This window comes from Panicum virgatum, chromosome 2N, assembly GCF_016808335.1.
Source record: "Panicum virgatum strain AP13 chromosome 2N, P.virgatum_v5, whole genome shotgun sequence".
Lineage (NCBI taxonomy): Eukaryota > Viridiplantae > Streptophyta > Magnoliopsida > Poales > Poaceae > Panicum > Panicum virgatum.
In genome coordinates, this window is record NC_053146.1 from 2,227,023 (window position 1) to 2,287,970 (window position 60,948).

The following is a 60,948-nucleotide window of genomic DNA, read 5'->3' on the forward strand; positions in this document are numbered from 1 at the left end:
ATGGAGGTTGCCAAATATTTAAACAACCTTGTTGATATAATATCCTTTTACCTTGTTTCACATGTTCTTTAAAAATATTTTGTTATTTTCTGGCAAAGGTGCAGCTCAGCTCATCGTATTGTAAATTTTGAGTTCGAACTAGTTCTAGTATATGGTCCATCATTTTGTAAATTGAATTGGACTAGTTGGCTATGAGTTTGTGCTTTGTATCTTTTCAGATCACTGTAGATTGTCATCGCTAGCGAGGATTGACTGATCCCTGAGGTGCGCTGAGTAATATAACCTTGCAACATGGAAGAATCCACCATCTTGAGTCTGTTGCAGTTGGTTTCTTCTAGAGCTGCTACTATCAAAAAGTTTATTTCTATTCTATGAGCACTTCCAGTTGAAGATTCAAGTATGAACAATTGTGGTTGTCTTTGTCAAACTATCCTGACCATATCATTCGAAAATTGTGTCATGGTTTAATATGTCAGACATGTTTCATTCGCGCTTTTGTTAATGCTTGATTTAGTTACATGGAACTAAAACTATGTGGAGCTTCTGTCATTTTCCTTTTTTGAGAAAATGAATATAACAGTGCTGGATTCATTTTTAAAAGAGAGTTGCTGAGTCGCAGTTTCAGACTTTTCTTTTATTCAATTGGGCAGCCATGTTTGCTTTGTTTCCAGGGATGGGCGAGTTGTCCCATGCCGTAATGTTTGCCCATGATCCTCTTCAGGCAGAGATGATGACATTTGGCATGTGTACAAATATTCTAGTTATTATTTAGTTTCAGCATAAAACTTTTGTGAATAGATAGGACTTCCTTTAACAGGTATGGAATCAAATATTTTAGTCGTAAAAACTTGAAAAAAGTTGTTCACGAACTGCATCAAGACGTAGGCTGCATTCATCCTTTATTTGTGGGCGGGAAGGTGAACAGTGCAGATGCTGGCGAATTCATTTTGTGCTCATGCTAGGACAAATGAGGAAACTAGACTATCCTGGGGTATACTAGCCCCTCCTTGCCCTCCATGAGCTTTTACACTCCTGGTACTGTACTAGCCCTTTCTTATTTGTTCCTCTGCATCTTATAGCTTCTATATGTTTGCTTAGTATATAGTTTCTGGTTTGTGAATGATTAGATATACTGAATAATCATTTAACTGTTATTTTCACACATAGAGATTGCCAGTGCCAGAATACATTTTTGTGTGCTAGAGCAGAACTGAATACACAGCATTGGAACCGACCTTCATTTGTGCTCAGATTTGAAAATGTTTACAGACCACACACTGCCAGAATACATTTTTGTGTGCTAGAGCAGAACTGAATACACAGCATTGGAACCGACCTTCATTTGTGCTCAGATTTGAAAATGTTTACAGACCACACATTGGTGGGATTGCTATACAAACTTGCTGATCAAGTTGTCCTCTATTACCTTGTTTTTAATTTTTTTAAGAAAGATAATTATTCTGTTAACAATGCATCGTCACAGTAGTAGGCTCACATCAAGCTCTGTTTGTAAACCTTTGGAATCAGTAATACTTGTACATAGCTCACCAGAGTGTAAACGGTGATTTGGAAAGTTGGTTATGGATTCTGCGCATGTTAATTTTTTAGATTACTATAGGTTGTCACTGCTAGCGAGGATTCACTGTTCTCTGAGCTGGTGCTCGACGTGAAGACCTGAGCCTGCAACTGCTTGTTTCTTTCTTGTGGTTATCTTTGGCGAATTATCCTAACCACCATTGGAAAATCCAACCCTAGTTTATTTAATACGTCAGGCATGTTTTAGTTACTGTTAGGTTAATGCTTAACTCAAGTGCAAGGAAAACTATGTGGGTACAGCTGTAGTATCTGTTCATACACACGCACGCCCACTCCACACACACCACATACATCATACGTGTACAAACAGCTCTACAACTACACACAGATCTAACACCGCATCTTTGTTGAGATCACTAGAATCCTCCGACTCCGTAGGCGACGGATGCGTCGCATTCTCTTTGTGACTCCACGCGCGAGAAACAAATATCGAAAATTATTTAAGGAATTACTGTTTCCGTGGGAAAATCCCGCCCGAGCCTGCGCTCGAACGCGGGGCGGTGGGCGCTGTAGCCAGCTGCTCCACCAACCGCCGATAAGCTAACAACTTGGAAGCCGGCCGGACGCTCGGATGGCTTACCGGGCCGATTTCTGACACGCGCGTGCCAAGCAGGCCCGAAGCTCCGCAGATGATTAGCTGGGCCTGCAGTTAAACCCGCCTGGAATCCAGCCCAACGATAGCCTCCCTCCCTCCATGCTGGCTCTAGGCTGTCGCCAGGCCGGGCCCCACCCAGCAGTCACCGACCCAGTCAAAACGGAGCGACCACGTCACCGGGGTCGTCCCACCCGAGGAGCGTGAAGACCCAGGCCACGCACGCCGCAGTCAACACGGACCCCGCCCCGGTCAACGGACGCGTCCCTCTCCTCTCCACCCCAACCCCTAAAACACTCGTCGAGTCCACCACGCGTCCGTGTGACCGTGTCCGCCCCGTCGGCCTAATCCCCCAGATCTGCCGGCCCGCCCGCCCGCTCCGCCCGATCCCGGCCGTCCGCCCCCACGCTAAACCCCTCTCGCGAACAAATCAAATTTAACCCGGCTCGCGCACACGTCCGCGGCCGCCCCCGCACGCCGCACGCCGCCCGCCAGCCCACACCCTGCCTCACACCCCCTCCGCGCTCCAAAACCCTAGCTCTTCGTCGGCGATGGCGGCTGCGGCGCAGGGCGGCGCCGCGGGCCCGGCGGCGGGCGAGGAGGAGGCCGGCGAGAGCCGCAAGCTCTTCGTGGGCGGCATCCCGTCCGCGGCGCAGGAGGCCGAGCTGCGGGCGCACTTCGCCCGCTTCGGGGAGGTGCGCTCCGCCATCGTGATGCGGGACCGGGAGACGGGCCACGGCCGCGGCTTCGGCTTCGTCGAGTTCGAGGACGAGGCCGCCGCGGCCGCCGCGCTCGGCGACGGGGACAAGCCCAGGCACTTCATCTGCGGCCGGATGGTGAGCTCGCGCGCGCCCCGATCTGCGCTTGCTGCGGGTTACTGGTAGATGGAGGTTTTGATTTCGCGTGCTTGGTCGGTTATGTTACGCGTGGATTTAGTAGTGTGTGCTTAGGGCGGTGGTAGATTGTCACATGAGCTCCCACTTGCTTGAATCTGGTACACAATTCGTGTACAGGGTCATGCTTGGAAAACTAGTTGGATGTTGGTAGGTGTTGCTGCCTGCCTGACGTATAATTGTGTCATGTAGGCTGACTGTTTCACATAATTGCTTTGTGCTTTGTTTTTGCTGCCAACTGGCTTGCTGTGATAATGTATCTGCTTTGATGTGGGTTGTGCCATTAATCACAGATGATTGCTGGTTGTTTTTGTATAGGTTGACGTTAAGAGGGCCAGGACAAGAGCTCCACGGAACCAGGGCGAGCAGAACTCTCAGCCTCAGCAGCCTGAAAACGGCCGGGGTCAGGGGCACCAGGACAATCAGCAGCAGCCGGCTGGGCACGGTACTGCTGACAGCGGTAACAATGTGAGCTATGATTCAAAGAAGGTCTTCATTGGCGGCTTGCGGGATAATATCACCGAGGAGGAGTTCAAGGCTTACTTTGAGACTTTTGGCACTGTAACAGATGTTGTGGTGATTTATGACAGCTTGACAAGCCGCTCGAGGGGGTTCGGTTTTGTCACCTTCGATTCGGAGGAAGCAGTGGGAAAGGTGATGCGACAAAGCTTCCATAACCTGAATGGAACCAAGGTTGAGGCCAAGATTGCTATCCCCAAGGATGAGCAGTATTACCGTAACGGTCGAGGCCGTGGGGCACGACCCTTTGGCAGCAGGGGCCCTGCTGGCTATGAAGGTTCTGCATACCAACCATACAATGCTAGATTTGGTCTTTACAATGGCTACATACCACAACCTGTGCCTGCACAGCCCTACTTTCCTGCACCCTATTTTGCTGTGGGAGGCTATCCGTATGGCAGTGGGTACCCAAGCCAAGGTGTGATGTCAAATGTTCCTGGAATGATATCAAGGCTGGTTCCTCCAGCCCATGGAACATATCCTCATATGTATCCAGGGTTTAACTTTGTATACAGAGCTGGTTATGGGGGTGCAGCTACTTCTTTTCAGCAAGGAATTAATGGTGGAAGTGATAACAAAAAGGATCAAATCAATGTAGATATGCAGCAAGTTGACAGCACTGCTAGCGTTACAACAATGTTGGAACATATGAAGCTAGGTTCACAATGACTTTCTGGTGCGTGTATTCTGATACCCTACTTTTTTTTTTTTGAGCATCATTGTGATACCCTACTGGTTAAAATGTTATCACCTTTTACTGCTTGGCTTGGATTTTACTTCACCGTTCCTATTTTATAGTGATGTCCATCATGCATGACTTAAAACTGATAGGATGTACGAGTCTTCCCCTGAACCCAGGGGTAGTCTGCCAATAGTGAAACTGAGGTAGTTATCCTGATTCTGCAATTCTTCAAATTAAGTTTTATCATGGTGATTTCTAGCAATGTATCTGAGCACACTAAATGGTTAGTGTATATACACTTCATGCTATTTATTCAGTTAGGAATAACGAAATTATCATGGACATGCATAGTTTAGTGTTTACTTTTTGATATGTGAGGGACCGGTTGGCAGTTAGCACAGGAGTGAATTAGAATTATCAATTTCGCAAAAAGATAGTTCCTTCTGTCAGATAAGTTTCACATTTGTGCGTCCATGTATCTATCTATATTACTAGATAGGGCTAGGTATAGGCCCCCCAGGGTGATCTTGACCATCGATGGGATCACATGGGGGTTTTACTGGCCTCCTGTGGCCGCTTAGGAAGAACTGGGGTTAAAGAGGTGACTTGGCTAAGTCCCCTGCCTCTATATATGTAACCCAATGCCCCTTGGGCCAAGGGGTTGAGAGAAATAGAGTTCATTTGGGCCAACAATTAGTATCAACAGCTAGGGTTCTCTCTCCCCATCTACCAGCCACCTCTCTCCCATGCTCTCTCCCCTAGCCCGAGCTCCACCCCTTTCTGGGCATGCGTCAGAGATGGAAAGGATGAATGTGGTTCAAGATGTCCTGAAACAGATGGAATGTCCAGTTTATACATCATACTGTTTGGAAGTAAAACAGAATGGTTTGTTTTGCCATTTGTTACATTCAGTAAGGTATGTATACCACTTCTGGACATCTACAAATTTGAAAGTAGTGATGCTTTGTTATTAGGACAGAGGGTACACTAGTTAGACATCATGGTCGATTCTGGTTATAACTGACCAGATTTTGAATATATTGGACTGGTGCACTGAACATGAGATTGATGAAGTGAAGGTGTTATAGGCGGTTCTGTGGTACTTTGTTTTTGCAAAATTGTGTCCTGTTGCGAGTTGACTGAATTGACTTGGGAAGCTGAAGCTTGAGAGCTAGGGTTTGTTTTCTTCTTGGGATCTGAATGTTTCTCCAGATAGGCAAAATTAGGTGCATAGTACATAGTAGTACATAATTATGTAAGGCTAGAAGCTTGAACGCACCACGTTAGTTCTGTTTTTGCTTTGTATGGATAACTTGAGTCCAATGACATACAATCAAGAGGGTTATATGCATTCATCTCTAAATTTCTTATCTTCTTTAACTGGACCAATCATTGTTGAGGGAACCTTAACAGCACAAATATAAAAGTTTCTGTTACTGAACCTGTGTGCTTGAATGCCAGTTTGTGTTTATTGTCATTCAATGAATTAGTTCACCCATTAATGTTATCTGTTTGTTTTGATGCCATTACTTTTTTTTTTGGTGTTGTATAGCCAGTATTTGCAGAATGGGATGGTAGTTTTTTGAACTGCAGGTATGACAAAAAAAAGTTTAATCATTTCCTTGTTCAGTGACACTAGGAAGATCACTGGATTGTTGAATGGACATTTGACCAATGAGTTTCTGACATGTGTCCCCTAGGGGGCCCATAGGTCAGCTTCACCTTATTGGTTGATTTCCATCTCTTTAGTATATTGTGCATGCCTGTGATTGTCTTGTCATGGTTCCTTTTGTTTATAATCTACGACACAAAAACTCTGGTTCATCAGGTATACATTTACCATTTTTTCGGTTTTAATGAACTTGAATTCAAACCCCTGATGTATTGCATTAGCTTGGACATTTCATCTTGTCTTCTCCATGCTCCCAATATACTAAAATGTCAATGAGCACAACTCACTGCATCCTTTTGTAGATTTGGTTTTGATGAATTAGATTTCAAGCATTCTCATGTTGTTGATCTCTCTTAAAAAAATTTACTAACTGGTCGTCTTTTGTGAGTCAGGACTATTACTTCTACATTGATGACACTGGAGTAGAACAATTGTTTGGGAACCCGCAACTGTGAAGACTTGAGCTGAGATTCTTTGGTTGACAAGTAGTATATCATTGGAATTCTTCAACTTACTCTCCATTCCTTTTCTTTCTACTGCCTGTAAACTGAAAGCACGCAAGCTGCTGGCTGTTGACCTCACCCACCTCTCTTGTACCAATGTTTAAATTCGTTCATCGTGTATCCGAATCAGACTATTCAACCCTAATCGCCTGTGCAATCCCATTTGTCCTCACTCGTTGAATCATTTTTTTTGCTGCCTGTATTAGCATTGTGTACCAAAGCCAGAACCATCTGCTGCGAGTTCTGGTGAAATGATATTGTGCAAATATCACATTGGTTGTGGTTGTGGTTGTGATTGTGGCGGTCTGGCGGATACCCAGCAGATGGATACACTGAAGTTCCAGATGTGCAAAAGAGATACACTGAAGTTCCAGATGTGCAAAAGAGATACACTGAAGTTCCAGATGTGCAAAAGAGGTGTGTTTCTTCTTCGCAGCTCTCACCCGTTTCCTTGATGTGCGAAGAGAGAGGGACTGAAGGCTGGTTGGGGGGGGGGGGGGGGGGGGGGAGCTGAGGCCTGAGATTGACAAGGGTACTTGCTGCTACAGGTAGTTGTAGTAGGGGTGCTGTTGGCATGTGAAGGCCCACAGAAGAATGCCACAAACAAAAGATGTACACACACAAGGCAACCAGGGGAGTGAGGAATGACCCCTTGTCATTCTTGTCGCCTCAGCCCTCTTCGTCCTCACGCGTCGTGTACTGCATGCAAATGAAGGGAGCCCAAGGCCGGCCGGCCAGGCTCTCTCAAGTTCCTATCATACCATGCTATGGGCATGCCCCATGGCAGGTAGATAGGATAGGGTAGGGTAGGATTAGATGGGTGACGGATGGATGCTTTAAGATTGAAAGGATGATGTGAGGGATGCTTGATAGATGTTTGACACTATAATGGCCTGCTGGGTGTTGCCTTGTTTGAGGTGACACCATGATATTTAGTGTGCTACACACCTTGATTCTGATTGATTGCAACTTTGGAGACTCCCTTTTGGTCACTAGCCAGTAGCCACGCACATTGTTTTTTTCTTTTCTTTTGGGGCATGCCTAGTGGTTTTCTTGCAGAGGTGAAGCTTCTTTGGAGGAGGCAGGCAGGGCAGCTTGGGCACAAGCTGCAAACAGGGGATGATGGCCACAAGCCCCCCTCATCAGACATCTGGAGTATCTATCATCACCCCAAAGGTTAATATTCCCTCTTCTTTTGATGTCCAGTTTGGTAGGGTAAGTTTTGTGGAAAAAAGATGCAGGGAGGAGGGAGCAATGTTTTGTTTTGCATGCTCTCCATGCAGGGCAGCCCCATGAGGTCTTTTTGCAGAAGGTGTAGGGTTTTGGAGCAATGGCAAATGTGCTTGCCTTTGCTTTCTGGTGAGCAAATAAAGTGCAGCCATTAGCTTAGGCAATGGGTGTTACTATGTACTAACACCAACCCTTTTGTGCATTTTGAGAATTGAAGAAAGTTGTGCTGACTCTGTTTTAGTAGGATCATGTGCATTCAGGCCTGAAAGATAGGAGATCACCTTATAGTAACCAAAAAAAAAGCATGCAGCATGTGTATGAAATACCTAGCACAAAGTAGAGGATTATTATTTCTCAGGTTTATTACCGGACTTCAAATCCCACGGTCAAAGAACCTTTGTGTGTATCATTGAAAATCCGGAAGGAGATGGTCCTGAAAGATTTCAGCAGCAGGCATCAGCACTTGTCAGAGCATAAATGAAAGTCCACTCTTCCAGAGCAACTTTAGCTATCAACAAATTTTCATCACGAATTTTGCTTTTCTGAAAAGCTCTTATTACAGATTAAAGATACCGGCAATACGGTCAGTACCCTGGAGCATGGTATTGATTCAAAACATGATTTTTATAGGGCCACTTCTCTCTTTAGCAAACTTTACTAGCTTTTTGCAGGCTGTGTAGTTAAAAACTTTATCAAGTAATTAATTAAAATATATACAAACAAGTGATCAGTCAAGGTTTATATATATAATATATAGATAGGATAAGTTTCTCACTGGTGGAGATAAGGACTCATCATAGGAGAAGGCTCAGGTTGGTGGAGACCAGATCTCTCCTCAGTGGCGGATGCAGGATTGGAGGCAAGGGGGGGCTGAAACAATAGAGATGTTGATTTGTGTGAAGATTTAATGGTGATTTGGAGGTCTTGCTACAGTGTTTTACGTGTAATTAGGGGGAGCTTAGGGGGGCTTGAGCCCCCTAGCCCCCCTCCTGTATCCGCCCCTGTCTCTCCTGGTTTCAGATTGTGTAATAATAAATAGTGTATATAGCAGCTCATAGGATGGTCATCGAAATATCATTTGTGCATGCATAGATGCATAACAGTGGTGGCCTGCCACTCTTATCACCAGAAGTAGCAGCAGCATCTAGAGCAGTATATATACACAGGTTTTGTCCTCAGCTAGAAACTCTGGGTGCACAGTCTGCTACCAATTAATTGACAAATGTACAAGGCAACCTACTGTTTCTCCTTGGCAGCATCAGGCACTGTTATTTTCTCTTTCCTCCCTCTCTTTCTTGCAGTGTTCAGTACAAATACTTGAACAACTTGAGCTGTTCAGCTTGTCTTTCTTTGACATTTGAATTTCATTTGACCTGTGATGGATGCAGTACTACTACGTACCATTGATGGAAGCAGGATCTGTAACTCTGCAATACAATGGCTGCTGGTTCATTCCCAGGCACAAGGCAGCAAATGGCCATGCACAAAATGATATGCAGAATGGAAGAACTGCCATCGAATCGACCGAGCAGCTTTATGTGGACGGAATATTTGACGCAAGAATTTTTGTGGGGTTGTTATCCTTGGTTGAGAGTGCTTTCCGGGGTGCAGAGAATGAACAAGGCCTAGTGGCATGGGAACTAGCTTGTCATCGGTATCCTGCCGTAGGCCATGGCATGCCGACTTCTTCGTCCTTGCTTTTTTTTTTACCTCTCATTCTCTTGTGCAAGAGGAGAGAAAGCAGCAGATTAGTGATGAGCTGAGAGAGAAACAAAATTACCAAAAGAGGCAGCATAAGGAAACAAAGTGAATTATTTTCTTCAGGCTTGCATGCAGGCTGCAGCCATGGTGGGCCCCCTAAAGCAGGCCTCTCTTTCTCTCTCTACCACTTTTGCACTCTGCATTCATCTCTCTCTCCTCTTTCTCTCTGGTGCCTCAGCTCTGATGCTTGGGCTGGGCTGCTGCTATCTTTTATCAGAGTGGGGAATGTGGAGGCAGGCAGCGCACAGTGGCGGCCTGCAGCTGGTTAGTATATGTGTTTGTGTGTGTCGATGATCCCAGCTTTGCAAAGAAAGAGCAGCAGCGGCCAGTGAACCCCACGCACCACATGCCGTTTTGCTCTCTCCTCTATCTCTCCTCCTACCGACGACGATCGATGCAGATGGTGATCAGATAGACGCTCAGATGAGACGACGGAAGATCCATCTTTTTTTTTGCCAGAATTAGGGCTCTTAGGCGTGCCCATTTTTGCTTAGCCCTACTAGCTAAAGATAACCCCCTCGCATTGCTTGTTCAGTAGCACCAGCCACTAGGATGCTGCCAACTGGACAACGTACCCTGGCTACACTAGCTTATTAGCTTGCTACTTCTAAGTGCGTGCTCCATCAGTCTCTAGCTTGTCATGCGTTGCCTCCTCGTCCCCATCATGGGGTGACACTGTCTGCACGTACTGTCCATGCACTATCTATCAATTAGCTTATTTGTTTAATCACAATCTACAACGTGATGCTTTGAGTGACAATACGTATAAAGAAATATACTATCTTAGATGAAAAGGTATGCATATTCTTTTTTCGAGACGGGCACACCCCATTTCCATTATGCAAGATAATGGAAATACAGAAGTTCAGAGAACAAAGAGAGGAAAGAAAGAGAGAGGGGGGGGGGGGGGGGATCTAGTTTAACCCGTCACATTCAGGAACGCATGGCCTGATTCAGGACACGCATCCCGTCATATTACAGAAAGAAAAAGAGTTCCCAGGATTCCCAGGAGCGCTACAAGTCCGAAAGCAAGCTAAAAACTGTCAAACAACACTTAAGTAGAAACTCTAAGAGCGACACCACAGAGATCATTCCTCGTCTTCATCCTCCGCCTTGTCTTCTTCAGTCATAGCAGGCATGATCCTTGGGGCGGTATCTGGTTGCATCGCCACAGCCCGATGAACACATGCCAGAAGAGTCATGACGCCCTCCAGAATCTTCCCTTGCATTTCTGGTGGGTAGAGACCTGCCCAATACATCATAAAAGAGCTAGCATGATAAATGATCTCAGCAGGATGCTTGATTAGTTTTGAATCAAAACATGCTTTGTTTCGGCATTTCCAGATTGCCCAACAGATAGCAGCAAAGATAAAATGATAAATTGAGGTGCCTCCAGGCAGATGTTTCCTAATCCACCCAGAATAAGCTAAGATCTCATTGGGAATTTCATGGGTTCCCAGGCACAAAGCTATGAAACACCAAGTTACTGTAGCCACAGAGCATTGAAAGAGCAGATGATCTACAGTTCGAGTTGAGAACAAAAGGAACAAGATGGATTTCCAGGCCATTTATTCTTCACCATGTTGTCTTTGGTCAGAATGACTTTATTTTTTAGAAGCCAAGTTGAAAGGGGTGAATTAGTCAATCTAAAAACTTAGACCTATGGCTCCAACTATTTGCATAATATTAAACTATTTCAAGCTATCTAGATATGCAACTATGGTTGTTCTAGTGTGAAACCCCTATCCCAAAAGAGATTAGCAACCTATAGCCTTTCCTATCAAGAAATTACTTTATGAAATTAAAGGCACACAAATTGCTAGTATGAAATGCGGAAACTTAAAGAGCGGGATAGGAGAAAGCAAACTCTTGACGCGGGTGTTTATCCCGTGGTTCGGTTAGCCACAAAGGCACACCTACATCCACGTTGTTGTAGCACTCACTAAGAGTATTGCTACTCGGCTACCAAGTCTCTTCCGTGAACACAATCACGGTCACCTTGGCCCCGGGTTCCACTAAGGAGCTTCTCCACAAAGGATGAGGGTCTCCACGTCCCCCGCACAAAGTGACGTCGCCGCTCCACACCAAGTTGGAGGGTCGATGACGTTGCCGGCGAGCTTCACAGCTCCAAGGGGCCGGCGCACCAAGCTCTTCTTTTGGTTCACTAGAGAACCACAGCACAAGGGCTCAAGGCCTTGCAATCTCACTCACTAAGAGCTAATCCTTTACACAACACTCTCAAAGTGTGCTAAGGGCTAAGGATATGAACACTAAGCTCTTGGATGGCTTGGAGTGGTTCTTGGGTGTGTATGTGACTTCCTTGAACTCCAGCTAGCTTCAAATGGCTGGGGGATGCCATATATATAGGCCTCCAAGTCGTGGAGCCGTTGCTCCAACGGTCAGTAGAAATCTGCGTACCATCGGATGAACCGATGCTTCTGCCAGGGATGGCGTCGGTTCATCCGGTCACTCTAAGCAACTGAAGTAGCCGTTGGCTTCACTGACACAGTTGCAACGTCTCCAGGGACCATCGGTTAGACCGATGCTTAGGGCGTCGGTTCAACCGGTCACACACAATAACTGGACTAGCCGTTGGGCCTCACTCTTCTGCTGACGTCAATGCACCGATGCTATGATCCGATGCCTCGCCGGTTCAACCGGTGCTGAAGATTTGGCTCTTGCGCGCTTGACATCGTCTCTGAAACATGGTACGTTGAATGCACCGATGCCTATTTTGAAGCCGTCGGTTCAACCGGTGCTTCACATGATCTCCAGAGGCGCACAGACTTGTGCCAATATCAGGCCGTCGGATCATCCGACAACCATCGGATGCACCGATGCCTATAGCATCGGTTCTTCCGGTGCTACTGATTTCAGTAGAACTCGTCCAGTTCAGCGTTTCTTTGAGTTCTTTCTTCGTGTTTTGCTTTGCATGGCCTTTTTACTTCATCCCTGGGATCTAGAAATGTTCACTTAACAATATCATTAGTTCCATTGATTGCGTTGTCATTCGATCACCAAAATCACTCGAAATGGCATAAATGGTGCCATGTTCGTTACACAAGTAAAGATTTTAATTTTATAGGGGATCTTGGATTTCCAGATATGCCTAAAACTACTTCTCACAACTGGAAATATGGGCATAAACAAGGTATGCATATTATAAAAACATTTCCAAAACGGATCTTAGTTTGCAATATGAATAATTAATCTTATGTTGTCAATCTATATCTATAAGTTTCAGACATTCATATAGTCAAAAAGTTTTAAAAAGAATGACTCTGTGTATAAATCTTGACAGACTTACATTTCAGAGGAGGAAGTATATACAGCATTTCAGCTACATATGCACCGCATATGCCTCATTAGTTGGTCCAAAAAAGCTGCTGCTGCAGCACATACATGCATGTGGTCCTCATGGGTTACATTGTTAGCTTGTTAATGACTGGCCATGGATCATTAGGGATCGGTTTCCCAAGTGAAGATGATGCATGGGAGGACCTACTAGACGCTTTTGCACGAATTGAATGGAGTCTTATTCCTTCCTTATAGCCTCTCTGTCTGTCTGCCTGCCTGCCTGCCTGCCTGGATGCACACACATACACACACATACATGGACCACATGCACATATATGCAGATAATTCACTACTGATCGAGGGGCCTGTGGCGAGCTGCAGCGACTACACCACACCTCTGAATCTCTGACGATCGTCTCAGGCAAGGCCCCAATCCGACGATATACATGTCACACATGCATGCATCATGCATTGAAAAATTTAATTGTTCACACATGAGCATGCATCTGATCGATGATCTCTCTCTTTCTCTCTCTGATCAGCAGATGGCCATGCACGGCAACGGCAGAAACTGCAGTGGTAGCCGGAGAGAGAGAGAGAGAGAGAGAGAGAGAGAGAGAGAGAGAGCCTAATTAGATTTTTCAAAAAAAAAGCCTAGCTAGCTATAACATCAGCATGTAGCCTATATATATAGCATGCATGTGTGTGTGTGTGTGTGTGTGTGTGGTCTGGTGAGCTCTGTAGAAGCGTGCAGTGCACCCATAGAATACAAAGGACACCACACACGTCCGATCCCTTGCTCGAGATGGCGACCACTCATCAGATGAGCTTGCGACTAGTACGTACGTACGCTGAGCTGAGACGAGTGCGGTGGTACACACGTAGCAAACGAACACGGCAGAAGTCGCAGCGGGCTCAGCTCATCAGTTTTCTGTTGCCACCGCGCCCAGTCTGTGTTGATTCTCTGCTGATCCGATCAGACATTTCCAGACAAGCCCAGCACAGTGTCTTTCTGTATATTTATGGCTTAATTATTATTTAGTGATCGAGAGTACTATACCTACGTTGATCCATGTGTGTTTACTGCATATGTAATTACTTGTACTAAAATTGGATGTTGCGTGCTTGAGTTAATTATATCCATATAATATATATATATATATATATATATATATATATATATATATATATATATATATATATATATATATATATATATATATATATATATATATATGGCACGAATGGAATCGTGTTCAGTTCCCTGTTCTTGTGCAAGTTTTCAATCAATGTGCATGGTCGCCTGACATGAGACATAAAGAGATGAGGATCCAAGAGAGAGGAAGATCGAGGCCGGGGTCGGGTAGTACGTACGGCAAGCAACATTTTCCAACAGCTGTTTTGCAGTCACGTATAGTAGCTATCGGAGCCCTCTTTCGGTACACTTCTCTTTGGGCGGCATGTTTGTTCACTGCATGCGTTGCTCGATCCCCACACAACCCTAGCTACCTTATTAGCATGTATGTCGTCCCTACATACACACGACACAGCCAGAGAGAGAGAGAGAGAGAGAGAGAGAGAGAGAGAGAGAGAGAGAGAGAGAGAGAGAGAGAGAGAGAGAGATGAATCTAGCTTAGATTTTGTTTGGATCTTGTGCGCCCATGCATCCATCCACTCGTGAAGGGACGACAATGAAAACCACAGGGTTCCTGCTGGGGGGCGCGCAGGCTGCACTATCTTTAAATGCGGCCACAGCAACGACACAGCGTGCACTGGTACTGCGATTACAGAACCATGCAGCTGTTTGTAGCCTATTGCTTGCTAGGGCTCCATCCCAAAAGCCGACCATGCATGCATCCATCCTCCTTGCTTTAAAGTACAGGAGAAATGCATGGTGGTTGATTTGACCCTAATTAATAATTAACAATGATATTAGCTAATAGTGAACTTTGGTACACTTCAATCTTTTCTAGGTTCCATTCAATAATCTTGATGTTTTTGGGACCTAATTTAATAAATCTCTAAACATAATATATATTACTCTTTTATTTCAAAATAAAACTATTAAGTAAGCATGCCGTTTTTAGACCGCTGCTGCATGAAGGATTATTAAAAGTTAACAATACAGCAAAGAGAAACAGATTCATTTGGAATCTGTCAGAGTTTAGATTTTATTTTCTCTTGTTCATTGCCATCGGTCTCTAGTGGTCGACTGACTTATGTAGCTTTTGCTCTTTTGCCTATGTCAGGCCATATATGGAACGCATGCATGAAACCACAGCTATGACTGTTGAGCAATAGAGGCAAACTGAGCAGAGATCACACTCACAGCGCTTAATTTTTTCTGGGTACGAATGCGTTTCTCTTTTGTTTTCCCTGATCCATTGCTTGTTCATTTTTGCAGGTGCTCAACTGTGTTCAGCAGCATTCTGATGAGCCTCACCTGCAGCTATATCTGCTGCTAGCTCTCCTCGTGATCGATCTGGGCAGCTCGTAGTTGCCGAATGTTTCCCGTCTTTTGCGTTTGTCTTTTGGTTGGCAACATATATATGTAACAGTATAACACTACGTACTTCAGTTTGAATTGGCAATATATACTGCATACGTTTCACTATAATTATTTCCTCTTAAAGTTCAAACTAGATAAGACCAATGTGTTGACGCTTTTTACATATCAAACACACGAACACACTAGATCGCGCGGCGCGAGGAGGAGCTCGATGCAGTGCCTCCTGCGTGGAGCGTTCAGACCGGTCGCCGGGGTGAATCTGCGACGACCAACGAACGCTCGCCCGGGAGGAACTCTGTCAGGGCAGGCGCACGTAGGATTGTTCTAGGATCGGCAAGCCACCTAAAACGCCTTCAGACATCGCGGAGACGAATGAAGAACAGCAGATGGAGGTTAGAAAAACTAGAGTTTGGAGAAAAAATAAAGATGATAAAAAGTAGGAGTTGTATTTGTTTTTGATCGATTGGATTATTCTCAATCGGCCGTGACCCTTTATATTTATTGGGTACAGTGGACTTATCCCGCAAGAAATACTGTTTACAGATCTAAATCTATTAAAAACTCTAATTGTACTCGGACTCCTCCTAAACCGGTCAGACCGGTCGGACTCACCGGTCAGACCGGTCGGGCTCCTGCCGGACATAATACAGGGCCAGACCGCTTGGTCAGACCAGTCAGACCGGTTACAACCAATTTTGGTTCGTCAACACAACGTACGGCCTTTGGATGGACGAGACGACAGTGTGTGAACGTGACTAGCTTAGGTGTAGCGCTGCATCTATCCGATCCTAGCAGCGTGAGGAAAAGGTTATGAATGGTTCTTTGCCTTACAATTGAACGCTGAAGAGGGAATGCTGCAAAATGCGTTCCAAAAGCGAGACAAGGTGAGGCCGGCGAATAGGTCGGAAAGATGAGCGCCGCATGCTTGCCAAACCAGAAAAAGCTCCTGCCTAGCTAGCTTCTACAGTCACTGATGCTCTACTACTTAACTCGTTTCAAAAGGCCAAAAAAAAAATGCAACGCACAGCATGCTGAGCTTAGCAATGAAGAATGTGTACTACGAATCAATCGGGAATGGAGTAAACTAATTAACTGACCAGATCACATGCTGTCTCACTGTCTGGCACTTGGATCAATCATGATACGAAGAACTCGCAGATCAGGTTTACATCTTGATCATGCGAGATTAGACTACTACTTCATGTTTATTATTAGGAAAAGCGCTTGCTTTGAACGAACCAGACAGAGTTTAGGCAATCAACTGGCGGCGGCTGGATTCCTGCCTGGCCAAGCGACCATGATGATAGCTCAAATCCTAACATGCATATCTCTATTCTCTACTAATAGTTTATTTGAGAAGCCTGTTCCCCAGATGCAGTCATAACATGCACACGGCACTTTGACTAGCAATATATCGACTATGGTCGTCAAAGCTTAATTTTTTTGCCAACAGATTTTTTTCTCGAAAAGGAACAGCAATCCTAGAGATGGACTAACCCATGGCTCATTTTACAATATAATCTTTTTGCAAGTTGCACTACTGGAAACGGCACAGTTGCCATATGCCTATGTCTTTGTCATGTGCACTATATCGGGCACGCGACAAAAAGGCTGTTTGCCATGTGCCGATAGCAAACACACGACAAAAAAAAACATAGACGACAAAATACTCTATTTACCGAGCGCCTGAAGTCAGGCACATGGCAAATAGCAGCACTAGTAAGGGCTGTGTGCTTCAGAGAGGCACATGGCAAATAAGCTAATCTCGTAGTGTTGTAATTATGGCTCTCAGCCAAAGTATGTGATACCCCCTAATAATGTAAGGCCCTACTTTGGCAGGATCTCTACCTGCGCAGCATATGGACTTTCGAGAGAAAAAAATAGGTAGAAAACAGCTTGCTTCTTCTTCTTTCAATCACATCATGCTTGGAAGCTGTTGTAAAATCCTGTTCTTTGATCCTGCTTTTATCAAGCATGACCTACATGTATAACCAAACAATCAATTTTTATTTCTTTTCATGTATGACTTGATGTTTTGCACATTAGAATATTTCCCCTACATTAATTCCCACCACTTTCAACTATTTTAAACCCCACTCACATGATGGAATGTAAATGTGCCTTTAGGTGTACATGATGGAGACTTGGAGAGAGAGTGAAGAGATACCCTCTCTCTCTCATGCACGAATTGTCTCATCACATGTGATAGATAGATAGATGGCGTGTGGGGCCATGGCTACATACAAGCATATGTATGGCAATCTACTAGGTGACACAAAGGCGCGCATATTATTGCACCCAAGTCCGATCCTAAGAAAGCCAGACACATACGGAGATAGTCCTTTTCGCTTGGGATTTCTTTCGGGTTTTTTATTGGATGAATTGAATGTATGGAGCTATAGGACTTGTCTACGGACTTGCTGCCTTGCTTTTGTAGTTCACTGTTGTCCATATCCTGTCTCTCTTCAGACTACATGCAATGCATGCATTGTTCTTTATATTGTGATGGTCTACGGTATCCATATGTGACGTCCCTACATGGTCCAGCACCTAGAAATAAACTTGAAGTAATTTTTTTACTCAATCTTTAAATTTTTACACTTTGCATGTTGTTGGTACTCTTAAGTGATTTTAACTACAGTGTCATCAATGGCCTAGCATTGATATCTTAAGCCCGGCCGGATTTTATGTGTTGTTTTACGTACATAATCTCGCCTCCTAGGTATGGCTTTGAGATCAAGTTAAGTTTATATTTAAAATATTGACTATAAGTTAGTGATGTCGAGGTGCCTTTGATTCTAGCTGGTAGATATAATATAACCGTAGTGAAAGTCTTGGAGGTTTAACTTTTATCAACTGCACACAGCTAACATTCTGCTAATGATGAACGTAGTAAAAATTTGGACAAGTGACTCAGTGGGTACACCTTGAGTCCTTGACCAACTGAGCAAATTCCTCTCTTTTCTAAGGGGACTTTTGACCAAATTCCTGGGAACCTTGGCCGGTTTTAGGCTGCATATAACACAACATACATGTATGTCTGTTTTGACCTTGTGTACCACATTCTACAACGACATGTCATTAATAACATTCGTCATTAATAACAAAAAAATAGTAGAAGCAGTAGTCTAAACCCTCTTCAAGTCCAATGCCCATACGGATGGTAGTCTCTGCCGGTCTGCTCTGTGCATAAATGCAAGGGAATAAATCAAAACTGCAAAGTTTCTTTAACCCCCCTGCACTGCATGCACCCCCTGCATGAAAGGGACTGGAGCATGGGGAAAAAGAGTGGCATTCTTTTGGAGCTAGCTGTGCTGCTGCTGCTGCTGCTACCATCCCAATACTCAGAGGTATCTTGGTTGCTTTCCTTTTCAATGGTCATGCATTGGCCATATATTATCTGCGAGGTGTGGTGGTTGTGTTCAGAACTGAATGTGATGTGTACATGTGCTGCTGTCCACCTTCACTTCTTCCCAAGAGAAGAGAGAGTGAGAGACCTCCAACTCCCCAAGAGGAATGGAGGAAAAAAGTGCATGCATGGGCTGTAGCTGCTGGCCATTTGCCATCATTACCTTAATCAAAGTTGAGTCATGATATGGGTGCATGGAGTGGATCCCTAGTTTCCTTTTCATTATGACGCCAATCTTGGATCGTTTGTGACATGCTGACACTTGAGTCAGGTGATGCTGTTGTGCGTTGCTTCTTGGAGGAGGACTTGTGGTTGGGGGTTTCAGGATCAGACATACTGTGGATGTGCTAACATGGTTGGGTTCATAGTACCTCTGTATTTTTTTTTGCATGCATCTGTGTTAGAACAAAAAATGCCAAATCCTATATGTATTTGGGTGGGTTGCCACAAGCAATGGTCCAAGAGAGATTCTCATGGAGAATCTTCAGGGTTTAGCCTCTGATGCACTTATTATTCTACCTGCTAGCTAGAGACCTCCTTACGTAATCATGGGTGATAGAATATCTGTCTTAGGATGTTTCCCCCTACATATGCAATTGTACATGCCATTGCTTAAAGTCTTAACTAGGTTACTTCAGCCAGCTCAAGTTCAAACTTATAAAAAATATAAAAAGGGAAAGGAGGATTTGTTAGGCATGCATGCATACTCAAGTCCCCCTTTTGACAACTGAAGAAACAAAACACCAAAATAGGCACTTTTCCACAGCAACACCAAGCTCTTGTTGGGAAAAAGGATCCCATCGCCATGGATGCATCCCAAGAGCATCATACCATATATGCAGCCAATGTTTCATCAAAAAAAGATTGCAGCCATTGTTCCACTTGATTTGGGGCTGGAGCTCTGCCCTCAGCCAAGGCAAAAGTCCAAGGGAGCTGCTGGGGCCAGCTGAGACTGGCCACCTGCCAGGAAGTAGCCAAGCATGCTTAAAGGGGATGGTGAAATAGTACTGGTACGGTGGTACCTCCCAATTAGCAACAGCCTTCCATCTCTCTCTCTCTCTCTCTCTCTCTCTCTCTCTCTCTCTCTCCGGCCCCTTCTTCCCTGCATCATTCATGAGAACATGCTATTGACCGACATCTCTCTTTTTTTGTCTGCAGCTGTTGACTACCCAAAATTGAAAAGAAAACAATCTATCTAGAATCTATCAGCTCCAAGCTAGCACAGTGCTTGCATGGTTTGCAAGGTGCATCTCAACACTGCACTCTCTTTTTTGAACCATACGCTGCACCCTCTGATACATGCATGCACGGTCACAAATTTGTATTCATACATTCACGACTCTCTATAATACTGTAATGTACTGTAGCAGTGCTTGGTGTTGGAGTGTACGTGTACCATCATGCGCCATCATGAATTGGTAGATATGCCAAGAAGCTTCTTTATGTTGCAAAAAAAAACGAAAAATACAGAAGTATGTGACATAGAGTTAGTTTTGGCCATGCTCCAGTGTTTGTATTGCCATTATTTTACATGAACCTAATGTACATAAAAGAATTACCAGCTAGTATCATTGTACATCATGCATGCAGCTTTATGCTGGTGCATGTCTTTAACTGCAGCACGTAGAGGACAGAATGTTTTTTTTAGAAAATGGATACGTCTCCGGCCTCTGCAGCCGCACACAGCCAAGTTTTTACAAAATTCTCAACAAACAAGCTGATGAAATAGAGAGGAGTACACAAACTACTTAAATGAATTAAAAGCAAAGTCTATTATTGCTTCTCCATCCATTCTTGGCAAAGATATCCAAGGCGACGACCTCCAATGCCTTGCTTGCCAGACAGACAGAGACAGTCTTCCTTGCATCCTCACGCTATAGCAGGGACCAAAATCGCAACCAGTACGCTCTCCTGAAGACTGCCTGCATAAATGAGGTAAATATTTTTTTCTCAAAAATTAAATCATTACGTGTACACCATATTGCCCACATAAGAGCTGCAGCCCCAACAAAAATCAATCTTCTTTCTTTCATACTTATGCCTGTTAGCCAATTCCTAAGCATATGTGTCATTGATTTTGGTGGGGTTAACCCAGTAGCTACCTGAACAACTCTCCAAATGATCTTAGCATGTTGACAATCAAAGAAGAGGTGCTCAATTGTTTCATTAAGATCACAGAAGCAACATTTTTTACTCCTGGACCAGTTTCTCTTAGCTAAGTTGTCCTTGGTTAAAATAATACCTTGTTGAAGGTACCAAAGGACAGAATGGTATATGCACAATTATTGGAGCACATATGAAAGTCAAGGGCTACTTTTTTTTTGAAAATAGAAGTCAAGGGCTAGTTAGAAACACATATAAAAACCGACAGAGTTCACAGCAATTTAATTTTGAAGCCAAGATTTATGTGTACTGAAACATCTCTTCTAGTGCAAGTGACATTGTAACTGCAGTAGAGTGTATCCATTAGCACATACAGCTATAAATGTGTGGAGCGAAGACAACTATACAATCCTCCCGAAATAAAAAGGAGGCAACTATACAAGATCTGATGCTTTCAATGTGTCAGGTATAGAAGTAGGCTGGTTGTACGTATATCACTGTACGATCATGAATTGCCCCTTGTACCTCTATACGCCAGGACTCTGTGTACATGAACATGCATGCGTGACCACCTTCTACTTGCACTGCTTCCATGAGAGATCGACATCAAGGAACAGTTGACTCTCACACCATGCCATGGCCTCTCTCTCTCTCCCTCCCTCCCTCTCTTTTTTTTTTGAAAGTTATCAGTCCCTCTCTTTCTCTCTCTACTGAATACTGTAGTTAGTTGTAGTCTTGTAGACAGGTACCCTGGTAAGAAGTGTGTAGAGACACGCAGGAGCTGCAGTGACTAGCAAGTGAAGAACCGAAGCCGGCGACCAGAGGGGGTGAATGGGAGCCGATTAAAATTTCTTCCAAAATTCAAACCGTCGGCCTATATCCCGAAAATCACCCAAGCCCTCAAGCGTTCTGGCCAAAGTTTGGAATAGCTATGGAAAAGCTAAACCAACACAAAAGGCCTCGAATGAGCGAGCGAAACCACGAAGCAAATCGGAAGCGAATCGGGAAAACTGCAGAACTGATCTGCCTGGACCGGTCTGACCGGTGCGCTGGACCGGTCTGACCGGTCTTGCCTACCGGTCTGACCGGTGGCAACCAGAAAACCCCCGAAAACTTAGATTCAAACGGTGAATCTCGACCAAACGACCACGAAAACCGATGAAACTTGGGGGATTGCTTCGCCCCTACCCTGTGAACATATCCCCAAAAGATCTTGTCCTAAAGATCAACGAATCGTGAGAATTATGGGGGAGATCAAAAGGGATTGGGGTTTTCTCAAGAACTCAAGAAATCGAATTCGAACACACCAGTGATTCCAGAGGGTTTAGGACAGGGTTAGAAGCACGGGAATCACAGGAAATAACTCATGGACTCCTCGCAATCAAGTGCACCAAAAACGAAATCGAAATTTCATCAAACAAGGCACAAAACGAGGAGATGGATTGATTCAAACCGCCCAGAGGGCACGAGGAGGTTAGGGCCTCCTTTCCCAATCAAATTCACAAGAGTTCTCACACAAACAACATTCAAATCTACCCTAAAGAGATGAACTGAGGAAGAGGAACACAGGGGCGGCGGCCTGGAGAACAGAACAATTCACGGACACAATACAAAAGCCGCACCCGACCTAACACAAGTGAAGAGGTATTTATACCCGCGGGACCAGTCAGACCGGTATGCTGGACCAGTCAGACCGGTTGGTTAGACCGGTCAGACCGGTGCCAGGGACCGGTCAGACCGGATGGCCTGCACCACCCCCTGTACACGATCTCATCCGACGGCCGAGGTTCTTTCTTCGAAACGAAGTCTTCTCCGCGATGCCGCCGTCTTGATGAAGATCCAGTCCGCGGTTTTGGGGGGTCCGCGAAACCCGGGTAGGTGGCCGGTTTTGAGAAAACCGCCAAAACCTCACGCGCGGGAAGATTCCCGCCTCCGCGCCGTGGCCCTAGACGCCGTTCCCGCCTCGGCCTTCTGACGGCCCTAGACGCCGCCCGACGCCCGTCACCTCCTCGCCCGCAGCGAGGCCCTAGACGCCGTCGACTCCCGTCGCCTCCGTCAGTCCCGAGACCGACGCCCGTGCCTCCACGACTTGGCGTCTTCAACCGCCGTCCGCCTCCTTGGTTTTGTATCGCAAACCAAGAAACCCACCTTCCATCGTCGCTTGCGCCCTCGATCCAGGAGTGGATGCCACAGCTGCCGCCCGGTCCGAGCTCCGGTCCCGGCTGCCCTTCACCGCCGTCCACCGCACGGTCCATCGGCTACAGCACCTCCACGGCAGCTCCTCGTCGACACTCGACGCCCGTGTACCTGCAATCCAAAGACCAAGCGCACGATCACACCGCACGGTTGACAATTCACTCATCACAAGCAGGATAGAGTACTCAACATTCCTCAATCTCCCCCTTGATGAGTGCATTGTCAACACACCTCCTGAAAGCAGAGAAGTGATAAAAAGAGAAGCAAGCAGTGAAGAACTCAAGCAAGTGACAAAAAGCTCAGAAAGGCAAGAACAGTCACTTACTCAAGCAAAGATCGATCCCCTAAGACAAGGGCAACGGCTCGACGCAATCGATCAAAAGCCAAAACATGACTCCTCAAAGACAGAGGTAATGCTCGACGCAGTCATGCAAGAAGCAGAGGGAAAACGAGAAAACCAGGAGCCAAAACCAAAGCAGAAACTCCCCACGCAAAATTTTTCCCTCTCACAAGTGCAACTCTCCCAAAATGATGCACTCACAAAGCCCTGTGCACAACAAGTTTTTCAAAAATCAAACAAGTCTCCCCCTTGTTCGATCACTTCTCTCAAAATTCTCCCCCTTGTTGGCGCATGCACACATCAAGGCTACGAAGACCTAGAGCTCCCCCTGAAGATGAGACTCCCCCTGAACAGATGCTATGCCATGAATGCAATGCAGGAGGTTTAAGTGAAAGCATTCAGGGATACAATGATATGAGCAACATCTAGTCACAAGCACGTGTGCATCCATAAACAAGACCTGCATCTAGCTCAACAGGGTATATCAAATCAGTCCAGAGCTAGGCAAGTTCAGTTTAGGAGAAATAAAAGCATCACCCATGATCTAGTACTAACAAGTAGGAAATGGAAAGCAGTGCTACTCAAACTCATATAGGTGAGCCAAACCAGCCAAAACATGTTGCGAACATTCATTTTTCAATCAAATTTATATCAAGAAATTCTTAATGCCAGGGGTTGAAAACTTGTCATGCTTTGCTTAGCAACGAGGCCAAGCATATGCCAACAGACAATCAGAAGTTTAAAGCACTCATTTCAGTCATGCACAGCCTTGCCCGGGTTCTCACAAGTGCAAAGTGAGCCGTCCCGAAAGCTCGATCAGTGCGACAAGCAATCCCACCTGGATCTTTTCAATCCATTTCAAGAACAGTTCAAGCAATTTTATCAGATTTAGATCATTTCAAGTGTGAATTGCTGAACAAAAGACTATACTAGCATGAATAAGATTGCAAAGCACATCAACACGCCCTAACATGCTAGTAACCAAAGCAGGGTGATCATATTTTCAGATTTTCAAAACAAAATAGCTTAACTCAGATGATGTCATATACACAGTGGAGCAAGCTATACATGATCAAATTTATCAACTCACACTAGCAGGCGCTAGAAGATCATAGCAATGTATACAAGAATGCTAGTGCAAGTGAGAAAATGTAAAATGCAAAATGTACAATGCATATGTACAATGCAACTACCAAACCTAGAAAACAAAGAGAAGCAAAACAAAGACCTACCAAGCTAACCAAAATAAAAGTCAGCTATCAAAAGGGGTAACAAACCCCAAGCTCCCCTCGCAAGCGAGCAAAAGTGTCTTGCTCTAGCGGTTTGGTAAGAATATCTGCGGTTTGCCTCTCTGAAGGGACATGGATCAGATCTATGTGTCCTCTCTCATGGTTGTCTCGCAGGAAATGGAATCGGATGTCTATGTGCTTGGTTCTGGAGTGTAGGACAGGGTTCTTTGCAATGCTAATAGCGGACATGTTGTCTACAAAGATGGGAACCCTACCAAAATTCAACCCATAATCTTGCAAGGTTTATTTCATCCAAAGTATCTGGGAGCAGCAGCTAGCAGCGGTAACATACTCAGCTTCTGTGGAAAAAAGTGCTACGCTAGCCTGCTTGTGAGAGGACCAAGACACCAAAGATGTACCGAGAAATTGACAAGTGCCGGATGTCGACTTGCGATCCAACCGACACCCACCGAAATCGGCATCAGAAAAGCCCACCAAAACCAGAGAAGAGTCCGCAGAGTACCAAAGACCAAATTTAGGGGTGAACTTCAGATACCTGAAGATGCGTTTCACCACCTGCCTGTGGGAGGTGCGCGGCGAAGCCTGATACCGCGCGCAGAGGCAGACGCCGAACTGGATGTCCGGTCGCGTCGCCGTCAGGTACAGGAGAGAGCCGATCATGCTCCTGTACTCCTTCTGGTCCACCGCCTCGCCGTCCAAGTCCTCATCAAGCACCGTCGATGTGCTGATCGGAGTCGGCTGAGGAGACAAATCGCTCATGTCGAACTTCCGCAGCAAGTCTCTAGTGTACTTGGCTTGATGGACAAAAGTGCTCTGAGGAGTTTGCTTGATCTGCAGCCCGAGAAAGAACTCCAACTCACCCATCATGCTCATCTCGAACTCCCTGGACATCCGCTCAGAAAACTTGGAGACAAGAGCGTGAGAAGAGCCACCAAAGATAATATCATCCACGTATATCTGAACCAAAAGGAAATCAGTGCCAGATCGCATGAGGAACAAAGTTTTATCAACACATCACATTTTAAAGCCCTGAGCCAGCAAAAAGGTTTTCAATCTATCATACCAAGCTCTAGGAGCCTGTTTCAAACCGTAAAGAGCTTTCTGGAGTTTATAAACACGGTTTGGAAACTTGGGATTTTCGAAACCAGGGGGTTGCTTCACATAAACCTCTTCTTCGATAAAATCATTCAAGAAGGCGGATTTAACATCCATTTGGAAAACCTTAAAACCCTTGGAAGCAGCAAATGCAAGAAAGATTCGAATAGCCTCCAAACGAGCAACAGGAGCAAAGGTTTCCTCAAAATCAATACCCTCTTTTTGGCAGAACCCCTGGGCAACAAGACGAGCCTTGTTTCGAACAACCAAACCATCCTCACCCTGCTTGTTTTTGAAAACCCACTTCGTTCCGATGGGATTACAAGCAGGTGGAGGCTCGACTAAAACCCAAACTTGGTTTCTTTCAAAATTTTCAAGTTCCTCATGCATGGCATTGACCCAATTAGAATCAGAAAGAGCGTGTCCAATATCTTTGGGCTCAAAAGAGGCAACAAACGCTGAATGAGCAAATCCAGCGATACTTGTTACCTTGGACCTGGTGACTCGCTCGTTGAGATCACCTAGCATCTGTTGAGGTGGATGGCGACGCTGAATGTGTCGCGGCGCTTCCCGTGTCGAAGTCTCTTCCTCCTCAACCAAAGCTGGTGCCTCCTCAGGTGCAGCTGGTGTAGCCTCAGTCACCTCCTCGAACAGCCCTCGTGAAGTAGACGTAGTCGGATCGGGGCCGTCGTCATCGTCCGAGCTCGTGGCAGAGATAGCTGGGTCCACAGCACGCGTGGTAGCCTCAGCGTCGCCCTCTGCAGCTTCTTCCTCATCTTCAAAGATGGAGGTGCCAAGCTCATCATCTCCTGCAACTTCAAAGACAGAAGAATTGCATGGTGCAGTCTCGTCGAAAGTGACTTCACAAGTCTCTCGGACGATGTTAGTATCAATAATCAGCACACGGTACGCTCTAGAGTGAGAAGCATATCCGAGAAAAATACCGTCAGACGAGCGAGACTCAAACTTATCAAGATTTCCATCTTTCAGCACAAAGCACCGGCATCCGAAAACTCTGAGATGGTCAACAGGGGCTGGCGTCCAAACCGCAACTCATAAGAAGTCATGTGCATGAAAGCACGCAAGAAAATGCGGTTGGACACGTAACAAGCGGTGTTAACCGCCTCAGCCCAGTATTTGCGAGGAGTCCTATGCTCATCGAGCATCATCCTCGCCATCTCAACCAGCGTCCGATTCTTCCGCTCTACAACTCCATTCTGCTGTGGAGTATAGGGAGAAGAATACTGATGTTCAAGCCCTTGATCACTGCAAAAGGCGTCAAAACGAGCGTTTTTTAATTCTGTGCCATTATCACTGCGAATCGCTCGCATGGCCTGGGGTAGCTCATTTTTCAACCTCAAGATCAAGTCTCGAACAAATTCGAAAGCCTCATCCTTGGTTCTCATGAAAAAGACCCAAGAATAGCGAGAAAAGTCGTCCACAATCACAAGAACGTACCACTTCCCACCAACAGACATCACCCGAGAAGGACCTACTGTGTCCATGTGTAACAATTCTCCAGGGTGAGCGGTCATCACCTGATTAACAGGCGGATGAGAAGCGGCAATCATTTTCCCGTGGCGACACGGATGGCAAACAAGGTTCTTCTCAAACTTCAATTTGGGCAATCCTCAGATCAAGCCAAGTGAGCTCAGTCTCGACAACAAATCGAAGCTCAAATGTCCTAGTCTCCTATGCCACTTCCACAAATCAGAAGAAGGACCAGCCATCAAGCAATGAGAAGGGCCAAAAGGAGTTCCAGAGAAGTCAACCAAGAAAACTCGATCGCGATGTGTAATCCGGCAAACCAAATCTCCCCTGGAATCCAAAACACGCGAACAGCCCTCCTTAAAGCGAACCTCAAACCCCTCATCAAGAAGTTGCGAAACAGAAAGCAAATTGAAGTCAAGATTCGAAACCAAAGCAACTTCTCTCAGGGTAAAGCGATCAGAAACCCGAACAGCGCCAAGTCCACGTACCTTTCCTCTTCCATTATCCCCGAATACAATGTACTCCTTTGAGCGCATCGGGGTGAGGCTGGAGAACCATACGTCATTTCCGGTCATGTGGCGCGAACAACCGGAGTCCATGATCCACCTGTTCTCCAAGCCATCGACCTGCACATCAGTAGTGAGACAAAGGGTGAGCAAATGTCTCAACACTGGGGTTAGCAAAGTGAGAAGCAAACCAGTGTCGAGCCATTTGCTCTACAGAAGGGTTAGCAAAACTAGACAAAGCGTATCCCCCGTCCCGTCTACCGCGTGACTGACGAAGACCACCGCGAGGAAAGCGTGGAGCCTCAAAACCTCCTCCAAAGCCTCGGTTTCGTGGTCCATAGCCGTACTGAAAACGACCAGGAGCACGGCCGGCAAAGCGACCACCTGCTGGAGCACGGTAACCACCACCGTCTCCCTGACCTCCACCTACACGGCGCGCCCTAGCATCTCGCCTATCACCACGCCAAGAAGGACCATGCACCCGAGTAGAGTACATGTCCGTGTTCTGTCTCTCCTGCTCTCTCCTCACAACCCGCTTCCTCCTGAAGCAAAACTCCTCCAGGTGACCTTCCCTGTCACAGAACTCGCAGTGGTACCTCACCTCACGCTTGGGAGGTGGAGGCCTAGCCTGCGGACGGGGAGGAGCAGCCCTCTTTTTCTGGGCAACCTGGGCTGTGGCAGCAGGGAGCGTGTCGAGGGAGTTCCTCAGCTCATTGGGCTTTGGAACCCAAACCTGCTTCTGCGGAGGTGCTTTCGGTGGTTCTTTAAGCACACCATCCGCGGGGTCAACAAGCGAAGGCTGCGTGCTCGTGCTAGCAGTGTTTCCAGCAGCCATGCCAATCTTACCGTACAACCTGTCAAAGTCTGACTTCGTGTACGTGTAACCGACCCCAAACCCATCACCACGCTTGAACTGCTTGATCATCATGCCCAACTGCGGCTCACTAGCAGAAACCCAACTAAGAATCGCCCTAAGATAGGTATTCTCATTCTCCAGGTTGGCTTTCTCTACTGCAAGATTATCCAAATCAGAAATCAAACTAGGGCAAACAGAGCAGTCAATAGGTGGGCTAGACTCTACGACCTTAGTCTTTCCAAAAGACTTGATCAAAGCGTTCTTCTCCTCTAGCTCCGACCTAAGCGTGGGACAAAACTTACAAGCGCCAAGCAAAACTGGCCTAGATTTCATCTCCTCTAGCTCGCACACAACAGTAGCAAACTTAGACTGCAACGAAGCTAGTTCAGACTTAAAGATAGGACACTCCTCGCATTCAAGCACATCGCTAACAATAGGAGCATCCTTAACCAGTTCTAGTTCATGCTTGGCCTTTGCGAGCTCATGAGACATGTCAGCAAGCGAAGTATTAGCAACATCTAAGTTCGCGACATTCTCATCATGCTTGGCACGGAGAGCAATAAGATCATTCATGTGAGATATGCAGCCAGCGCACTCATCCTCACTAGATTTCTCCCTAGCACAAGCCAGCTCAGCCCTAAGCTTTATACGCTCTCTAGCTGCTTCCTTAAGCAGTCTCTTCTGGTTGTCGAGAGCGGCGTACAACTCCCTAACCTCTGTATCAAGCAGGTCGATCGTGGAGTTTACCTCTGAATCGCTCTCGGATCCAGGAGAAGAGCCGGAGTGCGTCGGTGTAGCATGTCCACCCGAAGACGCACGAGCACCATCGGCTTCGCCCGCCATGGTGCAGAAGCTCTTGCGTCAACCGGCCGCCAAGCAAAGGCCGATGAAGCCGGTGGCTTCCTTGTCCCGCTTCTTCTTCTTCTTGTCGTTGTCGTCGGAGGTCGGTGAAGAAGAGCGGTCGGTGTCGGAGCTCTTGTCGAGGTCGCTGAGCTGGGCCAAGAAGGCCTTCTCCCGCTTCTTGGCCTTGTACTGGAAGCGCTTCTTGAGCGACTCCTTGTCGAAGTGTCCTCCCCGGTCACGACTGCGGTGCTTGTGGCACCGACGCTCCTTGTTGGAGCCTCCCTCGTCGCGGTCGCGGTGGCGGTAGTAGTCGAAGGAGTTGTTCTGGCCACCGCCGGACTTCTTGGGGCAATCGGCGATGAGGTGGTTCAGATCGCCGCAGTTGTAGCACCCGGGGTTCTTCTTCCTCTGCCTGTTGTGGTAGACGCGCTGGAACTTGCTGATGAGGAGGCACAAGTTGTCGTCGCCCAGCGTCTCCAGCTGCTCATCTGAAATAGAAGGCAAAGAGGCAAGAGAAAAGCCAAGAGCAGGGTTAGTGTTAGAACTCGATCCACCACCTGGGCCAGTCACAAGAGCGATGCTCTTGGAAGGAGGGGCACCATTGAGCTTGGCTCGTGTCTGGTTATCCACCTCCGTGGCCTTGAGCTTGCTGAAAAGCTCGTTCACGGTCAGAGTCTCATAGCCTGCAGACTCAATGATCGTGTTCACCTTGAGATCCCACACAGAGCAGTCAAGTGCGTAGAGCAACTTGAGAGCCTTCTCGTGCTCTGTGTACTCAAGGGCACCAGCAGATCTGTTCGCATTGACCTTGTTCACAATCGACTAAAAACGACTGAACATCAGGTCAATGCTCTCACCCGGCTCCTGTGTGAAGTTCTCGTACTCACGCCGGTGAGTCTCGAACAGTCTGGCCTTCACCTGAGGTGTACCCTCATAGTAGTTCTCAAGGCACGTCCAAATTTTGTGGGCTTCCTGAAAACCCTGGACGCGTGAGAACTCCGCACGAGAAACGCCAGCGAACAAGGCATTGACGGCATTGGCGTTAGCCTCGTGCTGCGTCACCTGAAGAGGCGTGGTCCGAACAGCCAGCACCTCGTAAAGCTGGTTTTTGGTAATCTCCCAGACCTCGGCTCCCATGCTCTGCAAGAAGGCTCTCATGCGAACCTTCCAGTAGGCATAGTCCTCGCCGGAAAACACCGGGATCTTACCAAGACTCGCCATGGTCGCCAAGTGGTTTTCGAACCAGTTAAGGTATTGAAAACCTCAACCAAGCTCTGATACCAATTGAAGGACCAAAGCCGGCGACCAGAGGAGGGGTAAATGGGAGCCGATCAAAATTTCTTCCGAAATTCAAACCGTCGGCCTATATTCCGAAAATCACCCAAGCCCTCAAGCGTTCTGGCCAAAGTATGGAATAGCTATGGAAAAGCTAAACCAACACAAAAGGCCTCGAACGAGCGAGCGAAACCACGAAGCAAATCGGAAGCGAATCGGAAAAACTGCAGAACTGATCTGCCTGGACCGGTCTGACCGGTCTTGCCTACCGGTCTGACCGGTGGCACCCGGAAAACCCCCGAAAACTTAGATTCAAACGGTGAATCTCGACCAAACGACCACGAAAACCGATGAAACTTGGGGGATTGCTTCGCCCCTACCCCATGAACATATCCCCAAAAGAACTCGTCCTAAAGATCAACGAATCTTGAGAATTATGGGGGAGATCAAAAGGGATTGGGGTTTTCTCAAGAACTCAAGAAATCGAATTCGAACACGCCAGTGATTCCAGAGGGTTTAGGACAGAGTTAGAAGCACGGGAATCATAGCAAAGATCTCATGGACTCCTCGCAATCAATTGCACCAAAAACAAAATCGAAATTTCATCAAACAAGGCACAAAAAGAGGAGATAGATTGATTCAAACCACCCAGAGGGCACGAGGAGGTTAGGGCCTCCTTTCCCAATCAAATCCACAAGAGTTCTCACACAAACAACATTCAAATCTACCCTAAAGAGATGAACTGAGGAAGAGGAACACAGGGGTGGCGGCCTGGAGAATAGAACAATTCACGGACACAATACAAAAGCCGCACCCGACCTAACACAAGTGAAGGGGTATTTATACCCGCGGGACCGGTCAGACCGGTACGCTGGACCGGTCAGACCGGTTGGTTAGACCAGTCAGACCAGTGCCAGGGACCGGTCAGACCGGTTGGCCTGCACCACCCCCTGTACACGATCTCATCCGACGGTCGAGGTTCTTTCTTCGAAACGAAGTCTTCTCCGCGATGCCGCCGTCTTGATGAAGATCCAGTCCGCGGTTTTGGGGGGTCCGCGAAACCCGGGTAGGTGGCCGGTTTTGAGAAAACCGCCAAAACCTCACGCGCGGGAAGATTCCCGCCTCCGCGCCGTGGCCCTAGACGCCGTTCCCGCCTCGGCCTTCTGACGGCCCTAGACGCCGCCCGACGCCCGTCACCTCCTCGCCCGCAGCGAGGCCCTAGACGCCGTCGACGCCCGTCGCCTCCGTCAGTCCCGAGACCGACGCCCGTGCCTCCATGACTTGGCGTCTTCAACCGCCGTCCGCCTCCTTGGTTTTGTGGCGCAAACCAAGAAACCCGCCTTCCATCGCCGCTTGCGCCCTTGATCCAGGAGTGGACGCCACAGCTGCCGCCCGGTCCGAGCTCCGGTCCCGGCTGCCCTTCACCGCCGTCCACCGCACGGTCCATCGGCCACAGCACCTCCACGGCAGCTCCCCGTCGACACTCGATGCCCGTGTACCTGCAATCCAAAGACCAAGCGCACGATCACACTGCACGGTTGACAATTCACTCATCACAAGCAGGATAGAGTACTCAACATTCCTCAGCAAGAGGCAATGTAGTACCTGTACAAGTATAAATTTCACACATGTGGATTGCTTTTTCAGAAAAAAGAAAGTCGAGCAGTATGCTTTGAATTGGATCCTGAGGCGCCTCATCAGCTCAGCAGATCACTACTTGGATTGCTGCTGGCATTGAGGAGGCCCTGCACACAGTGCCTCAACTGTTCAGAAGTGACTGCCTGTGCAGTGAGTATTTGCCTAGTACAACAAAAGTGGCTCTACTAAATACCTACATCCTACCACTATACACAGCAACGCTACTGCAGGCACCAATGGCGACAAGGGTGCTGATGCCAACCAGCATATTCCTTTCATCTTTTGCTTTTGAAGAAAAGGAAGAATCGTACTCCTTCCTTCAGTTGCTAATGGTGGATCATGTATTTTTAATTTTGACGTAATAACAATGTTTTATGTTTTAGACATCCGAACCATATAGTCTTCCATAGGCAATGCTGATAGCTGCATGCCTTTGATTTTGGTAATAATCAAGATTTTAAATTTATGCACACTATGATAATTACAGTAATAATTACTCATGAGCAACTAACCCATATATTTTTTCTGCAAAAATAATCAATCTTCAAAGTTAGAGAGCATTAAGCAAAAGCTATCTAGGACACTATACATTTACAAACAGATATATTGGAGAGAGATTTTACTGGTCATTACTTTTTTATTACTTTTTGCAAGGACAACATTGTAGAGACGAGAGAGAGAGAGAGTAGCTACACAGATCCCTATGAGCTGAGGCATGTGTGAAGAGAATGTTATCTATCCAAGTCCAAGCATTTCTCCCTCCCTCACTTGCCTCCCTTTTTTTTTTGGTTGGATGTTGTGTGTAAATGTGGGAGCAAGTCATTCCTTTTGCTGGAGCTGGAGAGACTACTTTAAAGCCACGGGCACACTCGCGAGCAAGCACAAGCACGCTTGCCCACTTCTTCTCCACTTCACACTCCGCCGCTTGCTCTTCACCTAGCTGCTTGTAGCCTCCATCGAACGAAGCTCTCAACCCTCGCGGCAATGGCGGGGAGCGTCGTTGCACCGCGTGCTCCCCAATGATTGCTCCTCTCCGATCGCCATTGCCGCCAGCTTGATCCTTTTCCTTTGTTTTCTGCTACCTAGCTTAGCTTCACCAGTGTACACGATGACCAACAATAGCAGCAACAGCAACGACAACGGCACAAACGCGGCGGCGAGCGGCTGGTTAGGCTTCTCGCTGTCGCCTCACATGGCCTCCGCCATGGACGACCGCCACCACCACCACGTCCAGCAACAGCAGCATCAGCAGCATGGCCTCTTCTTCCCTTCCGTCACTGCCGCTGCCGCCGCGGCGGCCGCCTACGGCCTCGGCGCCGGCGACGCCGTGGCCACCAGCGCGTCGCCGTACTACACGCCGCAGCTCGCGTCCATGCCGCTCAAGTCCGACGGCTCGCTCTGCATCATGGAGGCGCTCCGGCGAAGCGATCAAGATCACCACGGTATGCGCCGCCGATCCATTCATTTCCTATTGGTGTACGTCTTGGATTCGAGGATCATATGTGCGTGTCTGATGAACCGATTGATCGATCGGCAGGGCCGAAGCTCGAGGACTTCTTGGGCGCGGCGCAGTCGCAGGCCATGGCGCTGAGCCTGGACAACGCCGCCGCCGCCTCGAGCTTGTACTACTACGGCGACGCCGGCGGCGGGGGCCACCACCACGGGTCGTCGTTCCTGCAGCCGTGCGCCGACCTGTACGGCGGGCCCTCGGCGGCCTCGCTGGTGGGCGACGACGAGGCCGCGGCCGCCGCCACGGCGATGGCAAGCTGGGTGGCGGCGCGCGCCGAGAGCGGCGTGCTGTCCGCCGCGGGGCAGCACCAGCACCACCACGCGCTGGCCCTGTCCATGAGCTCCGGGTCGCTGATGTCGAGCTGCGTGGCCGCGCACCCCGGCGAGTACGGCATGGTGGCCGGCGCCGCGATGGACGGCGGGCGGAAGCGCGGCGGCGCGGCCGGCGGGCAGAAGCAGCCCGTGCACCACCGCAAGTCCATCGACACGTTCGGGCAGAGGACGTCGCAGTACCGCGGCGTCACGAGGTACACATCGCGCTCTCCCCGTCTCGATCATAGCAGTTTTGCGTGCACCTCATTGCTACACATACCGTACTCATTGCTACACATTAGGGGCGGAGACAAGCGGGGGCGGGCTAACGTTGGTGTAACTACACATAAAACCCCCTAATTTCATTGTTAATATTGCTAATTAATAAAATGTGCCCCTCCTGATTATCGGTATTAGTAAATTGGCCTCCTCTATGTTTCAATCCTGGCTCCGCCCCTGATCATCTCGTCTCACGCACAGTCACAAGAGTTCCGGATCAGGAACGTAGAACATGTTATATTATTTAAGAGTCATTTTAATTCTATTCTATTACGACGAAAATATACCCGCGTTTCCGATATAGAAACGACTCCGGTAAGCTAGGATGTTCCGGATGACTGTGGTCTCATCCCCGCGACGCACACCTACACCCTGATGACTAAGCACGCATGCACGTTTAGCATGCATCATCTGTTAAGTAATAAACTACTCGTGACAAAACTTAAATGGCATTATATTTGCGCATTGTTAGCTATTAGTATAGGTTATTAGCCTCGTGGTAGGTAATCAACTAATGAATATTCTTTCTTATGATAAGAACGACGCTCACGTACACGCACGCACACCATCACATTGATCATGAACCCTGAAAGCACTCGTGTAGCGTAGTTTACGTGGCAACTAATCGGACGGGTGGATGAAATTAAGCAGGCATAGGTGGACGGGGAGGTACGAGGCGCACCTGTGGGACAACAGCTGCAAGAAGGAAGGCCAGACCAGGAAGGGCAGGCAAGGTATAGCTAGTAACCGCATCAACCAATGTCATTAGCAGCAGCGTCATTTTCTTTGAGATTGTCATTAGCAGCGTCGTTAACTAGTCGCTAATCATAAGCTGGTGTTTGTGTTTGTCTCTGGCTGGGGACCGGAACGGAATATTTTCCACTGCTGCAGTTTACCTCGGTAAGCACTCTTTGCTGCACTGTCAGCGTGCCGCGGCACACGGTAAAAATGGAAAAAGTTACTGTTTTTTGGGCGAGGTAAAAAAACTTGTCGGGTTGCTGGGCGTGTGTGTCTGTGCTAGGCGGGTACGACATGGAGGAGAAGGCGGCGAGAGCCTACGACCTGGCGGCGCTCAAGTACTGGGGGCCCTCCACGCACATCAACTTCCCGGTAATTATATGTATTCCTCAGCCTCTCCATCTCTTTTTACCTTGACAGCCATGGTAACTTCACGGTGACAGTGTCGAGCTGAGACTGTGCCTGTGCTTAGCTAGCTTGAAAAAAAAACACTAAATGTTTTCTTTCAAGAAAAAAATAGAACTAAATGTGGTTGATTATACTGGTCCATGCATGCAGCTGGAGGACTACCAGGAGGAGCTGGAGGAGATGAAGAACATGACGCGGCAGGAGTACGTGGCACACCTCAGGAGGTACTGTACGCTCGTGTTCCTCAGCTCTACTACAATACTGTCGCGTGCATCGATCACCCCTGCCTGGCTGCAGGTCATCTGAACTGAACATTCAGTGTGACCTAGCGACCAAGCAGCTAGCTAGCTGCTGGTGGTAGCTAGTGTGAGCGATCGATCATCTGAACAAGCTGATGGGCATTTGGGTGCAGGAAGAGCAGCGGTTTCTCACGGGGCGCGTCCATGTACCGGGGAGTCACAAGGTCTGAAGCTCTGGATTCTTTACACACACTTGCACATGCTGATGAACAATCCATGCATGTCGATTTTTTTTACTGCACTGCATTCAGAAAAGCTTTCAGATTTACCGGGGGTTTTCATTTGGCTGTTTGTTGTGGTGGATGCGAGTGCAGGCACCACCAGCACGGGCGGTGGCAGGCGCGCATCGGCCGCGTCTCCGGCAACAAGGACCTCTACCTCGGCACCTTCAGTATGCAACCTCCTTTCGTTCATCTCTGCATCTGCAGCTGCATTTGCATCCTCATTCATTCAGCTACGCAAAAGCATCTTCTGCGATCTGCATCCATTTGTAGACGACGTCGTCTGCAGAGAGTGAGAGCATGCAGAGCTGCGAGCAGTAGGTCAGCTGGATCCATGGCGACGGATGGAGCTGAGCAGCAGGGCGGTGCAGAGGCTGTCATGGCCGGAGAGTACAAGGCGGAGCCCTGTCTGCCGCCATCTTCATTTTCATCTGCACATGCGTGCTCTGCTCTAGTGTGTGACTGTGTCTAGTGTAGCCCAGGCCGGCCAGCAACCTAGCTCTGATGAGGATGAGGAGTCGTATGGGAACGCAAAGCTTTAGCACCCCAATCATGGCATCCCGGCCTCTTCCCTGCCAAAGAATGTCTTCCTGCTTTACTCCTCTCATTTCCTTTTGCATGCTATTGCCACCTCTCTCCCTCTCTCCCTCTCTCTCTCTCTAGACTTCAATTGTGCTTGCTTTGTGGCATGGTGTGGCCCTCAGCATGTGTGGTTCGTAGAGAGAGAGAGAGAGAGAGAGAGAGAGAGAGAGAGAGAGAGAGAGAGAGAGAGAGAGAGATGAAAGTCTTTTGCATAAGGCTGACATGCTCCTCGATTTTACACTGTCGCGGATCGCACGCGCTGGAGAGGCCCTAAGCTTTTGACCGCCATCAGCATGCGGCGCCCATCATGCCGATTCTCCTGTTCACACAGATCATTCCTCCATGCATCGATCATGCGCGCCGACGTGGCTACGTGTGTGTGTGTGTGTGTGTGGTCGTCGTCCTGACTGGCCGGCTGCTGCAGGCACGCAGGAGGAGGCGGCGGAGGCGTACGACATCGCCGCCATCAAGTTCCGGGGCCTCAACGCCGTCACCAACTTCGACATCACGCGCTACGACGTCGACAAGATCATGGCAAGCAACACGCTGCTCCCCGGCGACCTCGCGCGCCGCAAGAAGGACGGCGAGGCCCCCGTCGCCGACGACGTCGGGGGCGTCGTCACGGCCGCCGCCGCCGCGCTAGTGCAGGCCGGGAACGGCAGCGCCGCGGACACGTGGAAGGTCGCCGCGGCGCTGGCGGCCGCGCCGAGAGCAGCGGAGCACGCCCACGCCCACCACGACGTGCTCTCCGGCGCGGAGGCCTTCTCGGTGCTGCACGACCTGGTGACCGCCGCGGACGGCGGCGCCGGCGCCGCGCAGCACATGCCCATGTCCAGCGCGTCGTCGCTGGTGACCAGCCTCGGCAACTCGCGCGAGGCCAGCCCCGACCGCGGCGGCGGCCTCTCCATGCTCTTCTCCAAGCCGCCGCCGGCGCAGCACCAGGCGGCCATTAACAATAAGCCGATGAGCCCGCTCATGCCGCTGGGCTCCTGGGCCTCGCCGGTGTCGGCCAGGGCCGCCGCCTCCGTGTCCATCGCGCACATGCCCGTCTTCGCCGCTTGGACCGACGCCTGATCAGCAGCCCACGACGGCTTCCTCCATCTCCATGCGCGCATCACGCACTTCTTCCCGGTCGCCATGTCACCGTTTCTCGTGCACGCGTGCGCGCGCGCGTCCGACTCCGACGACCGCCCGGCTGCTTGTCGCCGGCCGGCCGGCCGGCCGGACTTGTTCACTTAGATAATTTAGGGCTCTTAGCTAGCTAGATGGTTGGCAAAGCAGGTTATTAGTTAGTTAGCCATGGGGATCTGAGATTGGTTAGTCAAGGTAGGTTAATTATCGAGGTTACCGAAAGCTAGAGAATGCACGGCGCGGCCTCCGCTGTTTCCTTCTTCTCCGGAGGAGAAGGGGTTTTGTAATATGGAGGCCGGAGATAATTAATGTGCATCTCCTCCAAAAAATATATATATATATATTTCCAGAAACTAATCCACTACTAATGTGATAACGTCTCAGTCACAGCTGATTGAATTGGTCACCACTGTCTTCTTTCTTATTCTCATCTCTGCCAACATGCCTGGTTGAGTTCATTCTTTTTTTTTAAAAAAAAGTTGAGTTCGATCTTGGTTGGTTGCTACTCCCTCCGTTCCAAATTATAGGTCGTTTGACTTTTTTGACACCAAGTTTGACCACTCGTCTTATTCAAAAAAAATTATGCAAACATAATCAAATTTAAACCATTCTTCAAGAACTTGTACTAATAAAAAAAGCCACAATAAAAAAAGTGATGTTTTGCACAAATTTTTGAACAAAACGAGTGGTCAAATTTAAGATTGAAAAAGTCAAACGACCTACAATTTGGAACGGATGGAGTACCTCCTTTAAGCCGCTGAAAAGAAATGTGGGTCACTCTCAGGATGCAAATTCATCCCAAATCAACTACTGAACATGTTTGGATTTCAGATAAAATGGCTACTGTCAATCACCGTATGAATTCGCTGCTCGAATCTACTCGTGGATTTCAGATAAACGGCTTTCGAAAGGAGAGGGAGGGCTTCAACTGGGCTGTCCGGCCCATTGAACGAATGGGCTTAACCTTTTTGGTTTAGGAATAAACTGGGGCTGGGCGAGGGTCTTGAGCCCAATAAATATATATATTGTAACACCAACTATTTTATATCAATATATCAGAAACGGAAACTGGGCGCTTTGCTTGCAAATTTGAAAGAACAAAATACCCATAACAGTTCCCAAATTTGTAGCTATCTTTAATCCACAAAAACCACAGCTAAAGTGGTTTGTAAACTGTGTAAAGGGGCCGATTTAAATTTGTGGCATTTTCCAACTCTTTGCACAAGTAATTTCTTTCGAGCTGAAAATTGTGGAGGGATGGGAAACAAACACCACCTTAGACTGACTTGAACAGCGATGGGCAAACGTATTTTTGCCTCTCCGATGCTGACTGTTCACATAGGCATCGACTCTAACAGACCATGCAATCGCGGAAGGCAATTTGCATTCGAGGAGAGAGACGGTGCAAAATTGCACTCCCTCTCTCCTCGAATGCATCCGACTCCGCGGGGCGAGGCGAGGCGAGCGGCCGGCGGGGCCAGGCGACGCAGAGCAGGGGAGGCCGGGCCTTCTTCCTCTCCGGCGGATCCCGGCGATTGCGAGCCCGCTTCCCCTTCTCTCCCTCCTCTCCGACGGATCCCGGGCGCGGGCAAGCGACGTGGGCGGAGCTGCTGCCTCTCCCCCTCCTCGTCATCTTCCTCGCCGCTGCGGCCCAAGCAGAGGCGGAGCAGACCCGAGCGCCGCGCTCTACCTCGTCCTCGCCTGCGCCACCACCTCCACGCACCTCCTCGCCGGCGGCCTCATCAGCTTCATTTGGATCCAGTCCGGCTGCACCCGCCGCGGCCTTGGGCGGGCCAGCTCCGGAGCTCGAGCCCAATCCATTGGCGCCGGCGCGGGCTTGCTCTGTCGCGGGAGAAGGGGACTGCGGCCCCGAGCAGGAGCAGGGGAGGGGCTGCGGCGGGAGAAGGGGACTGCGGCCCCGAGCTCCGTGCACGTCGAGCGGGCAAGCTCCTCGCGGCGAGGCGAGGAAGCTCCTCACGGCAGGCGGCGCGTCGAGCGGGCTGGATAGCGGCATGGCGAGCGGGCGAGACCATGGTGCGCGCGGGTCCATGGTGGCCCTCCTCCCTCACCACGCGGGACCATGGCTGCCTTCCTCCCTCGCCGCGCGGGACCATGGTGCCCACCCTCGACGGCGCGCACACCGGCGGCAGAGACGGCGTCGCGGCGGCGAATCCTTAGCGGAGCGTGGGCGAGCGACGGGCGTGCGGGACTACGGCGTGGGAGTGGTGGCCAGCGAGCTGGACGGCGCCGAGCACCGCCGCCTCGCCGAGCTCGAGCAATAGCTCCGGCGGCCAGCTGCGGCGGCGGCGGAGAGTGATGAATGCGATTGCACTGCGTCTGTTGGAGCCGGTGGGATGGGAGGGGAACGGGAAGTACTGTTCACACGAGGCAAATGTCTATATGCCTTCCGATTTTGCACTTCGTTGTTGAAGTTAGTCTTACACAATCAAATTTGCTCTGAATTTCACACGAACATTTGGTTGGTTGAGATAAAAAAAACTGCTCATCACTGACAAAAAATAATTTTGTATACCCGAGACTCGAGAAGCGGTACATCTGCAGTAGTACACAGCACACGAGCAATTGCACGAGAGGAGAAGAATTCAACAGTGAATGCATCGATCCTGTACCGGCCGCGAACCAACCAACAACCTGACGCGTTCATGTGAGGTGGATGATCTCAGCCGATCACCACCACAGCTGCCCCCCCCCCCCCCCCCCCCCCCTGTCCTTCCGGCCCTGCACATCATGGATCCATGGCTCCTCCGCTCAGAGCTGCAACCACTCACCCCAGTCATGGCGTCACACACCCACAGCTCGTTCGTGGCCAGCATCATCGTCTACCTCCCGCGCAATCGCATCATAGAAATGGCGGGTGACGCACGCACTCAGCAAACAACCGCCATGCTGTAACCTAAACTGAGCATCAGCAGCTTCATCCTTCGTACAAAAGAATCGAGTAAGATGCTAACCCCTGAGCAGCTACCAGAATTTACAAGCCAAGAAGAGATCGGAGACGGAGAGCTATATCTACAGATCCTACGAGAATGTAATTCAGAGGACTAATCCTAACCCTGAACAAAGCTACAGCTACATCCAACCATCCATCCATGTCACCACCAAACAGTTTTATTTCACGTCCTCGCCGATGAGGTCGAGGCCGACCATCAGGAACGAGACGCCCTGGAACAGCAGGAAGTAGAAGTGCATCCCCTGCTTGGACAGCAGGCTCCGGGCGGCGGCAGTCAGCAGCAGCAGCGACAGCGCCAGCTCCTTCTTGTATATCCGGTTGTACTTCTGCTGCTTCTTCTTCTTCTCCACCGGAGCCGGCGGTTTCTTCGCTTCGGCGGCGACCGGCGTCGCAGAGCGCTGCTGCTTCCGGTGCTCTTTGTTGGGCGCCAGCACGACGAGGTCGCCCTCCGAGGACCGGCCGGACTTCTTGGTCACCACCCACTCGTAGGCGCTGCCGAGCTGGAACAGGCCGGAGACCATGGCGTTGAACTTGGTCACGGACATGGTGTTCTCGAAGAGGAGGTAGGGGATGACGAAGGGGAAGGATCTCGGCGATGGGAGGATGTTGAGGAACGACATCAGGGCCGGGATGTAGCAGACCACCCAGTCGGGGAGCTCGGCCTCGGGCACGAACATTGTCAGTGGCAGGATGATGCAGAACAGCGTGAAGGAGTAGAAGGGCAGGATGAGCTTGCGGAGCAGGAAGAAGAGGAAGATCAGGTTGGCCTTCTTCCAGAACGCAATCTGCAACCAGAGGAAATTGACAAAGATGAACTACATGACCAAGTCTGTCCAAACTAAATGAAAATATTTCACCAGCTAGATGGCAATTTTTTGTCACAAACTAATCTGTAAAACATTAGGACAATGATGAGCTAGTATGTCTATGAGAGAGTAAAATTCAACAGCACAATTTTAGGAGCTTGGTGACTATAGAGAGCAAGAATGGAGCGGTCGGTAATACCTTGCATCTGATGATGTCTGGCAAGCACAGCCTGAACAGCTGCATTGGGCCTGAATGCCACCGATGTTGTTGCTTCCTATAAGCCTCGTACGACTCCGGTAACTCACATTGGCACTGCACAGAGATCAAATAAACCTATTAATTTCAGAGTAAACACTATGATCCTAACATTGTGGTAGTGCCATCTGCAAGCAATTCGGCATGCTACTGTACCTCTACATCATTCAGGAAGATGAACCTCCAGCCCTTCAGATGCGCACGGACTGCAATGTCCATGTCTTCCACCGTTGTCCGCTCCATCCAGCCCCCTGAATCCTCCAAAGCCTTGATCCTCCAAACCCCAGCTGTGCCATTGAACCCAAAGAAGTTGATGAACATGCCGTTCACCTGCTGTTCCACCTCAAAGTGGAAGCACAGGTTGATGCTCTGCAACCGTGTCAATAGGTTCTCATCCTTGTTCACAAATGACCATCTCGCTTGCACCAGCCCCAATTCCTCATTGTCCTGCAACCAACCAATGCGGTATATCACAACCATCAGAACGCTAATAGTTCGCAGAATTCAAATGATTTAAGCACTGAATTCACCTCAGGCTACCTTGAAATGCGGCACGGTGCGCTTCAAGAAGTCAGGGTAAGGCTGGAAATCGGCATCGAAGATCGCCACATACTCATAGTCCTTGACATAGCTGCAGCTCATCGCCGACTTGAGGTTACCGGCCTTATACCCTTCCCTGAGCACACGGTGGCGGTACACAATGCGCGCACCATGGTGCTGCCACTTCTCCACCTCCTCTCTGATCAATGCCTGTGTGATCGGGTCATCGGAGTCGTCCAGTACCTGCACCAGGAAATTGGATCTTGGCCAGTCCAAATTGCAGACCGCCGCAATTGACTGTTGGTACACCTGAATGAAACAGAGCAATGAACAACATGATAAAAAAAATGGATCTTTTGTGGGTTGAAAAATTGGAATTTTAGGCGCAATCACAAGTGCCAATGCTGCATTGTCACCTCCTTCTCGTTGCACATTGGTATCTGGACGAGCACCATGGGGTAGTAGCCGGCGTCGGGGTCCTCGGCGTCGGGCAATGCCGGCGAGACGGGCGTGGGCTTGAGGCGCTTGAGGTGGATGTAGAAGCAGCCGAGGCTCTGGGCGAGTCGGTCGGCGCTCTGCACGAGGAAGAGCACGACGCAGGCGTCGGCGAGGAGCTGGAGCGGCGGGGCGACGTAGGCGGCGCGGAAGCGCACCCACGCCGCGTGGAGCGCGGCGAAGGACACGGCGGCGGGCGCGGCGAGGCGCCGGCCGTTGGCGTGGGCGGCGAGCTCGACGCCGAGGAGGAACACGGACAGCAGGAGCAGCGCCCGGATGAAGGCGTAGAACCGGCGGGAACGCCGCGGCTGCGCGGGCGCCTCGTCCTCGTCCTCGGCGTCGGCGTCCGTGCAGCCGGCCGCGACGCGGCGGCGCGCGGCACCCCCGAGCGCGACGGCTGCGGAGGCGAGAGACGCCAGGCAGCCCGCGGCGCGGTGCGCCTTGAGGAGCAGCACCCATGTGATCTGCTTGGCGTTCTTGCCCCTCCTCCGGCGCCTCCGGCCGCCGGCGCCGGGCAAGAAGCCGGCGCCCTCGTCGTCGCCGTCGCCGTCGATCTCGGAGATGGACCAGTTGGGGTTGTCCATCCTGACGACGACCGGCGTGCCGCCGCGGTAGGCGTCGCCGCTGGCGAGGACGGCCCTGCCGCCCCAGAAGCCGCTCCACGGCGCCATCGACGGCCGGCCCGAGAACCCGGCTCCCGCCTGTGTCTGTCCCAAAATAGCAAGCCGAGCACAGTGAGTGAGTGACACACGCAGAGAGGCTCTCTCGATTCCTGGGGCTCCCCTTCTTTTGAGCTCGCCCAGCTCCAACGCCGATCTCCGTGCAATGCAAGCTTCGCGCACAAGTGCAAATGCAATGAGAACGCGAGGAAGGAGATGGAGACGACAGACGGACCTTCCGTGTTTGGTTATTTTCGCGCACCTTTTTCGAGAAAAAAAATCTCGTTTGCATGGAGTACTAAATGAAGTCTATTTGCAAAAAAAAATTTTAGAGATATGTGTAACTTTTCGAGACGAATCTAATGACAGTAATTAATTGATGATTTGCTACTGATGCTACAGTAACCATCATCTAATTACGCGGTCAAAGACCTCATTAGATTCGCCTTGCGATTTACACGGGGGTTATGGAGGTGGTTTTGTAATTAGACTTTATTTAATATTCTAAATTAGTGGTCAAAGATGGAAAAAAAATCCATGGAATTCTAACCAAACACGGCAGAAATGGCGTTACTAGCTAGTGAGAAGTGAAGATTGGAAGGGGAAGAAAGAGAAGAGGGCTGCAGACAGAGACAGACCTACAGGGCAAGGAAGCTCAAGTGATCAAGGCTGTGTTTAGATGGGGTGAAAAGTTGGGAGAAAAAGTCACATCGGTCACTGTAGCACTTTTCATTTGTTTGTGATAAATATTGTTCTACCATGACCTAACTAGGCTCAAAAGATTCGTCTCGCAACGTACATCAAAACTATGCAATTAGTTTTTTTTATTTAACTATATTTAGTACTCCATGCTTGAGTCATTTGTTATATTTAATATTTCGATGTGATAGGGAATGTGATAGAAAATTTGGAAAGTTTGGAAATTTTGTGGCAACTAAACACACCCCCAACACGTCGGAGAGAGGGAGAGAGAGGACGAGGATTTATGGCGTTGACGTCTGCCATTTCTTTTGGAGCAATTGCGTTGGCGCCTGCCATTGAGCGTGTGCAGCATGCCATGACTGCATGGTGTTTCCAGCTTCTTTGCCGGAATCAATTGAATCTGTGCACATGATCATGCAGCTAATTGAGTGAAATCGGTAGGATTTACGCGGTTCCGGCTGTAGGAGACATTTGAACATGATAAGGAAAGGTGACGTGGTTGTGACAGGCATGGCCCTGTTTGGTTTGGTCACTAGCACAAGTAGCACAATTTTTTATCAATATATTTGGTTTGGGCTCTAGCACAAGTAGCACAAACTCTACAACCCTGCGCTACTTAGCGAGATGAATCTAATGAGATCTTTGATCGCACGATTAGATGTTGGTTACTATAGTATTACTGTAGCTAATTATTAATTAATTACCGTCAATAGATTCGTCGCAAAAACTTACACTCATTCGTGAAAATTTTTTGCAAATAATTTTTATTTAATACTCCATACATAAAATTTTTTGCAAATAATTTTTATTTAATACTCCATACATTTAAGATTCTTTGTAGCACTACTCGTGTACGAAAACCAAACCAGATCAATAGGGCTATTCTATGGCAGGGTGAGTTGGGTCGTACTTGTAAATTCCAAATTTTGCCTTCCATTTCTTGGTTCTTTTTCCTACTATGGCACCGGCAGTTTACCAAAGTATTTCTTTTTTCATCTTAACTGCATACACGGTTGTTGTTCTTTCTTGCTCCAGTGCATCCAGAGGCAGCGTGCCAACAGTTGCCTCACAGTGAGCTCGCGTCGCGGTGCATGCGCAGGGCGTGGCGTGGCGTGTCGCGCGGCCAAGAAGAGCTCAACAGGTTGCCACCCGCCGCGAGCGCCCGCGACGCGTGCGCCCGCTGGCGAGGCCAGGCCGCGGCCGCCGGACCGGTGTGCCTGTGCCGCTGTGCCTGCGCGCATCGCGCTCCGTCCATCCCTTGGCGGCGAATGCGAATCGCCCCTGCGATTTCCCTGGCGAAAGCTGCCGGCTTTTTTTGCTTCTTTCTGGCTCGGTCCTCCGCCCACCTGACGCGTCACGCACGTCCTACAGCTGTCGTGGTAGCCGCCCCATGCTTCATCCATCTGGTGCTACTGTGTTCCGGTCAGTCCCGTGACGAGACGAGCACTGTACTAATGCAATGCCCTCTAGCCTGCAGTCCATTTTTTTTTCTCCAGTCAGCCAGCTGTATCAGGAATTCAGGATCGATAGGAGAACAACTAGGTGAAGAATGCGCTCGGCCGCGTAGGAAGAAAACGTGGAACGAAACTGAAAAGGGAAAAAATAAGAAAAAAAGGAAAATTAATAGAGAAAAAAAAGGAAACACAGCACCGCACGGCGGTGAACGCCACCGGGCGTTCCATCGGCCGTTCGCGCTGACGCCTCGACACCAGCTTCGCCGCCCCAATCTGCCGGCCGCTGCACCGCCTCGACGCCGCCGCTCGGATCCGCCACCCACCGATCCACCTCGACGCCGTTGGACCGGATCCGCCGCCTATTGCTTCGCCTCGACGTCGCCGGCCTAGATCGGCGGACAACGGCGCTGGAGGGCGGAGCAGACCAGATTCGCCACCGCCACGCTGCCGGTCGGAGGGGTAGAGCGGACGGCGGGGGTCGGAGGGGCGGTGACGGCAGGGGTCGAGACGTGGGGAGCGCGGGAGGGGGGGCGGCCAAGGACGGCGATCGACGGCGGTGGAGGAGGGCGAGGGGGGAGGAAGGCGAGGGGAGGAAGGCGGCGACCGGCGGCGGGGGCGGAGGGCGGCGGCGGGGGATGCTAGGGTTAGGATTAGGGAAGGGGGCAGGGGAAGCCGAGGAGGGTGCGCCGCAGGTTGGGGGGCGTGGCTGGGAATGGGGCTGTTGGGTGGGTGGCTCAGCGGGGGTGGTTTGCAAAAAACGCGGACGACGGGTTCGAATAAAAAAACTTGAAGGGTCTATTTGCTTAAAAATCAAGGAACAACGTGGATCGATCTCCCACGACGGATCGGACAGCCAGCATTGTGCTATCTTTCTCCGGGGACACGTGTCATTCCGTGGGCAACCGAGTGCTCCCAGGCCTCCCTCTGCACGATGACACGTGTCATTCCGTGGGCAGCCGAGTGCTCCCAGGCCTCCCTCTCTGTCACACCCAGTTTTAAGGACAAAACCGAATGCATAGCTATATGTATGTCAGGATCAAGTTTCATACATATAGAGACAATATAAGTGAATAATCGGTAACAGTATCACGTAAAAGAGAAAAACAACAATTAAAAGATTATCAGAGTTATACAGCTTATCCTGGAAACGAAGACTTCAAACTTCATAGGCAATCGACTGGGGGTTGCGTACGCCTATAACTCAACATCATCTTCGAAAGTCTTCATAGCAACTTTCTCTTCTGAGCAGCAGTAAGCAAGGGTGAGTACACTTATAGTTGGTACTTGTCGGTGTCCTGACCCAGCGGTCCGGATCCCAACTAGCACTACTGCGTGTTTTCTCGTCCCAGATGTTGATGCAAGAGGCAATACAGTAACGCACGGGTTTATCCTGGTTCCGGCCGCGGGGCCGTACGTCCAGCAAGGGGGGTGTGCGAGGGCACTGTATTATCTTGCACCGAAGGTGCATGTAGTAGGGGGTACAGGCGAGGCGAGAGAGGGAGGGAAGCTCCCAGGTCTCTGCTAGAGGAGGAGTCGATTGAGGCGGGTGCCAATATCGGGTGCTCAGTGGTTCTGAATGTGTGACGATGATTGCGAACGTCGTCCCCCTTAAAGGAAACCCGTCTCCTCCTTTTATAGTCACAAGGAGGGACGGTGTACATGCGCATGGGAACGTGAAAGTCGTCATTTCCCCCCGAATAGCGGGGGTGCCGTGGTCGAATACTGTAGGAAGTACACTGTGGGGCATGGCGTCGGGCGTGGCAGTCGTCCTGGTTATCATCCTTGGTCTTGCGGAGATCACGCCGGCGTCCTGCCAGCCCCAGCAGGCGGCGTGGTCGTCGCTGTGGGGTGTACAGTCCTCCAGATGTGGCGTGGGGGCGCTCCGTGGACCCTGCAGGTCAGGGTCTTGCATATATACATGCATCATCGGTAGCAGGGCACGTGGCGGTTCTGGACCCCCTGGACGAAGTGCTGCCGTGCGCACTAAGGAGGTCCGGGAGTCACGCGGAGATCCCGGACCCCTCGAGGGGGGGAGGTCTGGGCCTCCGGCTGCTGGTGTTGGGCATCCCTTTTCGGGGAGCAAATGGCGATGTCGGACCCCTTCCCAAGCAGGGGGCGGGTCCGGGGCCATACGTGTGGTGGGTGGAGTCCGGACAGCCGGAGTTGGCAGAATAGTAACGGGAACTGTGCCTGAGCACATCTCGTCCCGCGTCGCAGGTCCCACAGTGTTGCCACAGCGTCCGGGATGGCGGAGCAGTGATCGGAGTTGGCGGACGGGACTCCGGTCACAGCCACTGTGGGGAATGGCGGCCTGACGCCGTCTGTCCTGAGTGCTGTGGAGGAGTGGTTGGCATTTAATGCCTCCGTACGACGGGCGGGTGAGCGGAAGGGCCGTTTGTCCTTTATGTCGACGGATGGCCTCGAGCGAGGCGGAGATGATTCGCCCTGCCCGAGGGTAGGTTCACTACTCTCGAGTGAGGCGGAGATGTTTTGCCCGCTCAAGGGTAGATTCGCTACCCTCGAGCGAGGCGGAGATGCGGGGCGCAGTCGAGGGTCTCGATGGGAGCCCTTGAGCGAGGCGAAGATCGCCCCGCGGGTCTGAGAGGGGTGCGAATGGGCCGCATGCTGGGCTTCTTTGAGTCCTTTCCTTTCTTCCGGATTGGAAGGAGGCCGTGGGCCTTCGTGGGCCCAGTCGCCTAACATGTGTTTGCGTTTTTAGGGTGACCTTAGTACCCCGATTAGGGTGTCCCTAATCGTGGTACCCGACAGTACTCGGTAAGGCCACAAGAAATAACTAGAATGTGATTTATATCCATCTTTAAGTTTATTAATCATGTGATGATCCAAGCCGCTCTTGACCATGAGCACGGCTGATATATCAGTTTTAACTCTGCAGAGGTTGTACACTTTCACCACAATTCGCATAAAAGTTCCGAAGAACTTTGAACCCAACCATGCATGTGCCGGCCAAGCACGTTATCACACTTCCCTAGGTGTGACTGCATAGGAACACTACGAGGCATTTACAAATATTCCCTAACAAGTGACAACCCGCTAAGGTTTCAAGCCAAAGCAGAGCATAATCCTTCCTAATGGTCAGCTCCTTAACAAAGGCCGCTACCCCAAGAGGACCGGGCTATACCCCATCGATGCATCCCCTCTTGCCCTTTTGGTAGGACTGTCACAAGCTAGAGTTTCTAATTAATTAGCCAAGACCAGAGCCATATAGTATTGTGGTTGTACTGTTTTCTTGGGTGGTTCTCCATGTTCTAATTAAAGCATATGATCTTGTAAATAAGTATTGACAGAAGTATGGTTAGGGTCACTTGCCTTTTTTCAATGATAAGCTACTCTTACTGCTCTTCAGCTCTTGCTCATACAAAGCGTCTTGATTCTCCAACCTTCGAACAACGACCCTTCTACTCGAAGCAATCATCGGGCAACATACAAAGCAAACAACAAGTACAACTAAGAATAATACACCAAAACAAAAGATAGGCATAAAAAGAACACACTAAAGGATAGGGCTCGTTGCTACGATTACGACAGCGCAAGAAACACGAAAAATGGAGCTACGGTTGAAAAGAAACAGCTATCATAAGATTTATATTATCAAAGAGACAACAGAACTATAAGCTTTATTTATTTTAGTTATAAACCACATGTAAAAGATATTTAGAAGAAAATATTCAAAATTATAATTAGCTCATATTGTATTTACATTTATGAAATCAAAGTAAAACTTAGTCAAATTTTATATATAATTGTCTATGTAGTAATTACACTAATTAAACAATTAATTAGAGAACAGGTATGTGAGAGCACATAAATGCATAACTTTATGATTGGTATTGAGCTTAACAAATTATAGCTAAAACACATTGATGTTGATATTAATCATTAATTATGAAAGACTGTGTAACATCTAAACACCTAAAATTAGGATTTGGTTGAACTAAGAAAATTACAAACATGTTTAAGTTGTTATTAATCAAATTATCATTAATTATAAAAATCAGAGTAAAGACTTAACTATCTTTTAATTAGAAAAGCTTGATGAAAGAATATTAATCGAATTAAATTTATATTTAATTTTAAAACAAGAACTACGGCAAAACGACACTATTAAACGATAGTTTAGCCTTTTAGAAGACTAACGCAACAAGAACGAACTCAAACGGAGCTAAAACGGAGAAACTTTGGACTAAACGGTGATTGAGGGATCTAGTCGCGATTAAACATACACGTGAAGAGCTAGCATAAAAGATTTGCAGAAGACAATAAGGTGATAAAGCTACTGCACACGTTGCAAGGATCACGTGAGCACAAGGATCGTTGAAAACAGAGTTAAAATGATGAAGTTATGGCTAAAACAAGGTTCCAGGGGCTTGTTTGCGATAGATTTAAACTTCCAGGGGCTAGCTCTAAAGAAACCAGGGACTAAAATGAGATTAAACCTAAACTACAGGGGCTAGCGAGCAAAAACTAAAGCTTTGGACGGCGTCTCGATTTTAGAAAAACTTGGGGTGTTTTCTGTAAAGATTTGGACTAAAACAGAAATAGTTTTGAACTGCGGTGGACGACGGGTTGATTCCAGAAAAACCAAGGGGCTCTTTTGCAAGTTGTCTGAGGGTTGACCGGTATGTTTAGTTTGACTCAGGTTAGATCTAATCCGGGCCCTAGGATCTCGATCGGACAGCTCAGGGGCGAAGGGGGCCATGTGCGAAGGGGGCCATGTGCGACGGCCCTAGGAGCTCGCCGGACTTGGCCGAAAACGGCCATCCGGGCACGGATTGGGCTCGGGTTTGGACTGGGAGAGAGCACGCGGGACAGGGAACTCATCTACGGCTCAGAAAGGTGAGTGGGAGACCGGGATGGGGCTTGCGGCGGCGAGAGGCGGAACGGCGGCGATGGCGAGCGATTTCCGTCGAGAGGGAGCGAAGTAGAAGGGGAAAAAGAGACGGTGAGGGTCCTCACCACACAGAGGAGCTCTCGCGGTGCTCGGTCTGCGTCGAGAGACGGCGAGGCAGAAGGTCGACGGCGGCGGCCCGAGCTCTAGTTAGAGGCGGCGCTAGGGCTAGGGTTTGCGGTGGAAGGCGGTGACACGAGTCGATGGGAGTCAGAGGGGTCGTGCGGCCCGATTTATGGGGACCGGGGCGAGCCTCGGCGTGCGGGCCGAAGGCGCGGACGGTGGCGTTACGCGGCCGGGCTCGACCCGAGCTCGGGGATGGTCCCGACCAGCGGGTCCCACCCGTCGGTGGGTGCAAGAGAGGAAGGAGAGAGGCCGGATTGGGCTGGGCCAAGATGAAGAAAGGAAGCTGGGCCGGTTGGTGGGCTTCGGGAAAGAAAAGAAAAAGGAAAGGAAGAAGGAGTTTGGGCCCAAAAGAGAAAGGAAGAAAAGGAAAAGCCTTTTAAATTTTGATCACTTTCATTTAAATTCATATTTGAATTTGAATTCAACTGAAGTCAGACAAATAAAACAGCGCATTGCAATATGGATGCAAAACAAGAACAACAACTTTATTTACTTTAGAAAAACAACCAATTATTTTATTTTCTTATACTAAAATTTCCTGTAAAGAGAAATAAATGTTGGGAAATTTTAAAATACGATAAAATTGTTGTTTTACTTTTATTTTTAATCACATCCTGAAATTTAAAAATTTCAGGGTGTGATACTCTCCATGGTGTATAGTAGTTAAGAGTATATGTTTCATGTGACGAATGGTTGGTTTCAGACCTACCAACTAGTAGGCAAACGCTGTGGATGGTGCAATGGATGCAGCACATGTCATGGTACCGCTGAGCCAGGCTGTACAAATAAATAGAGGGAAAAAAGCGGCGGCAGTGAACAGTGGATCGTAATTTGTCCTGTGAAATGTCATTTCCAAAATTCAACTGGAAGTAGTAGTAGGCATCAAACTTTACTCTCTTTTTTCTGGAATGGTGGTACACGAGATGGTTCACATCAAATTAGCATCAACTACCAGTTAGCTGGTGGTATTTTTTTCTTGCAATAAATCTGCACCATCACCAACCATAGCCACTCAAACAGAGTACTTTTATTATTGGGAGATGAAACCATGGTCTTGTTTGGTTTAATAGCACAAGCTACTGCAAACAACTCTGACTATTTATTAGGGGTAGTAAATAAAAATGGTTTACGAAACTAACTCCACAACCTCTGCGCTATTTCGCGAGATGAATCTAATGAGGTCTTTGATCGCATAATTAGAGGATGGTTACTGTAGCATTAGTATAGCCAATCATGGTAGAACTTGGCTCATTAGATTCGTCTCGAAAAATTATACTCATATGTGAAAAAGTTTTACAAATAAATGAATATTTAGTACTCCACGCATACAAGCTTTTTTTTTTATTGCGCTAGTGAAACAAACCGGACCCATATCATGTCACTGCTTTGAGTTTATGACATAGGCCTTGTTTAGTTGTGTAAACTTTAGGGTGTAAAGTACTGTAGCACTTTCATTTGTATTTAGTAATTATTATCCGATCATGGGTTAACTAGGCTTAAAAAATTCGTCTAACAAATTATAGACAAACTGTGTAATTAGTTATTTTATTTAGCTACATTTAATACTTTATGCATGCGTTCAAAGATTCGATGTGATGGGAAATCTTGTAAAATTTTGAAATTTTGAAGACAACTAAACAAGAGCATAGATGATGGTGCATGCCAGTAGTTCTAGTCAGTCAGTGTAAACAGTAAAGGAGAGACGAGCAGTCCAAGAGAATGTCGATCGTTGGGTACTTTGGTTCGTACAAGTTTTAACGCTGATCGAGCTCTCCACTTTATTGATTAAACAAACACACAGGAAGCCAACGACAACAAGACATTTTTTGCATAGGTTTCATCAATAATCTTAGCATCTCGAGGGTACGAACGTAGATTCATTCATCCTCGTTTGCAAAAAGAAAGGGCGTTCAAGTACAAGGGCTCGCCGAAATCGAGGTTGACGTATTGGAATGTTTCCAGTAACCCAACTGATCATCCTCTGGTTGGGATTTAAAACTAAGCTATCACTACTATGGTGCTGTTAGTACCTGCTGCTAGCAGCATGCTGCTGCTACTCGTTGGTTCCTGCACAATGTGACCGTTACCAACTAGTGCTCCGATTTTTTGGATGCCACAGTACCTTCTTATGCTTTGCTTTGACTTGTTCAAAAAGAAGATGGTGCAGAAGCTCCGGTAAAAAAAGTCAGAGTAAAAACTCTACGGTGAGAAATATTATCCAAACATGCATGTGCAAAATAATTTATAAAGTAGAAATGTAATGGCAAGAAAAAGGAGAAAGGACCTTCAATTCGTCAGGGATCCGTGTCCGTATCCACACCAAGCCGTGTGCAGTGTACATCAGCTTCAGTGCTTCACCACCAACAGTGTCACTGCAATCTGCAGCATGTCACACGCCGGAACAGCAGGTAGCCGTTCTAGAACCTGACATGTGTACATTTTTTTTCGCTTTCGAACCCTAGTGACATCCATGGAAGGCAAAACATGCACACAGGAGATGGTGACAAAACTAAAAAGAGTGGATGATCAGTCAGTGATAAGCTGAAGCAACCCTTTGTCATTGACTCATTGTTACAGTATTAGATTCGCTCTCACCGCAATCCGTTCGGTTCCGCGGATGATCTCATCAATCCTTCCCGTTACAAGAAAGAAGGCAACTGTAGGATTCACAAGCAAGTTGTTTCATAGCAACGAAGTCTCTCTCTCTCTCTTTTTTTTTTGTCAGGCAAGACATGCCATGGCTTGCACAGTTGAGGCAGTTGCATTTTCCATTTGCCCATAGCACAAAATTGAAGTGAAATGCATCCTATTAGCCTATCAAAGACGGCCCATGTAGTACCATAACTCAACAAATCTATTATTATCTTATTATTTAGCCAACAAATGAAGCCTTCACGTTCGCTCTCAAAGCCTAAAAATTCTCACATTAATCGGAGAAAAATAGAAAAATAAAATTACCCACCACTGCCATTATGATAAAAATTAGACTAAAATACCTCTTTGCCTAATTAAGAATCACCCACCAATGCCATTATGAAAAATTAAATATAAAATACCAATTAGCTATGTATTAGTTACAAATGTATTCTATTAATAAAAACAAAAGCTAACAAAAATCAATCAAAATAAAATAAGAATAAAAATAATTATATGCATGATATTATTAAAGCTCAACAAATTAAATTGTTATTACAGGTAGATCATAATTGAATTATTTTAACCAACAATAAGACATAATTTACGATAATGAATAGGGTGATGTATGGTAAAAAATAGTATAATCTTTAAGTAAGGATACAATATGCGAATTTTTGAATTTTCAATACTAGCCGCGCAAATGCGCGGGCCATACGCCTAGTTTAAGTAAATTAAGCTGTTCCGCAGCATTTAGCAATCGTGAGTAAGGGTTGCTTTCTTGTCTGAAACACTGTAGTGTCTGAAATAGGTTCTCCTTGACCCTTCCTGTCATGTTGATAAATTCGAGTCGTCAAGCATCATGGCAATTGAGACAGATTGTGCCAAGCAACAACAAATGCGCCAGTATATCTTATTGATACATAATGCAACCAAGAACCAGAACATGAATAAATACAAAAACAAAGGTCAGCAAAGTCACTCATCCTTTTGAGCGCCACACTGAAGTTGTGTCTTCTACCAGTGGGAACCAATCTATTCTACATGGCTTTATTAGTGATTATCAAGGAAAACTTGCATCAGCTTGTCTGAGGCATATGGTTTATAGTCTTGATATTGGTTGTCTCGGGTCAAATGACATATATACAGCGTTCCCTCCAACTGTAGATGCAATCAGCAGCTTCCATTTTGCCGTTCCAATTTTATTGCTTCGTAAGAATCCATAACCTCTTTGAATTTTGCCTCAGCGACCTCTGCAAAAAAAAAGCCAGCTATTGAGCACAGATTTGCATGATGGACATATGTCAGATTTACAGAAAGGGGCTGGGAAGAAACAACAAACCACATTTACCTTTGTTATTTTGGTTTTGGTCTGGATGATACTCCATTGCTTTTCTCCTGAAAGCATTCTGAAATGCAGCCATAAAGCAAGTAAGAAAATTGGATAGATGATTACCAGAACGCTTTAGCTATCAGACATGAAAGAAAATATAAAACACATGCCACCCCAATTTTCAGCCGACTAATGGGGACAATCAAGAATTTAGGCAGAAGTATGTCTCCTTGTGCAGCCATGCATTGGTTTGCTTACTTGAATTATCTATTCCTGGATACAGAGTACAAAATTTATTCTACTAATTTAGTGATCCAGCACATAAGAAGGTGCTGCTGAGTGAGTCTCAAATTTTTAAATTCCTAAAACATATTTAGTTGAACACCTCTCCCTAAGTCCTCTAGCTCATGGCTACCATTTCAGCATTGCAGAGATTAACTTACAAAAGTTCTGTAAAAAAATCTTTAAAATGTGTGACTTTTAACTCTCTGTTTGGATCTGGCCCAACAAAAAACTGGAGAGTCTGTGCAACAGACTATAACAGAACACATTGCACTCATTGAAGCTATAATATTCATTAGACACAAAATAACCAGGTACAAGAAGGCACCTTGATTTCAGCATCTGAAAAGGGCTCTGATCTTGACCTGTGAAATGAAAAGAAACAACTTCCATCGGGCAATCATCATGATATCATTTACTTAACATCTCTATTCTCTACCGTTAAGTAGTTAGTGTAGTAGTACATATTAGTACATAGTCTATATATTTGGCCCATAAGGCCCATGGATGAAGTAGAATGTTGTAAATGTTACATATGTATGCCAAACGAAAAATATAGATATTATGTACAAGTACAAATTTGTAATACTACACCTACATCTACATTAAGGCATGCTAACACCAATTTCAGGGCAAAAGAAAATGTAGCATAATTTATGTGAAAATACTCAGAACAGCTGGTTAATTATCTCTACAAAGCAGGGTGACTCTTTATGTTTAGCCCAGTGCAATCATAAGGTACAAAGTTACTAAAAACTGCATCAGCGCATGGCCACATGTAAGTGGATGCCAGTGCTTCTTTGCTAACATGCTTGACTGCTATTGATAGAACAGATGGATAAGGGGGGCAAGAATGATATTGGTTGACAACAAACGAGGCAAGCATCACATGAAGCTCAGAAATAAATGGAATGTTCATTGACATGAATCGGTGTTACTACATACCTGTCAAGACCCAAAATAGAATAGTGACGTGACATTGCGAAACTCATAGTTTCCCTGGGCATCGACCTGAAATTTGTCCTTTGATTGGCATAAAATGCTTCTGCATCCCAGTACCACTCATCTCTTTGACTATGTTGATAATAGTTGGGATTATGGCTTTCCCAAGTTCGATAGTCCCGACATTTACTTCTCTCCTTTTTAAATACATCTTGCATGCGACGAATGCGTTCCTACAGAAATCACTACTGTTGGCTGAGGATTAGCTGAAACAAATTGCCAGTAATTCAGTATGAAATACAATGAAAAACATATGACTAAGATAGTGACCAATTTTTAAGATGGCTCTTTACTTGAGATTTCTCAAACACATATTGTCATATCGAAATTCTACTGACATAATTCTGAATAGGGTAAAAAGTACTCGGGGAGCTTTCCACCAGGCAACATATATCATCGATGATGTTGGCTGCTTTATAACTATATTTTACTGAGTCGATAATATAAGCCATACAAATTGATGGTTTTTGGCAAGTCCATCTCTAAGTCAAGAAGCAACTGAATAATGACAAAACAGTTATGGTCTTCTGGACTGCACAGTGAATAGTCTAGTAGCATCACTTTCAGTATACAAATGTTTAAAATGCATTTCTTATCTCTTGTATGTGAGAAGGGAACTGACCACTCTTTCCCTTTGACCCTCGCTTCTTTCGCGCATCCTCTGGTAATATTGTTCCCAGGCTTCACCACACCGATTTGGCCTTCGAGTTCGAGGTATATCCTCCCAGTACACATATGGTTCCGACCTACTAAGCTTCAATCAAAGGGAAAAGATTTCTAAAAACTCCTCTCTAAAGCAGGAACGTTGCTTTAATAACAAATGCTAGAAATGACACGCCTTGTTGTACCTGAGCGTAGAACCATCTGACCGTCCGGCGCAGTTGGCCGACCTACAAGTTTCCAGGGAAACCAATTAACCAATCATAACGTATAATTGCAAAAGGAAAAAATGAACAAGTAAAAGCATTTCAAGTGGATGATCATCTCAGAAGAATGGTTCCGCGCAACCACAGTACAGAGACGCGGCAAAGTAGCCTGACGAGGCGGCCTAGGAGAATTTACACATCGATCGGGATCGGCCGCCGCCGCCGCGGCTCGAGGAATGCATCCACGAATCCGGGGCGAGGGAGAGGCTGGGCGCGGGGAGCAGCAGACTTACGGCGGCGGTGGTGGCGGTGGCGCCGACGAGCGCGAAGAGGATGATGGCGGAGGGGAAGGAGCTGGAGTCCCCCTCCTCCCCCGGCGCCCCAGGTCGCCACGGGCTCGCCTGGTGCTCGCCGTCGCGGCGGCTGGCCATGGCTCCGCTGCCGCGCGCACTGGATTGGGGATCTGGAGGTGCCGTGACGCCGGCGAGACGACAGACGGAGCCTGCGTGCCGGAGAGAGTGAAGGGGCGGAGCCTGCAAGTGGGCCCAGAAAAACAAATCCTTGGGCCGGTGGGGTAGAACGGATCGATGGGCCCAAGTTGTGTGTTTTTTTGAGGAGGATGGGCCCAGGTTGTGTGAGATGATGAGAGCTGAGGAGGTTCAAGTGGGCCTTCCATGCCTGTGCAGCCCACCGTTTCGGGATTCGTTTAATGCGGATATGCGGGCCTTTGTTGCGCAATGCTGAGGTTAGTTGCGGCCCGTTTGTTCTACGGCTCCCGAACTGTTGCTTTTATATGGTCAAGTTTAACCGAGACCCAGAACCGCGGGTGGCAGGAGCCGGTGGGGGCCTTCCTGCCCACCAGGTTCGGCTCGCTTGGTGTCTCCCCGGGGTTTTTCTCAATTTCTCCTGCTGCAGCTGTTGCCTCACGCGTGGATGTGGCATAATGGTCAGAGTGACGTGTCCGTCATGTACGAAGCCTGATTAACTTCGGATACCTCTCAACCACGTGCAGCCTCTTTGTATAAGAGTAGATTTAGCTTGCGCACTAGGGTGTGAGTGTGTGCGTGTGGTGTGAGTTAGAGAGTTGAGGCATAAAAAAATTTTTACCCGAGACCAATAGATATCTAGTCGAGGCCCAGTTAATGGTCAATACTTTTCCAATAAAATGTTAATGGTGAATAACAATAGCCGTGACCAAACATCCGTTTTTATATGCTCCTGAAACCAAGAGAAGTCCATGCACTATGCAGTGCTAGCTGAATGCTTTCCGAACTAGGAATTGATGTAAGCAACACTACGTGCACACGAAAAAATCAGCAGACTGCTAAGACTTTTGAACTAATGCAGTGAAGTATCTAAATATATTCTTACTTTGAAATTTTTTGGTGAATTTTTTCTAAAAAAAACTTACTTTGGTTGGTGAGAGAGGAAGAGAAGCATGCATGTATCCCCTTCACATGCCGACGATATCTTGCTCACGAGACGTGCAATCGAGCTTTATCAGTACATCCACATGTCAGTCATAACCATCACGAGATTTGGAATTATCCAGAGACCCTTGGGGTGTTGCTTTGAGGGTTGACAAGCAAGTGAAAGGGATCGGACCAGTTCGTTTCCAAAAAAAAAAGGGATCGGACCCAAATCGATCCAGATTATTCAGCAGAAATGTTGTTGAGAGGCGTACTTGAACTCTTTAACCATTTAATCTTGGCATTGCCAGCAGTTGCATGTATACGCATGCAAGTTTGTGATCAATTTTGGGCACGCAAGTTTCATCAAAACCGAGCAAGACGTGTGTCACGGGACGGTTAAAGGCTAAACGTAAGCAATTGCCAACTCATTAACGTTCGTAATCAACAAGGCAATCGTGACGAGTTTTTTTTTCCTTCTCTTAGAGCATCTCCAACAGTTTGGCAAATGGAGTTGGCATCCTTAATTTTTGACAAAAAACACTTAAAACACCCCTCCAACAATTTGGCAAACGACTTGGCAAAATATAGCAACTTGGCAAAAACCCTTCCTCACCGTACATATATGGCAACTTGGGGAAGGACTTGACAAATCCTCTCTCTGCTTGCATGCTACGTACTGACCACAAAAATAAATATTTCTCCCTGCTTGCATGCTGCCTATTGCCTTTTTTTTCATTTTTCCAAGTCTGAAATAACAAATTATTGGAGAAGGAATTGTTTTTTACTTGGCAAATAATTTTGAGAGTTGACAAATCATAAGATTTGCCAAGTAGAATATGGCAAACTTTCGGAGATGCTCTTACAGCATTGTTGCATCTGCTGATCTTCATCCAACACGCCTCACCGTCCTCCGTTTCCCATTGGTGCACGAGTAACTTCGTTAGTTCGTCAGATCGGATCAGTTGGGAATTAATGTAGTCATCTCCCATTCATATATAATCTTATTAGTGCCTAGTTCAAACGAAAGTCTACTTTCTTTGATTCTTTCCAAAGATCTGGTCACACGATAGATATCATGCTTCGAAAAATGTCAAGATATTTTATTGTCGTACGTGTCGCAACATCTATATATCAACACCCTTCTCTCGACCGAAACTGATCGATCAGCTCCGATGTATTTTACCGCGCGCACGCTAATCTTTTATACAAGCATCTGTCCAATCTGCCGCGATTGGCGGGAACGAAATTTAAGCTAACGGCCGGGCCGGGCCGGTCGTGATTTCTTTCAAGGTCGCCGGCTTCTTCATTCGTTCCCCATCGTTTAATTAATTTCAACCTTCAAATGAATAAATTTTATTATATTGTAGTATTTTTTAATATTTTGAAATAAATAAATTTTAACAAATTAAAATTCATTTATTTGAGCCATATGTACTACTTTACCTCGACGATGTCGTATTATATTGTCTACTCTTGGTAATCTTATGGAACCCTAACATATAATCTTTTAGGCCAAGCAAGAACGAACAAAGGCATGGCCAGCCGGCCGAGAGCGAATAAAGTAAACCTTCTAAGAAACAAGTTGTCTTGTTAATCCAAATTAATCACGCCGATCCTATCGGCAGGGAAGAAGGCGCGATCGCCTCCATGGAGTTCTTTCCCCTCTTGGAAATCTTTTAAGAGCCATCATTGACTGGCTTGGAGATCGCCTCCTCCTCCTCCTCGCTACCAGCACTATATATATAAGTACCCCGGCCGGCTACTCGCCTCAGCTCATGCGCATCGATCGATCTATCAAGCTAGTCACTGGCCGGATCGGAGGCGTCGTCGAAGCTAGCAGCGTGGCTGGCCCTGGCGGCCTTCGCGGCCGCCGCCGTGCTCGCCGCGCCGTGCGCGGCGCAGGACTCGCCGCAGGACTTCGTGGACCCGCACAACGCGGCGCGGTCCGACGTCGGCGTGGGCGCCGTGTCCTGGGACGACGCCGTGGCGGCCTACGCGCGGAGCTACGCGGCGCAGCGGCGGGGCGACTGCGCGCTGGTGCACTCCGGCGGGCCCTACGGCGAGAACATCTTCTGGGGCTCCGCCGGCGCCGACTGGTCGGCGGCCGACGCCGTGGCGTCGTGGGTGTCCGAGAAGCGGTGGTACGACCACGGCAGCAACAGCTGCTCGGCGCCGGAGGGCCGGTCGTGCGGCCACTACACGCAGGTGGTGTGGCGCGACTCCACCGCCGTCGCCTGCGCCCGCGTCGTCTGCGACAACGGCGGCGGCGTCTTCATCACCTGCAACTACAACCCGCCGGGCAACGTCGTCGGCCAGAGCCCGTACTAGCTGGAGTAGCTAGCTAGGCTGCCGTACACTTGCGTGCATGCTGCCTTTACGATCACTACCGGAAACTCAGAGTTCACCAATGAGGCACACGGCGAACTACGGCTTTGCCGTGCGCCTCAAACAAAACGCACGCCTCAAGCAACAACATCGTGTCCGGCGTCGGGGCTTCGCCGTGGGCCACTCTCAGCGAAGTAGTCGCTGTGTGCCAGGGCGACTTCGCCATGTACTTGGGGCACATGGCAAACTCTCAGAATCCGACAGTGATCGAAATACATGTGTCTAAATTTTAGCCCACTCTATATTAGCATTTGGATTCAATAATAGAGTCTAAATTGTGCCACGTTGTCAGCTGCATAGGCTGCATGGCATGTGATGAATAAATTTGTGATGATACATATATAATTAATCGACCATAAAATCATGTGATCTTTTAGAAAC

The 60,948-nt window shown here is 48.1% G+C and overlaps 5 protein-coding genes across 8 annotated transcripts; 3 read left to right on the top strand and 2 right to left on the bottom strand.

Moving 5' to 3' along the window:
• Positions 1–2,577: 2,577 nt before the first annotated feature.
• Positions 2,578–6,641, top strand: LOC120662995 (RNA-binding protein 1-like). Of its 3 annotated transcripts, none has more exons than XR_005670245.1 (4): positions 2,578–3,024; positions 3,400–4,288; positions 4,323–4,485; positions 6,347–6,641. XR_005670245.1 is itself a non-coding variant. In XM_039942031.1 (3 exons), exons 1-2 carry the CDS (start codon positions 2,740–2,742, stop codon positions 4,267–4,269), a joined length of 1,155 nt encoding a protein of 384 aa, XP_039797965.1. In that variant the 5' UTR covers positions 2,579–2,739; the 3' UTR covers positions 4,270–4,276; positions 6,347–6,641. The 3 variants fall into 3 exon arrangements, 1 of the variants encoding a protein (XP_039797965.1); XR_005670246.1 differs by having other exon boundaries at positions 3,400–4,276; positions 4,399–4,485; XM_039942031.1 differs by lacking the exon at positions 4,323–4,485 and having other exon boundaries at positions 2,579–3,024; positions 3,400–4,276.
• A 26,398-nt stretch (positions 6,642–33,039) lies between these two features.
• Positions 33,040–38,141, top strand: LOC120662996 (AP2-like ethylene-responsive transcription factor CRL5). Of its 2 annotated transcripts, none has more exons than XM_039942033.1 (9): positions 33,040–33,698; positions 33,794–34,292; positions 35,005–35,090; positions 35,248–35,256; positions 35,378–35,466; positions 35,653–35,726; positions 35,915–35,965; positions 36,116–36,192; positions 37,029–38,141. In XM_039942033.1, exons 1-9 carry the CDS (start codon positions 33,365–33,367, stop codon positions 37,676–37,678), a joined length of 1,869 nt encoding a protein of 622 aa, XP_039797967.1. In that variant the 5' UTR covers positions 33,040–33,364; the 3' UTR covers positions 37,679–38,141. The 2 variants fall into 2 exon arrangements, with proteins under 2 accessions (XP_039797967.1, XP_039797968.1); XM_039942034.1 differs by having other exon boundaries at positions 35,008–35,090.
• A 2,535-nt stretch (positions 38,142–40,676) lies between these two features.
• Positions 40,677–43,608, bottom strand: LOC120662997 (putative xyloglucan glycosyltransferase 10). Its single transcript, XM_039942035.1, has 5 exons — positions 42,725–43,608; positions 42,309–42,617; positions 41,925–42,215; positions 41,712–41,825; positions 40,677–41,491 (listed from the first exon to the last, which is right to left on the bottom strand). Exons 1-5 carry the CDS (start codon positions 43,472–43,474, stop codon positions 40,865–40,867), a joined length of 2,091 nt encoding a protein of 696 aa, XP_039797969.1. The 5' UTR covers positions 43,475–43,608; the 3' UTR covers positions 40,677–40,864.
• A 10,568-nt stretch (positions 43,609–54,176) lies between these two features.
• On the bottom strand, positions 54,177–57,288 carry LOC120663000. The gene is made up of 7 exons (XM_039942038.1): positions 57,064–57,288; positions 56,753–56,794; positions 56,527–56,658; positions 55,848–56,077; positions 55,231–55,267; positions 54,639–54,696; positions 54,177–54,540 (listed from the first exon to the last, which is right to left on the bottom strand). The coding sequence occupies exons 1-7, from the start codon at positions 57,199–57,201 to the stop codon at positions 54,461–54,463; spliced, it is 717 nt and encodes a 238-aa protein (XP_039797972.1). The 5' UTR covers positions 57,202–57,288; the 3' UTR covers positions 54,177–54,460.
• On the top strand, positions 55,283–60,510 carry LOC120663002 (pathogenesis-related protein 1-like). Its single transcript, XM_039942041.1, has 2 exons — positions 55,283–55,680; positions 60,023–60,510. Exons 1-2 carry the CDS (start codon positions 55,671–55,673, stop codon positions 60,508–60,510), a joined length of 498 nt encoding a protein of 165 aa, XP_039797975.1. The 5' UTR covers positions 55,283–55,670.
• Positions 60,511–60,948: the final 438 nt, after the last annotated feature.

What these genes read in the sequence shown, in the direction of transcription:
- LOC120662997 (XM_039942035.1), bottom strand. Translation starts at nt 43,474, where the DNA reads ATGGCGCCGTGGAGCGGCTTCTGGGGCGGCAGGGCCGTCCTCGCCAGC. An exon ending in GCACCGTGCCGCATTTCAAG is followed by an intron (nt 42,216 to 42,308) that starts GTAGCCTGAGGT and finishes GGTTGGTTGCAG; the next exon opens with GACAATGAGGAATTGGGGCT. An exon ending in CAGACATCATCAGATGCAAG is followed by an intron (nt 41,492 to 41,711) that starts GTATTACCGACC and finishes CTCTGGTTGCAG; the next exon opens with ATTGCGTTCTGGAAGAAGGC.
- LOC120662995 (XM_039942031.1), top strand. Translation starts at nt 2,740, where the DNA reads ATGGCGGCTGCGGCGCAGGGCGGCGCCGCGGGCCCGGCGGCGGGCGAG. An exon ending in ACTTCATCTGCGGCCGGATG is followed by an intron (nt 3,025 to 3,399) that starts GTGAGCTCGCGC and finishes GTTTTTGTATAG; the next exon opens with GTTGACGTTAAGAGGGCCAG.
- LOC120663000 (XM_039942038.1), bottom strand. Translation starts at nt 57,201, where the DNA reads ATGGCCAGCCGCCGCGACGGCGAGCACCAGGCGAGCCCGTGGCGACCT. An exon ending in CCACCGCCACCACCGCCGCC is followed by an intron (nt 56,795 to 57,063) that starts GTAAGTCTGCTG and finishes GGAAACTTGTAG; the next exon opens with GTCGGCCAACTGCGCCGGAC. An exon ending in AGGGTCAAAGGGAAAGAGTG is followed by an intron (nt 56,078 to 56,526) that starts GTCAGTTCCCTT and finishes TGATTTCTGTAG; the next exon opens with GAACGCATTCGTCGCATGCA.
- LOC120662996 (XM_039942033.1), top strand. Translation starts at nt 33,365, where the DNA reads ATGACCAACAATAGCAGCAACAGCAACGACAACGGCACAAACGCGGCG. An exon ending in CAGTACCGCGGCGTCACGAG is followed by an intron (nt 34,293 to 35,004) that starts GTACACATCGCG and finishes GATGAAATTAAG; the next exon opens with CAGGCATAGGTGGACGGGGA. An exon ending in ATGTACCGGGGAGTCACAAG is followed by an intron (nt 35,966 to 36,115) that starts GTCTGAAGCTCT and finishes ATGCGAGTGCAG; the next exon opens with GCACCACCAGCACGGGCGGT.